The sequence below is a fragment of the Pseudonaja textilis genome, chromosome 2 (genome assembly GCF_049901715.1).
Source record: "Pseudonaja textilis isolate UNSWEBS1 chromosome 2, rPseTex1.2, whole genome shotgun sequence".
NCBI classification, from domain to species: Eukaryota; Metazoa; Chordata; class Lepidosauria; order Squamata; family Elapidae; genus Pseudonaja; species Pseudonaja textilis.
Window position 1 is genome coordinate 15,783,196 of NC_141991.1, and position 64,938 is coordinate 15,848,133.

The following is a 64,938-nucleotide window of genomic DNA, read 5'->3' on the forward strand; positions in this document are numbered from 1 at the left end:
CCATTCCCGATTACCAGTCCCTGTCCTACTGTTCCCATTCATTTGTACTCATTTATTATGTATATACTTATACTTGTTTATACTTATATGTTTATATGTTATGTTCATACTTATACTTGTTTTCTTATGCATGCTTGACAAACTAGCTAACCAACTAAATAAATAAATTAAATAAATAAATAATCCAGCCTGAAGATCTAAACCACCGCTTCCTTCCCTGTGTGTTAATCCGATTACCATTCCCGAAAAGGTTATGGCACACTCACCTCCCCCAAGCCAGTTTCGATCAAACGTTCATCTTGTTCTTCTGCAAGTCCGGGTGGCTCATTGAAAGCACAGCATTATTTGCGCTGCATTTAGTTCGTCGAAACGCACCTTTTCTTTACCCCCAACTTGATTCCCAGTGAGTTAATTTCTTCCCCTTTCCTTTTTCTGTTCCTCCCACCGCAGAGCACCCCTCTCCTTTAATACACCCTCCCTTCTTCCATAAATCTAGATTACTTTAGCAAATCTCTAGTCGATACACAAAAGCGTCCGGCGTTCGTACAGGAAATGGAAGAGGCAAGTAAGGGCGGAAGTGCCTTCAAGCAGTTCTCTAAACATCAGCGAGGGTTTGCTCATGCCCGTACTTGGTGTTCGGCGTTTAAGAGTCCGGCTAGGAAACCAGAGCTGGAAGCACAAAGCAGGCGGTTGGGGAGGGAAAGAAAGAAGCAGAGAGTGGTAGGAGCCGCAGTGCTGTAACTTTCTCGAATCGTAATTCCCTCCAGTCCAGATGTATTAAAAGGGCAGTCTCCACCCTTCCCAGCAAGCGAACATATTGTGAGATGAAAGGAGTGGGAATTAGAAAGTTCCTGTGTGTTTGAATCACTTTCTAATTTTTCTGTAGGCTATTATAACCTGGCTGCAAAATGAGGTGAATAGCACACAGGAGCAAATTGATAAAGGGGAAAAAATATATTCACACCACTGCCATCTATTGGTTACCCTGGTTTTTTTTTTAAAAAAAAAAATCCTAATATGGTTGTCCTAAAGACATGGGTTTGGGATTATCTCAGTATATCTGCTTATAAATATCTGCCAAAACGAAATGTGAAAATTAGTAGTAATATAAGATGGGGGAATTCATGCTGAAGGTGCCTTCCAAACCATTGTTGTTTGAAATAGCATATTCTTGTGCGGGTGGGGGTTCAAGCAGACAAAAACACAAATCAATGTACTGTTTCCTTTTGGACAGCCAGGATTGTGTAGAACACAAAAAAGGAATAAGAAACAGTAAACCCAAGAAACTAAATGACTGAAGGGGAGGAGAAAGAGAATAGAAAATATAACTGAAGTACTTTACATCAACACAATTCACTGCATCTCTATTTTTCTATGTGGCAACCGAGAACACGTTGACCATTTTCTACACTTGCATGTCTTGAACTTTCTCATTCTTCCATTTTTCTTACCCTATTTTTACCATTCATATTAGCAGAGATATATTCCATTCTATACTTTGGGCACCTAATGTGAAGGGCTCACTGGAGAAGAGCCCGATGCTGGAAAAGATTGAGGGCAATAGAATAGAATGACAGAGAATGAGGTGGCTGGATGGAGTCCCTGAAGCAGTAGACGTGAGCTTAAATGGACTCCAGAAGATGGTAGAAGACAGGAAGGCCTGGAGGAACGTTGTCCATGGGGTTACGATGGTTCGGACATACAATGGGTTGGCAACTAATAACAACACATTCCATTTCCCCTATCATCTCAATTTACCTATTTGAAATGATAATTTTCAGATTCATGCTCTTTATTTTATACAATCTGAAGTTCTTATCAGACAGTGTAAAAAACATTTGGATGTCTATAGGATGCATACTATCAAAAGGTACTGTATATATTACCTACTCTTCCAGTTCTAAGTGGTTTATAATCTATGAGTTCCAGTTAAAGAATGTAGTTGTTCCAAGTAGTTGAAGTGGGTCAACTTGAAGTGTTCCTATTGTACATTAATTTTCATCCTCAAATCCACAAAATAGTTCAGATTGTGAAGTTCATTGTTTAGTCATTTTCAAGGCATGTAAAGCATATTGTCAGGCTACAGAACTTTTCCCATTCACTCAACTAGAATGAACTTCTGAAAACGTATCCAAATGTATCACAAAGGAATTCTTTATTGAGATGAGACAATTCCTGTAGGAGTTCAAAGCAGCGTCTGAGGTCTCTCAGGCATACAGGGATACATAAGGGAGTTTAGACCCCCTCCCCTTATCTCGATGTGTATTTAGTGAAACAAAAGCCAATATGTTAATTCCTCCCCACCCCTCTTGTTAGAAGGAACTATTCAAGAGATTCCCAAAGTACAATCTCACTGTGGAGTTTTTATGACCTTCTCATCTCCTGGTTGTGCCTCTCAGAGGTGATAGTTCTGGCCATCTGGCTTTTCTCCCTCCATCGTATCATGTGTGGGTTATACAAATTTGATATAAGATTAAATATATTCAGGTTACATCAAAAAGGGATTTCTTTATCAGCCTCCCCCCACTCTTTTCTTCTTCCACTGAAGAAATGACAGATACACGGATCTGACACATATATTAAACCGTATAAAGAAAGGGTCTTCAAACTTGGCAAGTTTAAGACTTGTGGACTTCAACTCCCAGAATTCCTTTACTAACATGACTAGAGGAGGAATTCTGGGAGTTGAAGTCCACAAGTCTTATAGCTGTCAAGTTTGAAGATTCCTGGTATAAAGTCAAAGAACCAGTTGTTTCTTCTTTCCTCTTCCTATGGGTTTCTTCCCTGGTTCATTCTATTCTCTGTTACATATTAGACCAACGCTTCTCAACCTTGGCAAGGGTATCATAAATTATCAGAGAGGCGAACCCCTCGGAGAGCAAAAATTAGCTAAAGATGGCCACATTAGTGGAGTCACCACTTATGGCAGTGTCATTAATCACATGCGACCCAAGGTCCGGACTCAACCTTTCCCGGTTCCACACATGTAAACATCGTAACATTTGAGCGAGCCTGCGATGATTAGGAGACCAATGTCCATGCAGTCCCTGCGGCACAAGCCCAAAATCTGTATCCCAACGCCGGATGGTTTGTAAAGCAGTCCCCAGTTAGAAATGATGACAGAGAGGTGGTGGATCGAGACAAATGAATGCTGGAATAATTGGCTCTACGAGTGGAACGTTAGCTCCAGTGATGAGTCATATCTGTCGGACGGGGTTTCGATGGTCTCCATGTGTGGGGAAACCAGTGTTGGGCATGATCTTGAAGGAGGGCCCTGCCCCGTGACTGGCTAATCTCCTGAGATAGTAGATCTCGGGCAATCTCACTCAATTCATTGGCTCCCATCTTGGCTTCTCTCAGATTTGCAGCTGCCACTTCCAGGAGAGTGGTCATCCAGGTAGCTGCTGGGTTGGAGCCAGACCTGATGTAGAGGCAGATAACGGTGCCAGCGGGTCTGATCCGGAAACAGTAGTAGTCTTGGTGCCCACCTCTGGCGGAGGATGGCAAACAGATGCGGGGTCAGATGGTGGGACCCACTTGATGGTCTGGAGGTGCTTCTTGACAGCTTCCTGTGAACGGCCAGGGAACTGCAGGAGCAGAAGTGTATAAAGTTCTTTGTTAAGCATCCCAGTCTTCCAGAGATGGTCAGAATGCCGACGCAGGGCTTCATCATCCTCCCGGGACCACATCAGGCGCTTAGTAGGAAAAGCGGCTACGTGTTCGATGTTAACTTCGACAGGTTGATGTGTCATTGATGCGTGCTCAGGCCCTGCTTGGTGGAAAACTGGCGGCCACAGGAGTACTCAGTGAACCGGTTTGGGGACATGTGACACTAGTGCTTCCATCTATAGTGCTGGAGTCCTGAAGTCCGGAGGGACCAGGACCCTTTTTCCTTATACGTTCTGTAACCAGCAGTAAACCCCCTGCTAGGTGGTTGGCCCGACAGGAGGGGTGACCTGGGTCTTAGCTCGGGTACAGGGGGGCATATAACATGCCTGCACCTTCTCCAGCGGTCGCCACAAGGAAGTGCCCAGGCGGTGTACCCATGAAAGAGAGTCATAGTTACTCCTGCTCCTCCTATGGGTTTCTTCCCTGATTCATTCTGTTCTCTGCTACGTATTAGTCCAACGCTTCTCAACCTTGGCAACTTTAAGATGTATGGAGTTCAACTCCCAGAATTCCCCAGCCAGTATGGGAATCCTGGGAGTTGAAGTCCACACACTTCAAAGTTGCCACAGTTGAGAAAGGCTGAATTAGACCGAAAAAAGGTCAAAGACTCAATGGCTGGTGACACTACACGTTAAATAACAAAGTAGCCAAGACTTACAGTACCCAGAGCCAATGTCAATATATTAAATAAACTATGATTAAGATATGCTTTATTATGATGTGTAACTCATAGCTGGATATGCCCTTATCAGGATCACCAAATGTCCCCAAAGGGTTCAAAGATCAAAGTTCATGTAAGTACGAAGGTTGCGTTCCCAAGCTGCAGCCTTGGCCTCCCTCCGGCGGGCCTCCCGTTTTCCCACTGTTGCTGCTCGTTCTTTTCTGGATTGTCGCTTCACAGGTTCCTCTACAGCGCAACGGTCATTAGGCCTGAAGTGGGTAACCTTGGGTTTGAGATTACTGCAGAAGCCGAGACCCTTTTGATCTCTCTTGAGGACAGTCTTAATCGGGAACTTGCGACCAGCACCACTTGGGCCCAGTCCAGTTTCTTTATCCCAGCCGCCTTTGACCATCAACTGGAAGCCCACGTTATTCTCAGGGATGCAGTACCGGGTGGAGGGCAACGGGTCACGCCGATTGAAAAGGTGGGCAGTGGAACGCTCGTGGAGAGCCACAGTGTCCTCGCTATAGTGGGCCTGGCACACTTCGCAGTATTTTCTCTCAGCCAGTAAACTGCAGAAAGAAGGGAAATGGTTTGAAACAAGGCAAGCCACGTTTATACAAACTGTAACTTGAACCATGCCAAAAGATGGTAATGGGAGATTGGAGCAGGGCTGTAGGGTTTGTTTTTCTTGAAAAATTCTGAAATTCTATCTATGAACAACATTACAGGACCATGGCAATCTTTTTCAAATTGACTTTGCTTAGCCTAGAAGACTCTGGTCTTTATTTGTAATAATTATACTACCAACTCATAACATATTTATATGGTCTTTTTAGAGTTGCCAACAGAAAGGGCGGGGGAGCACTTAGCAGCTTGCATTCCATAAATGTTTGCATGGCATAGAATGGATTTAATGGCCTTTGCTTTGCTCTACCTGTAGCCATTAGTGCAATAACTAAAAATCAATATTAGGGTAAACTTTTTAAAATTTTGACAATTTTTGACTTGCTTTTGGCCTACCTCAGTGGCCAAAATGTTGCATAGCAACACTCAGAAGCAAATGCGCTCAAGAGCATTTCCTCCGTCAGGAAAATTGGATGAACTCAGAAACAGGAGAACTCACCTAGAGGGTTCATTCTTCACCTGAGGCCTTTTGCTCTCCCGAAGGATGCTGACCACCTCTCCGTGTCCAGCTTCTTCAGCCAGATCCATAGCATCCCGGCCTTGTGATTCACAAACTCCCAGCCAAGCTGCCTCATGTCTCAAAAGATAACGCACCGCTTCCTCTCGCCCAGCATAGGCTGCACACATGATGGCTGTCCAATAAAACCCATCTTTATAATTGACATCACACCCTTCCTTCTCCACAAGCCTTTGGAGAGCCTTCATGTTGCCATCTTGAGCAGCTTTCAAGAGCTGATTCCCTTTGCGGGTGTCGGTTTGTTCTGGGCAGCTCAGGGTGCAAGGAGACACCTGCGCTGGCCGACGGAGTACACGAACTACCCTTGGTTTCCTCGGTGATGCACTTTTAGAACTACTTGTAAGTGCCAGGCTCTCATAAAAGTTACGCACTGCTTCACCAGATAAGTTCTCTTCTACCTGGATGGTGGTGCAAGAACTTCTGGTTTTTTTCTGAATGTGTCCATCTCTCCAAAGATCCGATTCTTCCTGGGCACGAGTAAAGGCGATCAGTTGTTCAGCATGGTTCATGTTGAAGCAAAATTGTTTTTGGCTGAAAAGCTGTAACCCCCACAAACCACTGAAAGAGAAAAACAAGACATTTACATAAAACACCAATTATTTACCATAGACAAATACATACTATCCTTACACATTTTGTAGCAGTGCACAATGTGGCATCAAGCACCGAAACATCCTGAAGATTGGGTTATTTATTTCTCTAATTAAAATGTAAGACTCTAGGTATTGTGGTTAGCTGGATTGGGTGAGAATTCAAACACAACATTTCTACCGCATAGGGATTGTTATAGTCTTTACTGACCAATTTCAACAATTATGCAAGAAAACTAAACATTTAATTTCTCTGATCCTTTTTTGGGTCTCCAAACAGGTGCCATCCAGAAGAGGGTTCACACACTACTTTAGAGGACTAGACACACATGAAGTAAGTAAATAAAACTCAGAAAACAACCTAGTCTGTTATTTTGCCATCCCTAACTTTGTTTTTATTGACCTGTTTTTTCCTCTCTTAAATCATGGGGGTCAATATTATTATTAATAATAATAATATCAAGATGGAGTCAATAATATTAATAATTTATTTATTTATTGAATGTATATTTTCACCTATTCGCCCATGGCGATTCAAGGCAGCTTACAGAATGTAAAACCATATTTAAAACAAAATAAAACAAAACAACAATAAAAACTAACAAAAAGAATAAAATAAATTAATAAAAGTACAGTAGAACATCATCTGGAAAAAAAATAAAAAATCACACACACCCCAACTATTAGGACTGCAGAAAAAACAATTACTACCAATCTGCCTTCAATTGAGGCCCTGTATACTGCACGAGTCAAAAAGAGGGCTGTGAAAATATTTACAGACCCCTCACATCCTGGACATAAACTGTTTCAACTCCTTCCCTCAAAACGAAGCTATAGGGCACTGCACACAAGAACAACTAGACACAAGGACAGTTTTTTCCCCGAAAGCCATCACTCTGCTAAACAAATAATTCCCTCAATACTGTCCAACTATTTACAAAGAGTACACTACTATTACTGTTAATCTTCTCATCACTCCTTATCACCCATCCCCTCCTACTTGTGACTGTAGGACTGTAACTTTGTTGCTTGTATCCTTACAATTTATATCGACTGTTTCCTAGTATGATCAAATTGTTGATTGTACCCTATGACTATCATTAAGTGTTGTACGTTGATTCTTGATTCTTAACCAATGTACCTTTTCTTTATATATACTGAGAATATTTACACCAAAACAAATTCCTTGTGTGTCCAATCACACTTGGACAATAAAGTATCCTATCCTATCCTATCCTACCCTATTCTGCACCATTTTGTTGAAAGATACCCTAAGGTAGGGATGTCAAATCTTGGCCATTTTAAGATCTGTGGACTTCAACTCCCAGAATTCCCCAACCAACACAGCTGACTGGGGAATTCTGGGAGTTGAAGTCCACAGATCTTAAAATGGCCAAGATTTGACATCCCTGCTCTAGAGCAATGTTTCTCAACCTTAGTATAACTTTAACACATGTGGACCAACTCTCGGAATTCTCCAGACATACCTTAAGTTATCAAAAAGTTAAGAAATTCAGGCTAGAGAAAAAACATAATTGCAACCCCCTCTTCAATAGTAAAAGAACAATGGGTAATATTTTCTACACCATATATCAACCATCGTTACGAAAAGTGGAAGAATCAAACAGATTCCGCATTATTACCCTGGTGAATCTGACAAATTTTATTGGAGGAAAAAAACTTGTCTCTTTAACCCTGAAGTTTACAGCCGCACGTCCCTTTAACTGCGTATCTCTAAGGCTTCTCTTAAGACGTCAAAGCAACACGCGACTCCCGGACGGGATTTTTTCAAACGGAAGTGCCCGTTCGGTTGCCTAGCAACGCGCGGAAACGCTACGTAGGGGCTGCGGAGGCTCAACTATACACGCAAGCTCGACTTATCCTCCAACACTTTTTGAAACGGGGTGGGTGGATTAAAAGCACAGAATAATACAAAGAGTACGAATGTAAAAGGGAGCCTTCCACATTGCAGAAGAAAGGGTTTGAAGTAGCGGAGGTAAGGGATCCTTAGGAGCCCTTGACGTTGTGAGGCATGCGCAGTGGTCATGCATGCTCTCCATGCGCATGCTCACTTTGGCCGACAAAAGGTCCTTTTTCCCGCCTTTTAGCGACAGAGCTCTTTTTGAAGGTTTTCCTTAATTTGCACCTAGGCCCAATACTATGCCTTCTTTTCAAGCTTTCTAAATGGATATTTTAAGAGAGCAATTGGTCTAAAAAGTTGACACCTCTCACCTGTAAGGAACTAGATTTCCAAAAGTTTTAAAGCTTGTTTACTGGCTGCATTATTTCTCAGTTAACAGATTTTATGGAAAAATAAAAGGGAAAACCAGAAAAAGGAATGAATCTGTTAAAGATTCATGAGGATTAAAAAAAATGTTTATAGCTTTGGTTTACAAAGGAAGATTCAAGAGCAAAAGCCCAAAAGATAAAGTAACATATTTCTGAAATAAAGCACTGTTCTATATAACAATAATAAAAGACATGTGATCACTGTAACCACAAGCCACACTTGGTTATTAATGTTTTGAATCTTTTTTTTTTTTTAAGTCCTGTCAAAAGCTAAAATCCAGAACTGAGTATTACCATTTTTAATTTCCTGATTTTCAGGACGAGGAGTCCAAGCAACTTTCAATATAAGCGATTTAAATAAAAATACAATACACCATAGATCGCTTGCGTATCTAGAATCCATCTCAGAGGGTAGTTGGTTAAAAAAAGTGTAACTCAAACATTACTTACATGTGATGATTGTACTTTACTGTACGTATTGATGGATATTTTCCTCATTTTTCCATCACACAGGCATGGCTAATTGATACAGAAACCATGACAGCCATTTTGAGAACAACTACAGCAGACAGGATGAGCCGGCGAAGCAGCACCAGCATCCGGGATGGTAACTTATTGGGGAAGGGAGGTCATAACTGAATTCAGGGAAGTGGATTTGCTTCCTTCTTAGGTAGTCTTTGAATTAAAAGTGGGACAACTCTGATTTTTGTTATCCCTCTTAGCTACTGTATTCAGACCCAATAACAGTTTGTGAATTCAATAAAGGAGGATATTTCTAGCTCAGGGTTGAAATGAGGGTTTTTGGTGCTCTCTGAGCTTGCTTGTTTTCTTGCAGACATTTCATTACCCAAGTAGGTAACATCATCAGTGCTAGGAAGGAGTGCAGTTTGTTGTCAGTTTACATTATATTCTAGAATATAAACTGACAGCAAACCGCACTCTTTACTAGCACTGATGATGTTACCCAGTTAAAGATGCTTCTGCAAGAAAGCAAGCACACTCAGGTTTGTGATTTAACAGATAACAGATAATCAGAGTTGGAAGGGACCTTGTAGGTCATCTAATCTAACTCCCACCCACCCAAGTGGGAGACCCTACACCATTTCTGACTGTTGGGAGTCCAATCTCTTCTTGAAAGTCTCAAGAGATGGTGCTCCCACAACTTTTAAGGGCAAGCTGTTCCGTTGGTTGATTGTTCTCACTGTCAGAAAGTTTCTCCTTATTTCCAGGTTTGAATCTCTCCTTGTTCAGTTTCCATCCATTATTCCTTGTGTGGCCTTCAGGTGCTTTAGAAAACAGCTTGACCCCTTCTTCTCTGTGGCAGTCCCTCAAATATTGGAAGACTGCTATCATGTCTCCCCTGGTGCTTTGCTTAATTTGCTTAATTTGTACTGTAGGGGAGGGAGTTCTGGATTTAATTCAAGGCCCCATAATTCAAGGATACCATTCAATCATGGTATCCTTTTACGGACCACTTCTGTTTTGGTCTGCATAGATATAATATTGATGCTACAATCATGGTTAAAAAGGAATGTGCAAGGAAACAGAAATAAGCTACAATGGGAGCTAGCACTGCAATATTTGCTTTTGTTTTATAAAATAGCGTTAACCCTTCAAAATCCTGTTTGGAAAACAGCACGCCCTGGCTTGCATCTCTATCACATTATACTTTTTCTGTCACATTTTTGGAACTAGGCAATATGGGCAGTCCTTGACTTATCACCTTTCATTTAGTGATTGTTCAAAGTTACAACGGCACTAAAAATATGACTTATGACCATTTTCACATTTATGAGTACTGGATTATCTCCACGGTCACAATGATCAAAATTCAGACACTTGGCAAATGGTTCATATTTAAGACGGTTGCAGAGTCCCAAGATCCCTTTTGTGACCTTCTGACAAAGTCAATGGGGAAGCCAGATTCACTTAACAACTGTGACAAGAAAGGGTGTAAACTGGGGCAGATCTCACTTAACCATCTCGCTTAGCAACATAAATTTTGGTCTCAATTTGGTCATAAGTTGAGGACTACCTGTACCCTACACTCATTGCTACTTACCGCTTTCACTAATCTTGATATAACATTGAAGTATTATCATGTACCTCCTTTTTTGTTCCTTTGTGTAATATGGTGGGCAGTGGGAGGAATATTCAATTGTATTTGGCTACCAAATACCCCACAAATCCTGCTATAGGCCATCATCATAGTGAGGTAAGGCTGGGAGAGTTGAGTGAAGAATGCCAGGAGCCTAAACCAGAATATAGGATCCCCTCAGGATTACCAGAAGCGTCAAGGGGGTCCCCGCTGACCAGCTAAAGCTGCCAAGGCGCTTATATTCAAGAGAAGTGATATAAGAGGAAAGTCCTGGAGGCAGATGAACAATTTAGTGACAACTAAACTGACCAACAACCAAAATAACATCTCTGTATACGAATGTCAGCAAATGGGGTACGGGTAATCCTTGATTTGCCACCATTCATTTAGTGACCGAAGCTACAACAGCACTGAAAAAAAGTGACTTATCACCGTTTTTTCACACTTATGACCATTGCCGTATCCTCATGGTCACATGATAAAAATTCAGACGCTTGGCAACTGGCTCATATTTATGACCGTTGCAGTATCCCAGGGGGGGTCATGTGATCCCCTTTTGCGACCTTCTGACAAGCAGAGTCAATGGGGGAAGCCAGATTCACTTATAACAACCATGCAACTACCTTAACAGCTGCAGTAATTCACTTAACAACTGTGTCAAGAAATGTCCTAACCAGACAGTGTCTCTTAATGTCTCACTTAGCAACAGAAATTCTGGGCTCAATTGTGATTTTAAGTTGATGACTACCCGAATCCAGATCTGACTCTATTTTTGGTACAAGGGCTCAGTTGTAACACTAAAGACTTGGCCAAGGGCTGACTATGAAACAGGTCACGAACTGCTCATATACAAGGCAACCATTTTCCACGATCCGGAGCGCGCAAGGACCATTTTCAAGAAGAACGTCAGGAATCGCTTGGAGGTCCTGAAGCTCATCGATAGGGAACGAGAGGAACGTGGAATGAAATCAAAGATGTGAAGGAGGAATGTGGAGAGGCTGCCAAAGATCAAGAATTAGGGAAAGGAAGCGAAATGATACCTAGCTAGGTCTTCATTCAGCTTACACTCGTGTAAATCAGCGCGAACAGGGACCGGATCGGACAAATAGAAAAGAAACGATAAAGCCTCTACGCTTCTGGTTGCCCTTCCGCCCTACTATTTGTAAAAGGATTGGAAAAGTACATTGAATTGCACTTTCGAACCGATCGCTTCCATATTCACGAATGATAACCCAGCCCGAAGATCTAAACCACCCCTTCCTACCTTGGGTTAATCCGATTACCATTCCCACTCACCTCCCCCAAGCCAGTTTCGATCAAACGTTCATCTTGTTCTTCTGCAAGTCCGGGGGGCTCATTGAAAGCACAGCGTTATTTGCGCTGCATTTAGTTCGTTGCGCACAGCATATTGAAAGGAAATTTGGACTAACTCCCCACCTCCCCCACCAGCGTCCATTTCCTTCTCCGTTGCACTCTGGGACTGGTAGTTTCCCGGTTCCTCTTCGTCCGTTCTCTCCTTATTCCGAAGTACTGCAATCCCGTGATGCCGTTTCATCGGCGACTGTAGCGCGTGCGCCGTTGAAGCTGACAAGAGGCCTTACTGGTCCAAAGCTTGTTTGCACCCCGCGTCCCTCTCCTTGAGGCAGTCGTGCCTTTTGGGGTGAGTTATTGGGCTATAGATTTTGGGAGGTGTTGGCCAGAAACATAGTGGGGAGGCATGGCCAAGTAATGGCGTTCTCCGGTTAATATTCAGGAAAGAGCGGAGGAGGAGGCGAGGGCAGCAGCGAAAATGTGTGCCGGGCGCTAAAAAAAAAAAAAAAAAACCGAAAAAAGGAAGGAAGAGAGTCGATTGCATGTTTCTTGAGAAATGATGCGGTAACGAGGAGATATTACTACTCTGAAAAAAGGCATTTTTTTCCAGTGATGTCGGAAGTGGGTTTCTATTTGCAAAGAAGAAACAGCTTATGGGATTCTTGTGTAGCATTGGTTCCCATGCACAAATGCAAGACGGTAGTTTATCGTCCAGCGTAAAGCAAGGGTTGGGGAACATGAGCTGAAAAATTCTATGTCGTGTAGGGAGTTTTTCCACAAAGAATTTATTTGCGAGTGATCGCTGTTAACGCTGAGGATGCTTCTGTTCCTTTCTTTCTCTTAGAGGACGGGAAGATGAGTAGCTCTGAGGAGGTATCTTGGATTTCCTGGTTTTGTGGTTTGCGTGGCAATGAGTTCTTCTGTGAGGTGAGTTGGGAAGCATTGTCCATGGACATATTCAGTGGGGCCTGGAAATTAGCAGTGTCCCTTTTTAAAAAAATTTGATTTGAACATATTGAGAGAGATGATAGAGGGTTTTAAATAAATAGGAGCTGCAGGCAATTTCAGAAATGTGTTAACTTGGGTCTTTAGAAAGTAAAGTACAGACACTTGAGAAGTCAAGATCAATTGATCCTGGTTTCTATTTGTTTTCAGGTGGATGAAGACTACATCCAAGACAAGTTCAATTTAACTGGCCTCAATGAACAAGTTCCCCACTATCGCCAGGCCTTGGATATGATCCTCGATTTAGAACCAGGTGGGAAACCATCTAAATCTGTTTGTATCTTGGATTACTTGACATTATAGAGACTGGGAGGCCCTTGGTGCTCTCTGAACTTGCTTGTTTTCTTGTAGATGGTTCATTATATCTTTAGAGTAACATCAGTGCTAGTAAGGGGTGCTGTTTACTGTCAGTTTATATTCTGGTATTACAGGGACTTTTGAAAACATGATTAGCAGGTTGTAACCTCTTGACCCTGCTATGCCTCCCTGCTTGATGTTGACACATGCTGGCAACATACACTTGACATGTGCATGCAGTAGCCATTACTCAGAAGACATTTTGGTGAAACTAATTAGGGCTCATTGGATATGTCACTGAAAACTCTTCATATGTATGGAGAGTTTCTATCTTAGCCAGGATCAGAAACATGAATTGTCACAGGTTGATCATATGGGAAGCTTTTGCTAACCAAGGTAGAAAATATTGAGATTCATAATCTTCAGCCATCCTTTTTCTTTCCAATTTTTCAAAATAGGTGGTCCTTGATTTACAACCAGAATTGAGACCTAACCTTCCCTTGATAAGGAAGGCACTTAAATGAGTTGAGCTTGTTTTACAATCTTTTTGCCACAGTTAAGTGAATCATTGTAGTTGAGTGAATCAGTGCAGTCATTAAGCAAATCTGGCTTCCCCCATTGACTTTTCTAGTTTGAAGCTGGCTGGGCAGGTTACAAATAGTAATTGCATGACCCCAGAACAGTGCAACTGTCCTAAATACTTGCCAGTCACCTGAATTTTGATCACATGGCCATGGGGATGCTACAAGGGTCATTAAGTGTGAAAACTGGTCATAACTCCCTTTTCCCCCTGTCATTATAATTTTCACTAAACAAATAGTTGTAAGTTGAGTATTACCTGTATAACATTTGGATTTCTATCTTGTTTCACTATCTGTCACCAGAATCACACTCTGAAAACAAAACAGAATGGGTGCAAATTTGGTGTATGGGGGTCTGGGGCAGAAAGCCAATAAAAAGAAATTGAACTTTAAAAGGGGGTTGGATTCAATTGAAGGTTTTGGAAGAAAATATTCCAATTTTGGAAGAGGCAGTTGGTCAGCAGCATGGAATGCTGTTGACTGCTTCCTTCTAGGCCCCCATCTTTTCTTCCTCCCAGTCACATGGCTGACAGCAGATGGTTTATAGCCTGGGTTCTATGTCAAAGCAGACATATAGAGATGCAGCATGTGGAGAAAGCAGAAGACTATGGCAACAACTGGCAAAGGGTTTGGAAAGGATTCCAGGAACCACACTTTGCATTCTTTTTCTTGTTTCATGTCATAAGAATAGAAGCCACAGGTTATACAATATGCTATTACTAACCACCATATCCCTTTGTTAACTGTCTTCATAAATATTAATTCTCTGAGGGCCTGGTAATCTAAAATGAATCCTGATTCAGTCCCCAAAAGCAGGATTTTTAATTTTCCAGTTTTCTATTAAAATTCTGCAGGGCACTCTAAATATAAAATATTGTCTCTTGTTTTCCCCTCTTGTTTTGTGCCTTCAAATAAGTCTTGATTCTTGGCAACTAGAATCTTGGCAATGTTACTGGTATTGGTTTGCCATTGTCTTCTTTCTAGGGCTAAGAGGAAAGGCCTGACCCTAAGTCATCAAACCATTTTTGTGCTTAAGGCAGCATTAGAACTCACACTTTCCTAGTTTCTAGCCTAGTGCCTTTAACTAGTGCAACAGCTCACACTCTCTCTCACTGAACTTAATGTGTATAAAAATAAAGGCTTGCTAAGAATAACAGCAAGAATGTAAAAGGAATAGGATACTACACTTGATCTTAGCCAAAAGGCCGAGAAGTGGGTAGAAGAAATACACACTTAAAAATATGTTGATTTTAAACATCTGAGAAATGACATAGGCACCTAATCATGTTTGAGAAAAAGATAACAGTAATTTATGTTTCTGATCTTAATTTGTTAAAATAAATGATCAAAATATTTTGCCAGTTGTATTACATTGTGAATTACAATTTAGTGTGGCAGGAATAGAGTGGAAGACGACAATATTTAAGAAAATACTGGCTAAGTAAAGACGTAACAGTAGAAGTGAGCTAACAATGTGGAATCAATATCTGATAATGCTTCAGTAGGAAAGTACAACTTTCTGCCTCTTTGTCAATGTCACAGTGCATTGCAGCAGAGCACTTCCCTTTCTCTTGCAGATGAAGAGCTGGAGGATAATCCTAACCAGAGTGACTTGATCGAACAGGCAGCTGAAATGCTCTATGGACTTATTCATGCCCGCTATATCCTCACAAACCGTGGTATTGCCCAGATGGTAATTATCCATGCTATTTAATAAGCGAGTACTCTATACAATTTTTTTTTTATGTTCCTGGACAGAGGTTCCCAATCAGAGATTATAAAACCTAAAAGGGGGTGTAATTTGAACAGATACTGCAGATTCATCTAGATCAGTGGTCCCCAGCCTTTCTGGCTTTTTTGGGGGGGGGGGGTTCTGCATGAGCAGTGGGTGAGTGTGCGTATTTATACATCTCCATTTGCACAAGCAACTGGCAGCCACACCCGCTGTTCGCATTAATGGAGCTTTGCACATACATCCGCAACTTCTGGGCGTTGGGGATCCCTGATCTAGACAATCGAGTTACTTGGTAAGTGCAGGTTTCCTTAAAGATTTTCCTTACAGATTTCTCTGCCCTGAGCCAGCAGATCAGTTCCTTTCCAATTTATGGGAAGATTGTGTTTTCTATATATATTTTTTTCTCCTTCTTTATTCCTAGCTTGAGAAATACCAGCAGGGAGACTTTGGATACTGCCCTCGAGTTTACTGTGAGAATCAGCCTATGCTGCCCATTGGTGAGTATGTTACATTATGGAAGAAATGATTCAGAGCTAATGTAAGGGGTCTATTTTATAGGAGGAGATAAAGAAAAAAAAACTGGGCTACAGAATCAGGGTGATATAGTGGGCAGATTCAATCATAGGATGCTTTCAGTTCAGGCTCTTTTAGAACTAAATTCTTGAATCGTCCATTTTGGAAACCTGCAAACTGTAGATCTGGGACTGTGGATGAAAGTCAGGTCGGTAAGTCTGTTCCAGAAGTCATATCAAGTAACTTCTTTAAACTAATTTAATTTCTGAATTCTATCTTACTGTGCTTTGTCTTCACTGCTAGGTTTATCCGATATCCCAGGGGAAGCTATGGTCAAACTGTACTGCCCCAAATGTATGGATGTCTATACTCCCAAATCTTCCCGCCATCATCACACAGATGGTGCCTATTTTGGAACTGGTTTTCCTCACATGTTATTCATGGTGCATCCTGAATATCGGCCGAAGCGACCAGCCAATCAGTTTGTGCCCAGGTAAGGCGCCATCAAATGTATAACAGAATATACTGAATAAAAGTTTGGTCATCTCTAATTTTTTTGCTGTCACTCAGAAAGAGAAAGAAAGGATGTAGTTGTTCCCTAAAATGAATGAAGGATTGTTTCATTATTATTAAGGATAGAGTTGCACGACTAGAGACTTCTCAGACAAAAGTGGACATCTCTGTGCTGCGAAAAAGAAGACTTGAAAACAGTCCTGGTTTTTGTGTTGTCAGTGTTTATTTGCAACTGATCTCGCAGGTCATAAATTTCAATACTAGCCAGAGCCTGGGATGTTATTGTTATGGTTGTTTTCAGAGACTCAGTGAATGTTGAAACATAGCAATGTTAAGCAATACTGTTTGGCTCTCTATAAGGGCTGGCTGTGCTGCTTCCCAATATTGTGCTCAAGAAGAGGTGCACTTCAAATCATTGTTAAATGTGATGAAACAATGGAATGGAAATAAAGGGTTAATAGGACACTTCCCTATAAAGAAGGAAGGCAGGCAGGCCAGAAGCTAAGAGAATAGACAGACACGGAGTGTAAGAGAATCAGAAGCAGTTGACAATGTGATCAGAGTTAAAAGAGAGGAAGGAAATGGAAAGAAGCGGTATATGAGCCATGCTGGCGCACTGGTTAGAGTGCAGTACTACAGACTATTTCTGCTAACTGCTGGCTGCCTGCAATTTGGCAGTTCAAATCTCACCAGGCTCAAGGTTGATTCAGCTTTTCATCCTTCCAAAGTTGGTAAAATGAGGACCCCAAATTGTTGAGGACAATGTGCTGACTCTGTAAACCACTTAGAGAGGGCTGTAAAGCACTGTGAAGCGGTATATATGTCTAAGTGCTATTGCTCTATATAAAACAAAGGCAGATACTGGTAGTTCTTACGACTATTTAAATAATTCTTCTGTAAAAAATAATGGAAATACATTCTGCAACATACAGAAGAGTATGCTTTTGTTAGATCAAATTTTAACTGCTTATAAACAACTGATTCTCTGAATAAATGAGGTATGATAACATAACAATTCTCTTCCTACTCTAAATCCAGTTTGAGATACTATGCTGCCAGAAAAAGAGAAGAATCTCAGTAGAGAAACTTATCATTATGGGGCAAGATTTTAAAGTTTTTTTTTTTCCTGAAAACCACTATATCTGAGAGTGTTACCTTTTGAGAAGTGTAATAAGACTTTATCCAGAGAAATTATTTCCTTCTAAACCACACTCTGTGGAAACCTGATTTTACTGTGCTTTTCGTATCCTTAGGAAGTTAAGTAAACTTAAGCCAAAGTTACTTTGCTGACACCTGTAAGTATAGCATTGGGCCGATTCCCACTTCTATCAAATTTCAAAGTTTTTTTTTAAAATCTAAGATTCCTTATCTGAACCAAGTAGTCATACTGAAATCTGACAAAGTCTTTGTACACTTTAACTGAAAATATAGGTTGGTTATTTGGGCAAGACTTTTACATCTTCCTTCCCATCCCACTTTAACTCTTTTATTTCTTTCAGACTTTATGGATTCAAGATCCATCCTATGGCTTATCAGCTGCAGCTTCAGGCCGCCAGCAATTTCAAGAGCCCGGTCAAAACTATCCGTTGATTTTCTGTATCCAGGTGCCCAGGATCCTTCCCTGAAAACTTCCTTTACTCCATTCAGGGCTGCTTATACTTTGATTTTTGGTGAAGTCCCCTATGGACTGTTTGTCACTTTTGGCCTGGTTTTTAGTCTCATTTCTGGTGCGTGGTTAAAATGAATAATAAAACGATTTCTGTTAATTCCCAGAAACAAAGACTGTGACAGATACATTCAGTAGCCCACTTGAATGTCATAATTTTGTGGGGGCTTTTTTTTTCTTTTTTAAAAATAAAAAAAAATAAAAATCTAAAAGGTGAGAATCAAGGGTCCTTTTTTGTCCAAGAGAAAGGACTAAATTTTGGCAAGGTATGCTATAGAATAAAGCAAAGAATTAAACAGAAAAAATACATATGATTATACCAGAAAAACAAACCCAAAGCACTGAATTAATTTGGTAGAGTCCAAGATTCTAAATTGTAAATATAAGCTACCACTCATGCATTTTTACTTCACAATAATTGTCCACTTGAGTATGTTTATAAGGTGTGAAGGAAGATGAATCATTTGCATAAGTAGAGTTTTAAATAAATAATTTTGATTGAGTTACAGTCATATTCCAATAACTATTGTAATCATTCATCAGCAGAAAGGAATGCAGTGGCTCATGCGGTTAGGATGCTGGGTTGGAGGTTGGCAAGCCTACATTTGAGACCTGAGTGCTGCTGTGCGGGCAGGGTGAGCCCTTGTCATCTGCTCCAGCTCCTTGACAGGGACGTGAAGGGAGCAACAACAACAACGCCCCCAATCCTTTCAACCCAGAAGCACCTTAAGGACCAGAAGAAAGAGTTATATAATATTAGCTTGGAAGGAAAAGATCAAAGTGACAAGAAGTTCTGTGTCCTGGACACTGTGTGAATTGCCATGAGGGAAAGGAGAATTAGAAATATTTAGTGAGAGAGTATTTAGCACAGAACATCATCATTTATATGCCCGGATCTATTTGATTTATGAGCTGTTTGATATATTAAAGTTGGATTTTCTGTCAAATTATTAAGTTTAATTATATATACCTCTAAGCCTACTGTTCCTCACTAACTTATCCGAGCGAGCACTAGGCTTTAGATTAGCTCGTCATACTTTTGTACAATAGGAAATTCACTGGCCTACAATGTTTTTGCTTTATCCATGTTCTGCAACGGTGCTGTTGCTATCACAGCGCCTATTGTTGCTGACTACGCTTTGCCTAATTCATGGTGACTGGGTGGCTTAGAGAAGTAAAACCTCAAATATAAAAAACAACAAACTCCCATCTTTCCAGTGACATTTTTTTTTGTTATGTTTGCAGAAGGTAGCTATGTGCTTTAGCCAGGTGACTTCAACTGGGTGCTAACCCATTAGATCTTTTCTTCTCCCCTCCAAATCCATAGAACTGTTGCTTTTGGTAATTGCTCTCCCTTTTCTCTTCCCTAGCTTCTCTCATGTTTTCCCAAAGTGAGGGATTTTGCCATGTAGGGTGATTTCAGATTATCTTAATTCCTGCAAACCAGGTTTATTCAAGGAAGAGGCCATTCTCCACCTCGGGATTGCTGAAAAGAAGAAACAGCTGGAATTTAGAGAAATGAAGGGTGCAGCAATGCTTCAAATAAACAAGGATGGTATAGACTAGGATCTCTTCCTCTCTATAGCCAGCAATATGCTTGCCGGTTTTTATACCTCCTGGGCAAAAAGGAATCTGTAGGGAATCACTTCCAAAATTGTTCATGCCCATGTAATTAAAATCCCATTTAGTCTGTCTCAGTGATTCAGCAGATAAATATGAATGCATTATTTATAGTTTAAATCTGGAAATCGGGATTTAAAGCTGTGTTGCTTGCCTTGTGACGGCATTAATATTTTGAGAATTTACAAAGCAGAAGTTTTTTTAAAAGAAACATTGGCTGCTTTCCTTTTTGCCTTTTTTTTCTTATCCGCTAAACATTTAGTTGAAGCTGAGCTGTCAATATTTCTGGCTATCATACTCTCCTGCAATACCTATGCTTGCAATTCTGGCTGCAGTTTGCAATGCTTTCATTTAATAGGAATAGTTAACATTTCCACCTGAGATCTGCGTAAAACCTGCACAAAACAAAACAAAACCCGCACCCCCTCCCCTCAAGAGGTTCTCCTTGCGCCCCTAGAATTGCAAAGCTAGTCTTGCCCCCAACGCAGCCAATCCGGAACAGGCCACTCATTGTCCACAAATCATAATCGTAGCATGGCGAAGACCATGGATTAATCGCGCTCCTAAAGGCTGCTGGGAACTGTAGTCACGCGGCCCTTCTTTTTTATGTCCCCCCATAAAAAAAAAATAAAATTCCAGAGGAATTCTGGGAGTTGTAGTCCAAAAGGACTTTTCTCTGCATATCTTCAAAAAAGTATATTTCTGTCCAAGCCGCGAATAGACCGTGGAAATTGCAAACATTTTTTTATTATTATTTCTATTTGTTTAAATGTCTATTTAACACACGCGCAATGCACCCGCCCTCTCACGGCTCCGTTGATTGTGAACGCTCATCATCCCCATCTGGATCACTCCCATCTCCACCTCCTTAATTGGTGCACTTAATTGGTGCTCTCCTGTGATTGGCTGGTAGTAAAAAAGTACCTGCAGCTGAAAAGCTATTTCAAGATTGCGGGGAAAGAGCCCGGGACAAATTCAGGGATTTGTTTCACAGGTTGGTGCTGCTGCGACTTCTCCGAGAAATCGAAAAACGATGGAACCGGTAAGTAAAAAAGGCTGCATTTCTCGCCCCGAATACCGAAGTGCTGATGTTGCGCAGCCGGGAAGGGAAGAGATGAGTGTAATATGATTGTGCTGTTTAGGACGTGCTTTTTCTTGAGGCTCGGCAACTTGAAAACGGGTGGACTCCCAACTCCTAGCATCTCCTAGGCAAGCATGGGATATGGAGTCCACCCGTCTTCGAGTTTGTGAAGTTGGGGGGGAAAATGGTTTAGAAGTTTGGTGTAAAACAAGTTTAGCGTTTTGTCAGAAGTGCAAAAGTTATACTGGAGCTTAAAATACACTAAAGAGGACATTAAAGGAATTGGTCCAATCTTGGTCAGATTTCAATCAGAACAGAGCTGGAAAGGACCTTGGAGGTCTTATAGACCAACCCTCTACTCAAACAGGAGACCCTACATCATTTCAGATAGGTGGCTGCCCAGTCCCTTCTTAAAAACCTCCAATGATGGAGCCCCTACAACTTTTGAAGGCAAAGCTGTTCCACTGGTTAATTGTTCTCACTATTGGGAGGTTTCTCCTTAGTTCTAGGTTGCTTTTCTCCTTGATTAGTTTCCACCCATTGTTTCTTGTCTGGCCTCCTGGTGCTTTGTAAAATTAGTTGACCCCCTCTTCTTTGTGGCAGCCCCTCAAATACTGGAAGAGTGCTATCATGTCACCCCTAGTCTGTCTTTTCGCTAGACTAGCCCCCTGCAATCATTCTTCATATTTTTAGTTTCCAGGCCCTTAATCATCTTAGTTGCTCTTCTTTGCACTTTTCCCAAAGTCTCAACAAGTTTTTGGTAATGTGACCAAAACTGGATGCAGTACTGCATGTGTGCCTTACTAAGACTTTATGCAAAAAATTATGCATGATTATTGTAATGTCCTACCTGTCAATGAATACTTCAGCTTCAACCATAGCAGCACACAATAGAAACAAACTCAAAGTTAACCGCACCAAACTTGATTGCAGGAAATACAACTTCAGCAACAGAGTGATCAATGTCTGGAATACTCTACCTGACTCTGTGGTTTCTTCCCCAAACCCCAAAAACTTTAACCTTAGACTGTCTACTATTGACCTCACCCCTTTCCTAAGAGGTCTGTAGGGGGCGTGCATAAGCGCACCAATGTGCCTACCATCCCTGTCCTATTGTTTCTTTTATTTTTCTTATATGTATCCATTTCATGTATTCATAACTACGTTTATACTTAAACCTATTATCTTGTAAGTAATTGACAAAATAAAAGCCGGAAACATTTTTGGGTGGGAAAAAACTTTGCGTTTTCCAAGTTGGAGAAAGGTATGCTAAGGTATAGCTTCCTTCCTCTTCCACAGCCCTAGTGGGAGTCTATAATGCAGCATTTCTCAGTTTTGGCAAGTTTAAAATGGGTGGACTTTGACTCTCAGAATTCTGGGAATTGAAGTTCACACATCTTAAACTAACCATGATTGAGAAACACGGCTATAGTGTATGAAAAACTGAGGGTAATTAACCCAGCCTGTTGGGTTGCTTTTCCACATTTTGATCCAAACCATTTTTAGAGTGTTGTGAACTGAATAGTATCCTTATGTGTGTAATAGTAATGAACAAAGAGACATTTTCCACTGCTTTGGATCCCTCCTTAGCAAAACTTGGCTTCTCACTGTGAGAAAATATTGTCTTTCTCTGCAGTGTGAACAAACGGTGCTACATACCTTTGCATAAGTGCTTTGTACTTTCTAAGCTAAGTTATCTGAAATTACTCCAATTACTTGATCTCCTGGGTTTCAATACAGCCGCAAGTCTCATTGAATTGCAAGCTCGTTTTTCTTCTTTTCCTTACATAAAATGTTTATGGAAATATGTACTATACTGTATGTACTGAGGTTCACGTACACTAGTTGTTTTCTACCTAGCTAGGATAATTTTATTCATAAGCAGTTAAGTTTATGGGAACTTAGCCTAAACAAAAAAAGCTTCACGCATTATGCTAAAGTTTAACCGGGTTTGCTTAGCTTTGGCTTTGCATGTGTAACCCAAACATTTTTAGGTTTCAAAATACAAAATGGAATGGAATGTGAGAAAGACCTTGAAATGCAGAATGAAGACATGCCTAGGGAATGGTGAGATAAGAGCGGGCATATCCTGTAGGTCCGTAATGGATAGAGAAAGAGGCGGGGGTGGTGGCCCTCCTTAATTTCTCACGCCGCAAAGGAGAGGAAAAAAAAATCCTATTTTCAGACTTGCAAGATTCTGTTACTATAGCTTTACAACAAAGTAGAATTAGCTGTCTAGTCATCATGTCTCCTCTCTGTTCTGCTGGGGAAAGCTAACAAAAACAGGTCAGCAGGATGTACAAATCCAGTTGATTGTGGTTTGTTTATTCATGAAACCATGTTGAAATCACAGTGTGATGTGAGAATTTGGCTACGGTCTATAGGAAGAGATGGAAAATTTGTGGAAACTCTGAAATGGGTGGAAAAACAATCTTGGGTTTCTGGGGAAACACTTCCAGAATTTGAAATGTGTATTTTTTTTTTAAATAACATGTGTATTTTAATCTATAAAAATAACAAGGGAAGCACATATCAGCACAAAGGAGGAACAAGTGCTTTTTTTTTTTTTTGGATAAAAGAACAGTTCTAAAAAAATGAACTGGAACAGTACTTAGGGTAGTACATTTGCCACTCAAGAGAAATCCTATATGTTGCTTTAGAAGTTTTATGTAAAGAAAAGAAAGACCAAGCTCTTCAGAGGAAATTTTCTTTCCTGACTTTTCCCCCCCTGTGCTTTCAATTTTTATCAGTCATGAAATAATTACATTATTGATTAATGTTCTTTTCTGTTTTGGGCTAGAAGTTTGGCAATTCTCACCCCATGCTCTTCTTTTTTTTAGAAACTGGTTGCTCACGTGAAAATCAGGACTGGCACTTGCATCAAAGTGAAAGCCAAGGTAGACATCAATGCAAAAAGGTTTGTCAATAATAGAATTACATTACAAAGAATATTGGGTTGGATGGATATTGGGGTGAATTCATTCTGACAGGGACACTGAATCCATTTTTGTTCAGTAGATAGTTGGGCCTGTACATATCCTTTACATGATCATTTGTTGTAATTTTTTGGAGAACCTTGTTTTTTTTTTTAATCTAACAATGAATTGTCTTTGCATGGTAATATAAAGATACCCCCTTAATGAAGGCCAAATAATATAAAATCCTTCAAACACCATTTAAAACACATAGAAAATGAAGCATACTGGTCTTTGACTTGAAAAAAGCTTGAGTTTGGAATAGTTCTGCAATTCAGGTGTTTTTTTTTTGCATGTGCACATGGAGTACCAGGGCAGTATTTTTCAAAATTGCCAACTTTAAGATGTGTGGACTTCAGCCGGCTGTGGAATTCTAGGAGCTAAAGTCAGCATATCTCTTGCTGATATTGGAAAAATACTAGATCCAGGGAAGGAAGGGAGTTAAAACTTGCCTGTCACATAGAATGAGAATGTGAATAAGTTTTGGCACATCAGATCTAACCTATGAATGACTCAAGGGTCCAGCATGTATTCATAAATCGGTTATTTCTGAATCACATACCAAATTACTCTAATGATCGGGTAGCTATTCTAATGCAGCCAGATTGTATTTTCTAGTCCGGAAGAGAAAGGGGATTAATCCTTTCCTGTGGTCTTGGGAAATAAAGATGAAAGTCCAGAGTAGCCTTTGTAAGTAGGACTGCTCTGGACATCTCCTCTTTGTGGTTTTTTTTTATATTTTGCACATGTACCATGGATGTAGAGATCTGACTGTGGTAATAGATTTCTTGGACTATCTTCTAACGATCAAAACTTGTTCTTTCCAGTTTTGCCATCAACCTGGGCCAAAATGAATCTGAACTGGTCCTTCACTTCAACCCTCGCTTTGACAGTCGGGGGGATATTAAGACCATTATTTGCAATTCCAAAACGTGTGGAGAATGGGGGACGGAAACCAGGAAGTCAATATTCCCTTTCCAACAGGGGGAAGAATTCAAGGTAAGAAAAACTGTTGGTCTTCCCCTCCACTTGGTATCTTCCAGATACCAAACGTCAGCATGGCTATCAGACCTGGAAGGGGCATCAGGCTGAGGAAAACTGAACTCTACAACTAATTGCAATAAAAGCAAAGTAGCTTATCGAGAATAAACAGAAAGGTTGACTTCTCTGGACAAGATTGGGAGTGGCTGTATTGGAGGGAATGACTCTGCTTGAAAACCAATTCATGTTTTGTGGATTAAATAAGTTTTTTTTAAAAAAATAAAACCCATTGCACTGGTAGTTTACCATTACAAGAATGCCTTTCTGAATTTACAGGACCTGGCAAGCTAATATGCAATTGTCTTGGTGTTGTCTAAAGTTGAATATTTGCTTTCTTGGAAATGGTGGCTTTTAACCACGGTTTTCTGTATTTGCTTACTTCTTATAAACTTGGCAAGTTTAAGACTTCTGGACTTCAACTCCCAGAATTCCTGAGCTAACATGACAGAAGGGGGAATTCTGGGAGTTGAAGTCCAGAAGTCATGAAGCTGTTATGTTTGAAGACCCCTGGCTTACTTGATTTGTACCAGAAGTGGTATTCATCAGGTTCTGGCTAGTTCTGGAGAACTGGTAGCAGAAATTTTGAGTCGTCCAGAGAACAGGCAAATCTCACCTCTGACTGGCCCCGCCCCCATCTATTCTCTGCTTCCCATTGAGTTCCAGCAGATCGGCTGGGTCTTCTTTGGTTGTCCTGCACAGGAGAACGGAGCTGGAAAGCAAGTTTGTGGGCTGGGGAGGGAATGAGGATTTTGCAGTATCCTTCCCCTGTCATGCCCATCAAGCCATGCCCACAGAACAGGTGGTAAAAAAAAATTGAATCCCATCACTGATTTATACCCCAGCTGATGAACATTCAAGGGAGCTAATGAAATGTGATGACCCAGGGTGGGATACAAAAGCAACAGTCACAAAAACAGGTGAAGTCCCTTTAATTCCTTCAACTTGGCTTCAAAGCTCCAATTATCATTGAAAAACTTCCTCACAAACAGTTGCAAAAAGGAAGAAATGCCGTTCAAACTCAAAATACATATAAATTATAAATGGAAAAAACACAAGCCACACTGAAGCAATTAATGAGACAAGGCAGGATAAGGGCTTGAAGACATCCACCGATATCAAAATACACACATACCACAACTCAGATAAGAACTGACATACTAGAATGATTTCACGCTTTACTTCCAGCACTGGGCCATGTGCAATTTGTCCTTTTAAACAGTCCTCACAGCTGCAGCCCATGAAGGGGATCAGGGCCCCTTCCTCCCCCATAGACCACATGTTTCTCCCTTATCTGCTCCTCCCTGCCTATCCTAGGATGAAAAGGGAATGGGCCTGGGTCTTCCTCTGACTGCTTAGCTGGCCTGTGCTCTTCCCCAGTTTTCTCCACAACCTCCTGAGTCACACTTCACTCCCTGTCAGCTGTTCCTCCTCTCCCTCTCAGTCAGACTCCAACAGGGGCATGACAAATGTTTTGGTTTTAAAGCTCCAATCTTTTACTTATTTTTTTTTGTGCGCCTGCACAGTCTTTATGTGTATCTTCAAGTCAGTTTTTGACTCCTGGTTGACTACCTGGAAAAAGTCCTGGCAGTTTCCTTGGCAAGTGTTTGGAAGAGGGTTTGCTCTTGCCTGTTTCTCAGGGCTTGAGAGAGGAAGACCGGCCCAAAGTCACCCAGCTGGCTTTGTGCCCAAGATGACACTAGAACTCGCAGTCTCTCGATTTCTAGCCTAGTGCCTCAAAAATGACACCAAATGGGCGCACTCTTTCTTATGAACTTCTGAACAATATAATAAACTATATCTCAAGAGACTTTCTTTTTCATCTCTTCCAGCTCTTTGTCTGCTATGATGCCGAACAAATCCTTGTGAAAATGCAGAAGGGGGAAGAACTCGTGTTCCCAAATAGACTGCAAATGGATACAGTGGAATACTTCTCTATTGATGGTGATGTGAAAATTAAATCTGTCAGATTTGACTGAGCCCATCCTTTGTTTTGAACCCTGAAATAAAACTTGCATGAATAAAGTGAGACTGTCCTTGCCTGATTCTTGTCATTTCAGTCTTCTGAACAAATTGCTGGGTTTATATTAGTTTGCGTGCAGTAATTCGGATTTTGCTTCCTGTTCAAATGTGAAGAAAGGTCTCCTGGGATCTTTTGGACACTACTAATTCTGTGAAGCAAGGCATCAAATGCAGATGCAGCTCATAAAAATCTATGCCTTCAATGGGTTAGTTTTCAAAGATGCACCAGACTCTTCCTAAATTTTGGCTGCCTGGGAGATCAGAGTAAGACACACTCCAAACACACTCCACACTTCAAAACACACTCCAGCTATGAAACTTGTTGGGATAACTTGAATTTGGACAAATTCAAACCAAGTGTACAATTTTACTTAGCCCACAGAGTTGCATAAAAGGGAGTAAGGAGGCCAAGGTTGCTGTGTTACACCTCATGGCTGGGGCTGCTGGGAATTGTAGTGTTCTAGAGGCTGCTGAAATACAAGTTCCATACTCCTGGGCACAGTGTATATTTTGAGTGACATGATGCAGGAAGAGTCAACTACCTATAGAGTAGTTTGCCTCTGATGGGAACTACTAGATGTAAAATCAGTGAGGTTTCTTGTCGCTTATAAATCTTATGTTTTCTCCTGTTTTCTTTCCTTTCCTCCCCCCCTCCCCCCAAATCTTGTGAAAAAGATTAGCCTGGGATCCTGCAATACCAGAGTGGAGATATGAATTGTGGACTTGATGTTAAGTCTATTCCAGGGGTCTTCAAACTTGACAGTTTTAAGACTTGAGGACTTCAACACCCAGAATTCCTCCTCCAATCATGTTAGCTCAGGAATTCTGGGAGTTGAAGTCCACAAGTCTTAAACTTGCCAAGTTTGAAGACCCTTGCTCTATTTCCTATCACTCACAAGCTATTGACCCCTGACATTGCTGAATTTCTATAGAGGCCACAGTAGGCCAGTATACTAATATAAAATAGTTTGCTTGGATTTGGCTTAGAAGATTGGATCATTCCAACCTTTGTTGTAAATCATAGCTTATTGTTTGGTACATCGATGGAAGAGAATATTTGCAGCTCAGGATAAACAGTGAGGTCCTTGGTGCTTTGCGGTTTGCTTGCAAACATTTCATTACCCACTTAAGTAGTAACATCTGGCACTCATTTAATAATTAAACATCTGCAAGAAAACCACCCTCTGCACCAAGGACCCCACACTTTGGTATCTATTGAAAGCCAGCTAATTGAAAGCTAATGGCTTGTGTAACCTATCATTAATGCTTAACAGGTATGAATTAAGCCAAACTAATTCTGGGTGATGGCTCCATCACCCACTATTGGCTTCTGGTGATTCTGCCAATGAAACCCTAGTTCTGTTGTTTGAGCCCCATTCTATAAAGCAGAAGAAACCACATTTCCCCCATGGATGGGTGTCTGAAGGAATCTCCAAAGCTTGTGGAAGGTAACAAAAGTGATTATGGGCTATTAAGGTGCTATTTATTCCTAGTGACCATATAATTTTCTCTGTTTATCTGGTCTCTCAGATTTTGCAAAGGATTCTCCTATCACTGTGTTCACCCCACTTTCTGCTGGTCCTATTTCGTTCTCTTTTCCCAGGATCAGAGCCCTCCGTAGAGTGTTAGATTCTCACAATAGAATAGATAAAATAGAATTGAATTCTTTATTGACCAAGTGTGATTGGACACACAAGGAATTTGTCTTGGTGCAAATGCTTTCAGTGTACATAAAAGATACATTCATCAAGAATCATAAGATAGAATAGAATAGAACTCTTTATTGGCTAAGTGAGATTGGACACATAAGGAATTTGTCTTGGTGCAAATGCTCTCAGTGTACATAAAAGATATATTTGTCAATCATAAAGTACAACACTTAATAATAGTTCTAGGGTACAATAAGCAATCAAATCATACTAGGAAACAGTTAATATAAATTGTAAGGATACAAGTGACAAAGTTACAGTCATAGAGTCACAAGTGGGAGGGGATGATAATTTCAACCTGATCATCTATACCTCCAGCTAGAACTCTTGAGTTGATTTGTTTCTCAACCTTGGGCAATTTTAAGATGTGTGGATTTCAACTCCTATGCTGGTTGGGGAACTATGGGAGTTGAAGGCCACACATCTTAAAGTAGCTCAAGGTTGAGAAACTCTCTCTTAGGTTATCCATTGTTTTTCTTGGCTCTTCACCAATCCTCAGAAATCTTCTCCAACACCAAAGTTCAAAGACCCTTAGAAAACAAAGGCAGACTTTCCAAGCCTGCTTATTGTGTTTCTTGGGGGGAGGGGGAGTTGTTCCTTCAATACAGGTAGTCCTCGACTTACAACAGTTCATTTAGTGACCAAAATTACACTGGCATTGAAAAATAGGGACTCTGGACTGTTGTTCCAAAGTTACCACCTTTGCAGCATCCACATGGTCAGGTGATCAAAATTTGGACGCTTGGCAACTGGTTGTATTTAACAGATAACAGATAATCAGAGTTGGAAGGGACCTTGTAGGTCATCTAGTCCAACCCCCCCGCCCAAGCAGGACACCCTACACCATTTCTGACTGTTGGGAGTCCAATCTCTTCTTGAAGGTCTCTAGTGATGAAGCTCCCACAACTTCTGAAGGCAAAGCTGTTCCATGGGTTGATTGTTCTCCCTGTCAGAAAGTTTCTCCTTATTTTCAGGTTGAATCTCTCCTTGTTCAGTTTCCATCCATTATTCTTTGTCTGGCCTCATGGTGCTTTAGAAAATAGCTTGACCCCTTCCTCCCTGTGGCAGCCCCTCAAATATTGGAAGATGGTTCTCCTGTCTCCCCTGGTCCTTCTCTTCACTAGACTAGCCATGCCCAGTTCCTGTAACCGTTCTTCATGTTTTAGTCTCCAGTCCCCTAATCATCCTGGTTGCTTGGTTGTTTATGACGGTTGTAGGGTCCCAGCGTCATGCAATCCCCTTTTGCAACCTCCTGGCAAGCAAAGTCAATGAAGGAAGCCAGATTCACTTAACAACCAGGTTAGTACTTTATCAACTGCAGGGATTCACTTAACAACTGGTACAAGAAAGGTCCTAAAAGGAGCCCAAAACTCAAACATCTCGCTGAACAACGGAATCGTTGGGCTCCATTGTGGGGGTAAGTCCAGGACCTATCTATTTCCAATTTCCCTCACAGAAGGGGGAAACCTCCCCCCCCCCCACACACCAAAGCCTAAAACGCGGGGAAAAAAGCGGTCAGTCTGTGACGGATGTTGCCAATGGGGCACTACTCCAAGGCCGCCACCTGGCTCAGGTGCGCCGGTGGGAGGTGGAAGCAGCTCAAGGTCTTAACCGCGGCGAGGGGAAAGATCAAAGGCAAGGGGCGAGGGAAACCCCGAGAAATCTAGTCTGAGGATTCTAGGTGGGCGTGGCCAGAGGCCGGCTGGGCGGGGAGGCTTGGGCTCCTATGAAAGGGAGCGGTCGGTTTCGCGGCGATTTCGATTTTTTCCCCCCTGTGTTCGTTCCTGGCGCCCGTGTCATCCTCCGCGTGTCTGAACGCGCGCTGCTCTTCTCGTTGTACCAGCAGGGTCCGGACGTTTTCCTTCTGGCTTTGGGTATCTCTCTCTCTATATATATAGTTAAACTCTCTCTCGGTCTTAAATCTGCTTTGTTGAATGGCTCCGTGTTTCCTCGTTGCCTTAGAATAGAATAGAACTGGAAGGAACCTTGGAGGTCTAGCCAGCCCCCTGCTCAAGCAGGAGAGAACCTATAGTATTTCAGATAAGTGGCTAGTTTCTTCTTAAAAACCTCCAATGATGGAGCTCCCACAATTTCTAAAAGCAAGTAATTCCACTGGTTAATTGTCCTCACCTTTAGGAAGTTTCTCCATAATTGCTGGTTGCTTCTCTCTTTGGTTAGTTTCCAACCATTCTTTCTCGTCCTGCCCCCTCTGGTGCTTTGGAAAATAATTTGATCCCTCCTCCTCTTTGTGGCAGCCCCTCAAATGCTGGAATATGCTATCATGTCACCCCCTAATTCTTCTTTTCTTTAGACTAGCCAAACCCAAATCCAGCAGCTGCTCTTCATATGGTGTAATCTCCAGGCCTTTGATCATCTTAGTTGCTCTTCTCTGAATTTTTTTCTCCAAAGTCTCAACATCTTCTTTCTAGTGTGGTGACCAAAATTGGTTGCAGTATTCCAGGTGTGGCCTTGTTAGGGTTTTATAAAGCGGCACTGATATTTCATGTGATCTTGATTTTATGCCTCTGTTTATACAACCCAGGATTGTATTAGCTTTTTTGGCTGCTGTTGCACACTGCTGGCTCATATTCAAGTGATTGACCACTAAGGACTCCAAGATCCCTTTTACTGTTTTTGAACCAAGCCTTGCCTAATCTGTACTTGTACCTTTGATTTTTCTTGCCTAAATGTAAAACTTTGCTTTTCTCCACATTAAAATTCATTTTGTTGGATAGGGCCCATTGTTCAAGTTTGTCAAGATCTGTTTGGATCCTGAGCTTGTCTTTCAGGGGTGTTCGCTATGCCTGTTTAGTGTCCTCTGTAAATTTGATGCGTGCCCCCTTGTATTCCCTCATCAACAGGTTTTGGAATTGAAGTTGCCTCCGTGCTCTGGTATAATGATGTGCAACGCAGCATAATTAATAAATGAATTGCAGTGTTATTTATTTACATTGTTGTGGGAGATGACATGGCATAAATAATAAATATTAATTAAAAAGTAATTTAGTAGTGTTTAATAGCTAAGTGCTTATTTGATTTTAAATAATGTTTAGAACTAAATGCAGATAGTTTTCGACTTACAACATTTTGCTTAGTTGATCAAAGTTACAACGGCACTGAAAAAAGGGACTTAGCACCGTTTTTCATGCTTATGACCATTGCATCATCCCTATGACCACGTGGTCTACATTCGGATGGTCGACAACTGACTCACATTTATGACAGTTGTAGTATTCCAAGAAAAGTGGGGCAAAACCCATTTAACAAATTTTTCACTTAGCAACATAAATGTTGGGCTCAATTGTCGTAAGTTGAGGACTACCTGTATATTTAGTTTTGATAAGTTTTATTTTAAATGGTTTATTTCCTGCTTGTGCACCACTCAGAATGTGGTGCAAGATGGAGATGCCATATAAACGTTCTAAATAAATAAATAAATGCTATCTTATGGGAACTTTTCAAATGTCAGTTTCAAATTTTCAAACATTGTTTTTTGACTAGGGGAGTCAAATGATGAATGGAAAGAACTGAGGTTTTTGGGGTTTTTTTTATTTGCTCCAATTCTTGTCCCCAATTCTGAAGGAGTGGTATCTAAGTGAAAAGAGAGTTTTCTCCAGTGGTGGGTGTTAGGAATGTAAGTTACCTAACAGTTGGGTTGGAAAATATATAAACCAGGATAGACATTTTAATACTGTCTCTTTAAGGGAATGCTAAAATGGTAATTGGGCGTGGTTCCTCAAACGGCCATAAGATGGAGCTAGAAACCTGGGTTGTTCTGTTCTGTTGCTGCCAAGAGCATTGCCGTTCCTGCATTTTCCCTATTGACTGATCATAGTTCTTGGATTTGATGTAAGTCTGTTACTGAACTGTTTTTGATACTGGACTTTGATTTTGGATTATCCCTGGACTAAAAACTGACTGCTTTAACTGTATATGACTTGGGCTGTGTTTGGACTTTGTTTAACCTTTTACTGGAAGTAAAACCGACATTTTACTATACAGTGTAGCTGTGTGCTGTGTGTGTGTTATTCAACATTACTCTCACTACATCTCCCTGTGTGCGCTCATTCTCCTAGTGGGGAATTACCTCAATAGTGGGATTCAAATTTTTTTACTATCAGCTCTGTGGGTGTGGCTTGGTGGACATGGTGTGGCTTGGTGGGCGTGGCAGGGGAAGGTTATTGCAAAATCCCCATTCCCTCCCCACCCCACTAACCTGCTTTCCAGCTCTGTTCTCCTATGCAAGGCAACCAAAGAAGACCCAGCCAATCACTGGGACTCAGGAGGCAGAGAATAGATGGGGGCGGGGCCAGTCAGAGGTGGTATTTGCCGGTTCTCCGAACTACTCACAATTTCCGCTACCTGGTTCTCCAGAACTGGTCAGAACCTGCTGAATACCACTTCTGGTTTTCTCCCTTAAATTTTGTGAGACAGTAAAAGAACTTTTTTTTTTTTTAAAGAGGAGAAAAATGTCCTCAGATGTATGTATTCTGATATGTGGGTGGAACTCATTTCAATGAATTTGGGGGACAATGGACAGGGATTATTTGTAAGTGTACTTCTTATGTGTACAGGTAGTTCTTGGCTTATGGCCACAATTGTGCTCCAAATTTCTGCAGTTAAGTGAGTTTTGTCCCATTTTACAACCTTTCTTGCCAGAGTCGTTAAGTAAATCATTGCAGTTATTAAGTTAGTAACCCTGTTGTTAAGTGAATCTGGCTTCCCCAATGGCTTCGCTTGTCAGAAGGTCGCAAAAGTGGGTCACGTGACTCTGGGACACAGCAACTGTCATAAATGTGACCCAGTTGCCAAGCATCTTGAGTGAAATTTTGTAGTTGTATTTTAACTTTTTTTGAATTAAATAATGGAAAAAAGAACAAATGATTCTAAATCAAGTGCTATCTTGATTAACAACTATTTATTGTTATCAATGGTATCTGAGGGGGTCAGCCTATTTTTCAAAACACCTGAAGGCAGGACAAGAAACGATGGATGGAAACTATTCAAGGAGAGAACCAGAACTAAGGAGAAATTTCCTGACTGTGAGAACAATTACTTTGCCTTCGGAAATTGTGGTGCTCCATCACTGGAGGCTTTTAAAGAGACTGGCCAGCCATTTGTCTGAAATGGTATAGGTTCTCCTGCTTGAGCAGAGGGTTAGACTAGAAGACCTCTAAGGTCCCTTCCAACTGTGTTATTCTTGTTAACAACTTTTTGGTGGGATTGGGAGAGAATCCCACCAAACAAAATGGGTGATCATCCCATCTTACCTTAGTTTCCTTTTCTTTCTATATAGGTTGATCTTTTGCAGGAGTGGCAAAGATAAATAAGTAAAAAAAAATTAAAAAAGCACTCTCCCTAAAGTTTGATGCTCAAGCATTATTACACCCTCTGGGAAGAACAAAACCGGCCTTCAGCTTCTCGCCCTCGGCACCATGACCCAGGAAATCACCGGCATGATATTCTGCTCTGAAGTGACCTGTTCCATTTGCTTGGAGTATTTCAGAGATCCCGTCATCCTTCAGTGTGGACACAATTTCTGCCACGACTGCATTATAAAATACTGGAGGGAGTTTGTGCTGAAGTACATTTGCCCTCAGTGCAAAATGGTCGCTGAGACGGAGACTGTTCTCCCAAACAAATCCCTGGAAAAAATGGCAAGGTTGCTTGAAAAGCTGAAGCAGGAGGCCAGAGGCAAAGAGGTCTGCGAGAAACATCAAGCGCCTTGGGAATATTTCTGCAGGAATCACCAAGCCCCCTTCTGCAAGTGGTGTGCTGGATCCAAAGATCACGAAGGTCACATCAGGATCTCCTTGGAGCAAGCAACCAAAGAATTTAAGGTGGGTGAATCCTCTATTTCTAAAATAATGATGGAATAATAATGTTCTTTTTTAAGATAAAGGTAAAGTTTCCCCTCGCACATACGTGCTACTCGTTTCCAGCTCTAGGGGGCACTGCTCATCTCCGTTACAAAGCTGAAAAGCCAGTGCTGTCCGAAGACATCTCCGTGGTCATGTGGCCGGCATGACTAAATGCCAAAGGCGTATGGAATGCTGTCATCTTCCCACCAAAGTGGTCCCTATTTTTCTACTTGCATTTTTACATGCTTTCAAGTTGCTAGGTTGGCAGCTGGGACAAGTAACGGGAGCTCACTCTGTTATGCAGTGCTAGGGATTCAAACCGCCAAACTGCCGACCTTTCTGATCGACAAGCTCAGCGTCTTAAGCCACTGAGCACTGCGTCCTTTTTTTAAAAAAAAATGTGGACAAAAGCTTGGATGGGAGCTGGCTGTGGGATTCTGGGAATTAAAATCCAACATCTTTTATTATTATTACTTTTTATGCAATTTCCTTTGTTATATGTAAATTTTCCATATCCACAATGGCGGTGTACTATCTGGGTATCATCTCTTTTAAATACAAATAAACCTTATACACACATTAATTATGACATTATTCACTTAATCTATTCACATAATCTTCACTTATCCTTATTAAACAGTTTCCATTATTTAATTAAACACTCCATTCAATTTTATCATATAGTTAATATTAGACCTTATAAACATCACATTTATCACCATTGTCCTCCAAATCTATTTCCTTATCCTATTTATGAAACATTATTTAGTTATACGCTTACTTCATTTTTATTTATATATCCTCTTTGATTTTAATTTTCTAACTTCTGCTTCTACTTTCTAACCATTGATAAAATAGTTCCCAAGTTAAAAAGGATTCTGTGTCCTTCTTATCCTTAATCTTCAAAGTTAATCTATCCATTTCAGCACAATCTAATATTTTCTTTATTACATTTTCCTGTGTAGGTATATTTTCATTTCTCCAATTTTGTGTATACATCTTAAAGGAGAATATTTGTAGCTCAGGGTTGAAGTGAGGGGTCCTTGGTGCTCTCTGAGCATGCTTGTTTTCATGCAGACCTCTTTCATTATCCAAACTAGGTAACTAGCACTGATGATGTTACCTAGTTGAGTAATGAAACGTCTGCAAGAAAACAAGCAGGCTCAGAGAGCACCAAGGACCCCACACATCTTGAGGGGGGAAACAGTGACTTAAATATGCCAGAAAATGGTTTTCATTTTAAAAAAAGGAAGGAAACTTTTAAAAATCGAACTCTTTCCCATTTGTTTAGTAAAAAACAAAATGTCTAGTTGGAGAATTTTGACTCCCTGAATTGCAATGCATAAAAGACACATAAATCAGATAGTCTGTTGCATGTATTTTCCTTCCAAAAGAGTTTATTATTACATGCTGGTATAATGATTTGATAAGGTGATGGGATAGTTATAGGTACTGCAGGATTGAAAAGCTCAGATTTTAATTTATTCGATTGCTTGATTTCTAAACAACCTTTCTTTCAGACACACATGGTAAATTTCATATGTAGTGCCACTTCCTCCCATTATTTGCCGTAAACTATGGTTGGGTTAAGGCAGGTTTGGCAATTACTGGTCCCATTTTAAGTGAATTACAGCTCTCAAAATCTTCTGCCTTTTAATAAAATGCAGGTAGTCCTCCGCTTACAATCACAACTGAGCTCCACATTTCTGTTGCTCAGATAGTCATTAAGTGAGTTTTGCCCCATTTTATGACCTTTCTTGCCACATTAGTTTAAGTGAATCATTGCAGTTGTTAAGTTAGCGACATGGTTGTTAAGTGAAATCTAGCTTCCCCATTGACTCTGCTTGTCAGAAGATCGCAAAATGTTCCTACCCAGCCTTCGCAAGCAAGAAGAAACCACTTACAAGTAAAACAACTCTCTTTGTTAAATAGGGCAGGGAACAGTCTTTATTCACGTTGGATAGACAAAACCAAAAATAGTTAGTCACAAATGAACGTCTTTTCCCCTTCTGAAACGGGGCACGAACAGTGTCTGTTCACGTGAGAACTCAAGATAAAAAGTCCTTTGATAATTAAGCCAAACAGAAACAGTTCCAGTTCACACGGGCAAAGGCAAATTCACTCCCTATTATTTCCCAGCAGGGTGTTGTGGCTCATCAGCTGCCAGCAGAGCTGGCAGCAGACTCTGATGAGGAGGAGGTTGGGGAAGAACTTGGGCCAGTGCTGGAGCCTGGGGAAGGCTCTGATGGATGCTCTTCATCGGACGCAGAGATAGTCCAACATTTCCCAGCCCCCAAGAGGCAGCTGCCTTTGGAGGCTGATATGAGTGAGGAGGAAGAACAGCTGGGGCCTGTTCCAGATGCACATGTGCGCAGAGCTGTTAGGAGAGGGGAACAACGGAGGACAAGGAGGTGACTCGGGAAGCAAAACACAAGTGGATGCTGAATGGCCCTTCCCTGGCCAGAGAATTAATAATAAGGAAAGGGGAGTGGTTGTCGTAGGAGAAAAAAAAAATCATCTTTCTGAAGATTTTGCTCATTGTGTTTGGTGCCACAAAGGCTGCTTGCCAGAACTTACTTTGCAGCCTTTAACTGATAAGGTCTGTAGTGTAGTTAACTTTGAAGGACTATTGCCTGGACTTTTCGGTGGATGAATGCAGTTAATTCACAAGGGGTAAATAAAGAGGGGCTTTTCGTGACAAGAAGTCTGTTTCTTGTTTCTGCTAAGGCTGGGTCCGAACACGGAGAGTCAGTTAGCACCTCAAATATAGAGCAATTCATCCCGACACACCTAGTTCTAGCAAAGGATTCTGACTTGATTGATGTACACTGGAAAATGAAAGATTCTCTGCGACAACAGGCCACTTCCAAAGCCCTACTATTTATTTTCCAGCCTGGGAGGGGCTGGATAGAGTCTACGAGTCTTCTTTTCCCTGAGAGCCGGCTTATTGCCTTCCGTTGCTCTCCTCTCCTCTCCTCTCTATGCACATACGCATCTAGGAGGAGCCCCATTTGTTCCCCCCATCGCTCAGCTCAGGCCCCGAAGACAGCTGCCTCTCCACCTGGGGGTGGATGGAAGGCCCCAGTGTTAGGGATACACCCTAGCAAGATCTGCAGGGCAGGCAGGCAGGCAGGCAAAATATGTGAGATGAACATCTTTGTAGCTTACACTCAGCAAAACAGAGGCACAGTGCTAATTAAATACTTTTATTTCAGCAAGAGTTAAAGCATAGTCAAAACAGTCCATATATCATTCACTTAGTTCAGTCCGTCCAGGGATTATTCATTTGCAAATTCCAGTGTCGAAAAAGAGAGGTCAGTACACTTACAAATATCAGTCCGGTGATATATCTCCTCGCAGTAGAGAGATATGCAAAACTCAAAAACTCCTCTCTTCTGTCAGCAACTCTTCAGTAGGGGAAAGACGCAGCTAACAAACCATCAATCCAGTAAATTGTCAGTAATTGCCAGTGAATCGTCAGCGTCTCATCAGCAATCAATCAGGTTGTCTTGCTCCCTCTTATGGTGGTTTCACACCACACCCAAAATTACATGCTTTGCAGTTAAAGTGACACACACTTAAACTAACAATCATAGTTTATATATATTATTTTACCCAAACTACGTTAGGTGACCTATGTTATACCTAACACCCAGCTCTGCATCTGCCTCTGATTCTGCTTCCTCATCAAAGCCTTCCAAAGGCTCCAAAGCTGGCCCAGGCTCCCCTCCCCCTCCTCCTCGTCTGACTCTGACATGCCACAACACAAAAGATGATCACATGACTCTGGGACATTGCAACTGTCATAAATATGAGTCAATTGCCAAGCACCCAAATTTTGATCCGTTTGTTCGTAACCCATTTGTAAGTGTGAAAAATGGTCGTAAGTTTTTTTTTTTCAGTGCCTTTGTAACTTTGGTCACTAAACAAACTGTTGTAAGTTGAGGACTACCTGTATGTTAATCAAAAACCTTATCTTAACATCACTCTGCTCTTACAGTGTTTCCCTCTTAACTCTTGGTCCAGCTATTTTGGGCTCTTGGGTGTTGTAGTCCGTAATACCGGAAAAGCTATCGATTCCTCATTTTTATTATAATTTTGTGTGATTCTTTGACTTCAATTGGCCCCAAGTTAAACACAGATTAACAGAGTTGGAAGGGACCTTGTAGGTCATCTAGTCCAACACCCTCATCTAAGCTGGAGACCCTACACTATTTCTGACAGATGGCAGTCCAGTCTCTTCTTGAAAGTTTCCAGGGATGAAGTTCCCACAACTTCTGGAATGAATGGGAAGCGAAGAAGTCTTGAGAAAGTAAAAGTGACAAATAGGCCAAGAAATGTTCGTTTGTGGTGAAGAAAGTAATGGCTTTATAAAGCCAAATAAATGGAACTAGAACCATTTGCCTATTGATTTTAATGAAGGAACCTGTTATTAATGACAGATGGCCTTCTGAACACGGTTATGTCTTTTTTTCCCCCAGGATTATTTCCGCGAGATCCTTCTTTACATAGAGAATCAGAAAAGTGTGATTCTGAAGCATAAAATAGGCGTAGAAAAAGAAAGTTTTGAAGTAATCGTAAGTGTCGATGTTGCTGGCAAGTCACTATGTAAGATTTTTTTTTTTTAAAAAAAAGCCAATTGCTTTTAATTTGTAAATGTGTGGAATGGCATCCTTCATTTGGAGGAATCTGATCCCTGATGTCTTCAAAATCTGGTCTCTGATATGGAACAAATCTAAATCATGAAGACCGATAAAGTTTGCAGCTCAGGGTTGAAATGAGAAGTCCTTCATTTGCTCTCTGAGCTTGGTTGTTTTCTGGCAGACGTTTCATTACCCAAATTAGATAACATCATCAGAGCTAGTCAAACTACCTAGTTTAGTCAATGAAACATCTGCAGGAAAACAACCGAGCTCAGAGAGCACCAAGGACCCCTCACTAGGAACACCATAAAGTCCTTTTTAAAGTTTGCCCCCAGTAGAATTCAAATCAAGCAATGTCTGAATCTAAATCTTAGTGAGTTGGGTAGACTCAGTCATTGGGACTGAGTTAAGATTTCGTATGTCATGAGAATAACAGAATAACAGAGTTGGAAGGGACCTTGGAGGTCTTTTAGTCCAGGGTCCCCAACCCCTGGTCTGTGAAACAGCATTGGTCTGTGGCAAGCCAGAAACCAGGCTACACCAACAAATGAAACTCCATCCAGAGGATACAGACTGTTGTGGCCTGCCAGTGGCTAGCAGAGTTGGCAGCAGGGTAGAGGAGGTTGGGGAGGGATATGGGCCAGTCCTGGAGGCTGAAGAAGGCTCGGACGAGGGCTCTGCATCAGAGGCAGAGATGGGGCCAGGGCAGGCTGGCAATTATCAGCTGCCTTCAGAATTGGACAGCAGTGAGGCAAGGGAGCAGCTGGAGCCAGTTCCCTGTGTGCACATGCACAGAGCTGCCAAAAGAAAAGAACAATTACGAACTAAGAGTTGATATGGGGGTAAAGCCACAGGTGAATGGTGAATGCCTCCTCCCATAGGGATTAAAAGGGGAGCCAAAGGGAAGGAGGCTTTTGCAGGAAACAATTCATTCCTTCGTTCATTGCAGCAGTGTGAAGACCTGTCTGTGCATCTCAGAGACTCTGTGCTGAGTCCTTCCTTGTCAGCATTGCATTTGAAAATATTTACTTGGCAGCTCTCCAGGCTAGATAAGGTCTGTGCTCCTTATTAGACCCTTGAAAGACTGTTTGCCAGGCCTTCGGCTGAATGTGAATGCAAGAAATTCACCTTCGTTTAATAAAAGGGTTTTTGCCGGGAAAAAAAATGTCTGCTTAGTTCTTTTGGGGGAAGCCTACGTCAGAACACAGACAGTACACAAAACCACACCCGCTCCAGTCTGTGGAAAAACCTCTCTCCATGCAACTGGTCCCTGTTGCCCAAAAGGTTGAAGGCTGCTGTTTTTAGTCCATCCCCTTGCTCAAGCAGGAAATTCTACACCAGGGGTGTCAAACTCACCTGCGGGCCAGATTCAGCCCACAGGGTGCCTGGCCCAAAGTGCCTCTGCCCCCCGCAAGCTCTGTTCTTGCTGGCAGAGGGGCTATCAAAACAAGCTAAAAATAAAACAAACTCGATTGCAGGAAATACGACTTCAGCAACAGAGTAGTCAACGCCTGGAACTTACTACCTGACTCTGTTGTCACATCCTCAGACCCCCAAAACTTTAACCTTAAACTGTCTAGCGTGGACTTCACTCCATTCCTAAGAGGTCTGTAATGGGGCATGCATAAGCTTGCCTACTGTCCCTGTCCTACTGTTCCCATTTATTCATGCTCATTTATTATGTATATACTTATACCTGTTTATGCTTATATGTTTAGATTATGTGCATCCTTAGATTTGTTTTCTCATACGTGCTTGACAAACCAAACCAAACCAATGTTTCCCCTTCTGCATTTGAGCATGCAAGAAGGGACAGGAAAGGAGAAAGGGAAAGAGGAAAGACAAAGGAAAAGAAAGGAAGATGGGAAGAGAGCAAGGAAGGAAAAATAAGGGAAGAGAGGAAGGAAGAAGAAAGGAGAATGAAGAGGGAAGGAAAAAGAAGAGAAGGAAGGAAGGGAAGGAAGGAAGGAAGGAAGGGAGATTATAATGAGAGTGAGGGAGGGTCTGAGGGAAGGCTTGCCTTAGCACTTGGCCACCACAGGTGCCCCTGACACGAGCGATGTCAAGCTGGCCACGCAAACCATGCCCACTCCCAGCCCTCCAAGGTCAAACCCCTTGACTACAACACCCCAACTGTCTCTATTCTCCCCTCCCTATGCCTCTTCTCCAGCACGAGTCTCAAAAGAGCCTCAATCAGGCCAGCTTTAGGGTTGACACCCTTTTCTTTCTGTTGGATTCCCAAAGAAAGGGATGCAGACCTTGAGGAAAGAGACGGAGGACACATTTGAGGAGCTCCACCGCTTCCTCTACAGCGAAGAGCATACTCAGGCCGGCAAAATCGGTGAGGTGCAGAAGAACGCCATCCAGAAACGGGAGGAACGCATGGATGAGCTTTTCCAGGAATTCGCCTCCTGCGATAAGATGATGCGAGAATTGCAAAAGAAATGCAGCCAGCAAACAAACGGCTTCCTGCAGGTAAGCTGGTAGACATTGTGGAAATAAAGCTCTCCTGGGAAAGTAACTAAATTCTACTCCTGTGTTAATATGGATCAGTTGGAAACCTGGGGCTCTGCAGACAGTGAAGTTCAATTCCCAGCAGCCTAAATGAGCATGTCCAAAAGGTGTTCAATGCTGGGAGTTGTAGTTTAATTCAGAGGTGCCATTCAGCAGGTTCTGATTAGTTCTGAAGGAGTGGTAGCAGACATTTTGAGTATTTTGCAGGAAATATGACTTCAGCAACAAAGTGGTCAATGTCTGAAATACTCTACCTGACTCTGTGGTTTCTTCCCCAAACCCCCAAAACTTTAACTTTAGACCGTCTACTATTGACCTCAGCCCTTTCCTAAGAGGTCTGTAGCAGGCATACATAAGTGTACCAACGTGCCTACCATCCCTGTCCTATTGTTTTTTCTTTTTTTTCTTATACGCATCCATTTCATGTATTCATAACCATGTTTATACTTATACCTGTTATCTAATACTTGCTTGACAAACAAACAAACAAACAAACAAATAAAAATAGTTCAGAGAACTGGCAAATCCCACCTCTGACTGGCCCCGCCCCCATCTATTCTCTGCCTCCCAAGTCCCAGCTGATTGGCTGGGTCTTCTTTGGTTGCCCTGCATAGGAGAATGGAGGTGGAAAGCAGGTTAGTGGGGTGGGGAGGGTATGGGGATTTTGCAGTATCCTTCCCCTCCCACGTCCACCAAGCCATGCCCACCAAGCCATGCCCACCAAGCCATGCCACACCGACACCACGCAGACAGAACCGATAGTAAAAAAAGTTGGAATACCACCACTAGTTTAATTGCAGCTAGACTGCCACAGGCCACGTATTGCTATTGGCACAATAATAGGTGGGTTGCTCAGAAGGATGTTGCACATTGTATTTAGTGAACCCTTCTCCTAATAAAAGTGGGAACCTGAGGCCCATCAGAGACCCATTTGGTTGCCACAATAGAAAAAAAGATGTTGAGACTCTAGAAGGAGTGAAGAGAACAGCAACCAGAGGCGGTATTCAGCAGGTTCTGACGAGTTCTGGAGAACCGCTAGCCGAAATTTTGAGTAGTTCAGAGAACCGGCAAATACCACCTGTGACTGGAGAATTTACAAAAATTTGAATCCCTTCACTGACAGCAACAACAATGATTAGGGGACTGGAGGCTAAACCACAGTTTCAGAAATTGGGTATGTCTATTTAATGAAAATAAGGACTCAGAATGACATGATAGCTTACTACTGGTTCTGTGGGTGTGGCCTGGTGGGCATGGCCTGGTGGGTGTAGCGTGGCTTGATGGGCATGGCAGGGGAAGGATACTGCAAAATCCCATTCCCTCCCCACCCCACTAACCTGCTTTCCAGCTCCATTCTCCTGTGCAGGGCAACCAAAGAAGACCCAGCCAATCAGCTGGGACTCGGGAGGCGGAGAATAGATGGGGGCGGGGCCAATCAGAGTTGGGATTTGCCAGTTCTCCGAACTGCTCAAAATTTCCGCTACCGGTTCTCCAGAACTGGTCAGAACCTGCTGAATACCCACCTCTGCGTGATAGCAGTTGTTCCCAGTTGTTCCCTCCACCACAAAGAAGCGGGAGTCAAGCTCTTCTCCAAAAACCCCCGAGGGCAGGACAAAAAGCAGTGGATGGAAACTAATCAAGGAAAGAAGCAACTTAGAACTAAGAGGGAAATTTCCCAACGGTGGGAACAATCAGTCGAGCGACTTGTCTCCTGAAGTTGCGGGAGCTCCAGCACTGGAGGTTTTTAAAAGAAAAGATTGGACAACCATTTATTTGGAATGGTATAGGGTCTCCCGCCTGAGCAGCGGGTTGGACTTAGAAGCCCTCTAAGATCCCTTCCAACTCTGTTATGCTGTTCTAGATCTTGCTGATCTTCAAATCCTACCATCTATCCCCACTGATCTGGCTGTTGGCTAGAAAGGGTAGTTCAGCTATAACTGGATGGCCACAAATGCCTAACCTTTTCTTTGCTGAAATGCAACTTTCATGGTTGTACATTTAGAATAGAGTGGAGTGGAGTGGAGTGGAGTGGAGTGGAGTGGAGTGGAGTGGAGTGGAGTGGAATGGAATAGAATAGAATAGAATAGAATAGAATAGAATTAGATGGAATGGAATGGAATTAGAATGGAATGGAATGGAATGGAATAGAATAGAATAGAATAGAATAGAATAGAATAGAATAGAATAGAATAGAATAGAATAGAATAGAATAGAATAGAACAGAATAGAATTAGAATGGAATAGGAATGGAATAAGAATGGAATGGAATAAGAATGGAATGGAATGGAATGGAATAGAATAGAATAGAATGGAATGGAATGGAATGGAATAGAATGGAATGGAATAGAATGGAATAGAATTAGATTAGAATAGAATAGAATAGGAATGGAATAAGAATGGAATGGAATGGAATGGAATGGAATGGAATGGAATGGAATGGAATAGAATAGAATAGAATAGAATAGAATAGAATAGAATAGAATAGAATAGAATAGAATGGAATGGAATGGAATGGAATGGAATTAGAATGGAATGGAATGGAATTAGAATAGAATAGAATAGAATAGAATAGAATAAGAATGGAATGGAATAAGAATGGAATGGAATAGAATGGAATAGAATAGAATAGAATAGAATTAGAATGGAATGGAATGGAATTAGAATGGAATGGAATAGAATTAGAATAGAATAGAATAGAATAGAATAGAATAGAATAGAATAGAATAGAATAGGAATGGAATAAGAATGGAATGGAATAGAATAGAATAGAATAGAATAGAATAGAATAGAATAGAAGAGTTGGAAGGAACCTTGGAGGTCTTGCCCTTGCTCCACAAAGGTGTCTTTAATTCATTTTCTCAATTTTCCAATACAGGTAATCCTCAACTGGTTGCTTAATGTCTGTTACTGTGGACCTCCCTAGGCCTACTAGCAACCTGTTTTCGGAGTTCTGATGGCCGCACACATGCATGCCTGTAGGGCTGTGATCATCCCATTTTGGGCACTTGGCAACTCGCTCACCTTTATGGCTGTTTTTTTTTTTAGTGTCCTGTGGTCATGTGACTGCAATGTGTGATTTATTTATTTTTTTTGCTAGTTTCTAATGTTTACTTCCAATTTCAGCAAAAAAAACGCCCATGGGGAAAAATGAATTCACTTAATGCCAATGGTGTCCATGTAATGACAGTCATAAAAAAAACAACAGTTGTAACTGAATTTGGTCACGTGATGCCTCAACTTATGACCTCAATAAAATATGATCATAATTCCAGGTTCAACCTGTTCTCCTTCCTATGCTAAGTGGATGGTTCTTTGATCAGCCCAAATATCAGTTGCTATCAACATTTTAACTTTCAGAAAGCTCTGTGACCAGTACTGAAACTGTTCTCTTTTTCTTCTAGGATATAAGCAGCACTCTAGAGAAGTAAGTTGATCCAAAAAAACAAGAGATAATCTGTGCAGCAATGCTGAATGTATACTTCCTTGTTCTGATGTTCTTGAAATGCACTGGAACGATATACTTCAACTACCTGATATCACAAAGCTGGATTGTACGTAATTGTTGGAGGGTCACTCCAGGACATTGCAACTGTCATAAATTACATGCTACCGGTAGTTGTCAGGGGCACAAATTTTGATCACGTGACCATGGGGATACTGCAGCGGTCATAAGTGTGAAAATCGGTCAAAAATCCATCACACAGGTTAATCGAACCATCCTAACCTGCAGCAGAGGTTAAAAAAAGTTAAGATGTACTGATCTGAAATACGTAGGGTGGTCTCCATTCAGATATAGATGGAATCTTGAGTTTCTACAGTATTAGTGCATTCTATAATTGTAAGCTTATATCCCAAATGAAATCTCACAAACAGGCAGTCCTTGACTTACAACCATATGTTTAGTGACCGTTCAAACTTGCAACAGCACTGGAAAAGGGGGGACTTCTGACCGATTTTCACACTTCTGACCATTGCAGTATCCCGCACGGTCACGTGATCAAAAATTGGGTGCATGACAACTACCGGTAGCATGTAATTTATGACAGTTGCACTGTCCTGGAGTTGTGGGATTACCATTTGTAACTTTCTCAGCCAGCTTCTGATTAGCAAATTCAACCTGGGAAGCCGCATTCACTTAACATCTATATAATTCACTTAGCAACTGCAGTGATTTGCTTAACAGTGGCAAAAAAAGATTGTAAAATGGGGCGCAACTCACTTAACCATTTTACTTAGCCACAGAAATTTTGTGCTCGATTCTGATTATAAGTCGAGGATTACCTGTATTGTATTCTCTCCATCAGTATCCTATAGTACCAATTTGGTTTTACCTCGTCTTTTAACTCCTCCCTAAAGTTCCAATGTTATTGGTTATTTTCTTCCATTGATGGACAGAAAAAAGAAACCCTGGCATGGAAGCTTTCAACATGCCTAGCCATAATAGCTCACTTGCTCTCTCTCAGCCTAATCTTCCTCATAGGTTTGCTAGGCAGATAATATTAGAAGTTGAATAATTAAGTTGTCAGCATTCCAAGTAACAACCTCTAGAGAAAAAGACTCTGAGAATATCATCTTTCCAAAGATCCATTAATTAGAGATGTCATATTGGCACATGTAGGGATAACCCGTGTCTGAAAGTTCCAGGTTTTCCCTAGCTCAAAGAAAACCCCAAATCCAACCCCTACACCCAGTAGTCCATCACATGGTCCAATCATTTATTTGTTCCAACTGGAGACTATCCCCAGTCACTCCCTTCCGGGTGCAGGGAGCAGGGTGCAGGGTAACAGGGTAACATGTCCTTGACTTTCTGAGAAAAGAATGTAGTTGTGGCAAATCTTCCACCACTCCTTGAAATTCCCCTCCCGAATTTCCAGGCACTGAATCTGGCAACTCAGAAGCCTCAAAGGAAAATGGCTTCAAAGCTGACGTAAATATATTGCCCTTTTAGAGCTTCTAGAACAAGGGTCCCCAACCTTGGCAACTTCAAGACTTGTGGACTTCAACTCCCAGAATTCCTCAGCTAGCTAGCTGAGGAATTCTGGGAGTTGAAGTCCACAAGTCTTGAAGTTGCCAAGGTTGGGGACCCTTGTTCTAGAATACTGCTTTCCAACCAGGCCACTTCCAAACATGTGAGTTTCCACTCCCAGAATCTTCGGCCCTTGCTGAGAATTCTGGGAATTGAAGTCCTCCTATCTGGACTTTTCCCTGTTGAGAAGCAGTGTCCTATCTAGAAGACACGTGGAACATAAATGTAGTATATAATTCTGATGTAATAAATAAAAATTACACATAAAGTATTGTATCACTAGAGACGGTAAAGATGAATCGTGGGTTAGGACTTCAGAATTGTCTGGGAATTGTGCAACAGGTGTCACAAATGGCCTCTTTGTCCAATGCAATACAATGCAGTGAGCCACGAGCAGATCTGTACAGTGGGGAAACAAAACAGCCACTTCATAAATGCATGGCACAACATAGGAATAGAAACCCATCAGGACTAGATTCATCAGTCCATCCGCATTTAATAAAAGACAAAGGCCACTCTTTTGAAAACAGCAAAGTCATCATTTTGGACAGAGAGGGCCGCTGGTTTGGAAGAGGGGATAAAGAGGCCATCTATGGTCAAAACTGAACAGCCCTCTCTCAACAGAAGGGGAGAGATACAATGTCATCTATCTCTGGTCTACAACACTGTCCTTTCAGCAATTCCAAGAAGGCTCCACACCAGAGGTGGTATTCAGCAGGTTCTGACCAGTTCTGGAGAACCGGTAGCAGACATTTTGAGTAGTTCGGAGAACTGGCAAATCCTACCTCTGGCTGGAGAATTTACAGTATCCTTCCGCTGCCATGCCTACCGAGCCATGCCCACAGAACCTGTAGTACAAAAATTTGAATCCCACCCACTGCTCCACACCCATTGGCACCATTCAGGTGACCCTGAGGACACAGATAAACCTCCAGGTGGCTTTAGCTCACTAAAACAGGGGTGGCAAACTGGCAGCCCGTGGGCCAGATGCGTGACTTGCAGGCCATGCCCACCCCAGCTCCGTGAAGGGGGGAAAAACATCGCAATATGTCACGTGACAGCCATAAGTTTGACACCCGTGCACTAAAAGAACGCAAATAGCCAGCTTTCTGCAAGGTGTATAAATCCTTCCATTCCCCAACATCCAGTCAGAACCGAAGAAGCTTCTTGGATGAGAAGTGAAATGTCTTAAAGAATAAACTAACAGAAAGTCCAGTTACTTCTTGAAAAATCTATGTCAAAACTGAACAGCCCTCTCTCAACAGAATCTCCACAGACAATGATGCAAAGGATTTTAAAGATTAATGTTCGGAGAAATCAGGACTCATTTTATTGGGAGTTCTGGACACCGAATTTTCAAGAAGAGATTGGACTGCCATTTGTCAGAAATGGTGCAGGGTCTCCTGCTTGGGTGGAGGGTTGGACTAGATGACCTACAAGGTCTCTTCCAACTCTGATTATCTGTTCTCGGAATTGAAAAATACTAATGGAAGATTGATATTCTATATGGTAACCACAGCAAATTTATTGTATGCACAACAGTGGAAGAATTATAAAATTCCCACAATGGAAGAATGGATGGTGAAAATTAAAGAGTTTGCTGAAAAGGCAAAATTGATTTGTTTGGTTAAAGTACGAACAACGAAAACTTTTTTGGAAGACTGGAAAAAACCTTATACTAAAAAGAAGATCAAAATGAATAGATTATTCTTGGATTTGAAAATGACTAAAAATATGCATTAAATGAAGGGACGGCGAAGGGATTTCTAAAATATTTATGGAGGGAAGATTGGAAATCATGTATATATTTCTTACTTTTTGGTTTTTCATTTCTTGCACTTGCCCTGTTCTTTTTTTACCCTTATAGCTCTTTACTCTATGGATATTCTTGATAAGTATAAATAAATAAATGAAACAAAACAAAGAAAGAAAATGAATTAATATCCCGTTTCCTATTAGGTGTAAAAAGAAGGAGATTCAGCAACATCGCAGGTTTTTCCCTCCTAACAATCAATGGGAAATGTGGAAAATATGGGATGATAACATCTTTCTGAAGAGTGCCATCAAGCAATTCCAAGGTAAAGAGGATGCTGGCCAGTATATCCTGGCAGTCCTCGACTTATGACCACAATTGAGCCCAACATTTCTGTTGCTAAGTGAGATAATTAAAGTGAATTTTATTCCATTTTATGACCTTTCTTGCCACAATTGTTAAGGGAATCCCTGCAGTTGTTAATAACATGGGCTGTTAAGGGATCGGATAACCATTTGTCTGAAGTGGTGTCGGGTTTCCTGCCTAAGTAGGGGGCTGGACTAGAAGACCTCCAAGGTCCCTTCCAACTCTCTATTCCATTCCATTCCACTCCACTCCACTCTATTCTATTCTATTTAGTGAATTTGGCTTCCCCATTTACTCTGCTTGTGAGAAGGTCACAAACATGACCAGGGGACACTGCAATCGCCAGTTGCCAAGCATCCAATTTTTGATCATGGGACCATGTGGCCGCTGAAATGGTTGCAAGTGTGAATAAGCCACTTTTATAAGCCAAAAGTGGCCATAAGTTACTTTTTTTCAGTAATCAATTAGAATACAGCTGGGAGGGACCTTGGGGTCTTCTAGTCCAGCCCCCTTGCTCCAGCAGGAAACCCTATACCATTTCAGACAAGTGATTGTCCAATCTCTTCTTAAAATCCTCCAGTAATGAAGCACCCATAGCTTCTGAAGGCAAAGCTCTTCCGCTACTTAATTGTCCTCACTGTTGTTAACTTTGAACGGTCATTTAAATCAGAGATCTCTAAACTTGGCCAACTTTAAGACTTGTGGACTACAACTCCCAGAATTCCCTAGCCAGTATGGAATTCTGGGAGTTGAAGTACATAAGTCTTAAAGTTGGCCAAGTTTGGAGATCTCTGGTTTAAATGAATGGTTGTAAGTTGAGGACTAACTATATATGGCTCTCTCGTTTGTCACACTTCTGCACACCAACCACCCTAAGCTCCATTAAAACAAATTCCTATATATTGTATTATTATTATTATTATTATTATTATTATTATTATTATTATTATTATTATTCTACACAAAAATGACAGTATACACAGCAAACGAGATAACTATGCTGGGTTTTGTATCATAAATCACTAGTCAAATACTTCCCAAGTGTTTAGGACTGTGTGATGTATTGGCGGATTATGCGAGCAGATCCCAGTAAGGTGGCCTTCAGCAGCTGACCAATGATGATCTTGTCAGCACCAATTGTTTTAGTGCTTACTATATTGTTATTGTTTATTATTATTATTATTATTATTATTATTATTATTATTATTATGCATACCTTTGTGCTTTATAAAGTCCGCTCAGTTGTTTTCTTATTCGGTGATGCATTGAAATAAGACGATTCACAAGCTTTAGGAAGAGAATTGTTGACTTAACAAGGGATATCTGGATGCCAGCAAGGAAGCAGGGGGAATAATAGAGAGTATTAAAAAGAACCAATGAAGACAATTTGCATGATCAAGCTTTGATTTCTTCCACAGAAATTCTGAAATTGGGGTTCTCCCTGCAGCAAGGTGAGTTTCCAGACTACCATAGACAAACTTAAAAGGCTGTTCAGTCCTCTTTCTTGCCATCTTCATCATCTTTTTTTAATGACCCCATAATCTCTTGGGGGCTGGAGTCTGGGCAACTGAATGGAGATGAATGTTTACTGGCTGGATGCCCTTCCTGTTGTCAGTGTGGAGTTTTGTTCAGCAGATCTATTCTCATTGTGCCCAGAGAGAAAAAAATCTGTCTCAACCTAGGATCGAACTCACAGCTTCCTGATTGTGAGGCGAGACTCCACCTCTAGGCCATGGTACCACTCCTTTTTGTTGCCATCTTAATGGCATTTAATTTTTTTAAAAGAGTTATTTGCCTCCATACACGTGCCTTTTTAGAGGCAGAGGATGGAAGAGAATCCACATTTGATCACACCAGCTTTCTGTGACTTTAAAAATGGTTTTTAAAGAGGAAGGTGGGTTGTGATTATATTGTTTAACTATTGGTTTTATTTATTGTGGATTTATTTTCTTATTATTGGCTATTTTTGGAAAACTCTTATGTGACCACAAGTGAAGCCAAAATTTCCATTGCTAAGTGAGAGGGTTGTTAAGTGAGTTTTGCCCCTTTATACAACCTTTCTTACCACAGTTGCTAAGTGAATTACGACAGTTGTTAAGCTAGTTACATCACTGTTAAGTGAATCTGGCTTCCCCATGGACTTCACTGGTCAGAAGGTTGCTAAAGGTGACCCCATTACCCTGGGACACTACAGCTGTCATAAATACAGGCCAGTTGCCAAGCCTCTTCATTTTGATCATGTGACTGTGGGTTGTAAGTATGAAAAAAGACCATAAGTCACTTTTTCCAGGGCTGTAGTAACTTTGATCGGACACTAAGCAAATGGTTATAAGTCAAAGACTACCTAAATAAACACCACAGGTAGATAAACAACTACAATCTTTTTTCAGTCGGAGGTTTTGCTCTTTATTCAAATTACTTTTACTAGATCTAGACATGGATGTGGGTCGAGACTGAAAATGTTTGGGTTGTTTATGTTACAGGAAATGGAGAGAGGGTTTAAAAATGCATTAAGATTAGCCCAGAATCCCAGACCATTGTATTTTGACAAGACTATCTACCTGTCCAGTGGTGGGTTTCAGTGATGGGATTCAAATTTTTTACTAACGGTTCTGTGGGCGTGGCTTGGTGGGGATGGCCATGTGACTGGGTGGGCGTGGCTTTCTTTTTTTTGCTTTTTTTTGTCCCACCCACCCATTGTTTGGGCCTTGTGGGCCTCAGAGGAGCCTCTGGGTGGGTCATTTTTGCTCCCAGAAGGCTCCCCTGAGGTTCAGAAGGCAAAAAATAGAGAAGGGGGCTGAGCTCCTCCCTCCATTTTTTGCCTTCCTGGGCTTCAGCAAGGGAAATCCTGGCACAGCTGATCTTATGAACAGCTGACTGTTGGGAAGGAAAGAAAAAAATACTTTAAGTCAGGAGGGCGGGATGAGCAAGCATCAGGCAGGTGGGGCAAATGAGCCAGCAACCGGGTCAGGGGCATGGCCAGCTAGAACTTACTACTGGTTCGGTGACCCACGCCAAATTCTTGCTACCGGTTTGCCTGTTTGCCCAATCCGGTGTGAACTGACTGAATACCACCACTGGTGGGTTTCCAATTTTTTTCCTACTGGTTCTATGAGCATGCAGGGCTCAAAAACCGACCTCTGTCCGAATGTTGGTGAGTCAGCTGAGCTGTTTGTTAGCTCAGCTGAGGCGCAGCAATCAGCTCTGCTGTGCGAATCAGCTGAGAGAATATAGGAGAGCTAACAGCGGGGGCAGGTGGGCAAGGCCTGTCAGAGGTGGCATTTGCCAGTTCTGTAAAGTAGTCAAAATTTCCGCTACCGATATGCCAGAACCGGTCCGAATTAGCTGAATACCACCTCTGTACCTGTCCATATTTGGGGAGTGAGGAAAGACAGGGAGAGGGTAGGATATGTGCCAAAAGTTGACTTGGTTGATTAGGTGCCATCAAGTATTTTAAACTCCTAACAACCACATAGATAAATTCTCTTCATGATCTATCCTGAACCTGGTTCTTCAGGTCTTCCAATGGTCTACCCACCACCACTGTAGCTGAATCCACCATCCTGGCTGCTGGTCCTGCGCTTCTCTTTCCTTTCCAACAGTTAATAGCCTTCTCCAGAGAGCTGGGCTATAATTTCTGAGCTGCATGGATCCAGATGTCCTCTAGAGGTCAGCAGAAAGAACAGAACACTCTCTACCGCTTTCTAGTGGTCCTCCCACTTTTGCAGCTCCTAAGTGGCAGCCCTAGACGGTCATGTTTCCCCAAAAATAAGAGGCAATCTTATATTTTGGGGGAGCTCCAAAATAAGCACTTGGGCTTATTTTTGGGGAAACACAATTAAAGGGTGATCAGCCTGGCTGGGTGTCCCACTCTCTGGTGCACGCACAAGAAGCAGCAAGCGCATGGGGACAGATGGTATCCGGCAGCAGCTGAAGCCTGCTGGCCAGAGGTGGGATGCTACTGGTTCTGCGGGTTCTAAAAACCGGTAGCTCTGAAGATTAGTAGACACTGAACCAGTTCTGGGTTTGCTGCTGTTTGGTCCACCCGCCCACCCGGGCTCTTACCTGTCTTTTATTTCCTGCTTTTTCAACCTCAGTTGCTTTGTGTGGCACAACTAAGGTTGAAAAAGCAGGAAAAAGTAGGCTTTTTAAACACTGCGCACCTGCATGCAGTGCTTCTTAGCTCTCCGGGAGGCACAGCTTAAGATTTTTTTACATGTGCGCACAGCAAAACGTAGTCACCAAACTAGTAGTAACACTGGTTGAATCTCACCCCTGCCAATGGCCCCTCAGTGAGCATACTTTGGGGCTGTGCGGCCTGCACAGCGCAGGTGAGTTGATTACCTGTCCAAGCAGCAGACAGAGGCAGAGGCATGAGGAGGGGAGGCAGGGGACCTGGACGCGCTGTGCAGGCCACAGGAAACCTGAGATTCAGTGGGCTGGAGTGGCCGGCCAGCCACAGGAGGCTTGTCTTCATGCGGTAACAGATGGAGGCAGAGGTGCGGGGCGGAAGGCAGGCAATCCTGATGTACCATGTGGGCTGCAGATAAGCTGAGAGATACACCTGTACGGCGTATCCAGATTGCCTGCCTTCTCCCCCGTGCATGTGCCTCCATCTGCTGCCAGTGCCACCACACAAAGATGAGCCTCCAGCAGCTGCCCATGACATTGGACCACGATGTATCCTGCACAGCACATCTGGATCATGTGGCTCCCCTTCGCCTCTGACTGCTGCTTGGACAGATAAGCAACACCTGCACTACGCGGGCTGCGGCTGCTGCTGGAAACCATCAGCCTGTGCGTGTTTGCTGCTTCCTGTGCTGGCCACACCTTCACTAGGGCTTAGTTTTGGGGTAGGGCTTATATTACACACATGCTTTAAAAACCAGGCTAGGTCTTATTTTCAGGGTAGGTCTTATTTTTTGGGAAACACGGTGTTTGCCTCCAAGATTGGTCTCCCAACCGTCATGCTTGCTTATCTCCATCTTTTATTTCTTCCCTCCTCCAGCGGTGATCACTTTAGACAAGGAGACGGCTCACCCCCTGCTCATCCTATCGGAGGACTGCAAAAGCGTGACGCTGGGAAACAAGGAGGCATGCTTTGCAAAGTCCCACAAACGATTCGACATGAGCCACAGCGTGCTGGGCTGCGAGGAGTTCAAGGAGGGCCGGAGTTATTGGGACATTTCCATGGGCAAGGAGGGGGACTGGACAGTGGGCGTGGCCCGGAAATCTGTGAGGAGGAAAAACGCCATCTCCATTGAGCCCAGAAATGGCATTTGGGCCATAGGGAAGCGTGGCAATGACTATTTTGTTTTAGATCCTCCAAATTATTCTCGGCTACAGCCCACTGGGGAGCTGAGAAGGGTTCGGGTCTTTTTAAATTGCGCCGGGAAGCACGTGTCTTTCTTTGACGCCGACGAAGCCACCTTACTCTATCATACCTACACAAGCACCATCTCCAAGGAGGCCTTTGTTCCTTTTTTTCACCTCTTTCACAAGGCTGTTCTCACCCTGACTCCCTAAGTTGGCTGGAAGGACGGACGTCGGGTAGCTTTTAAAAGCCCCGCACTCCAGTTTTCATGACTCATTCTTCCAAAGGAGACAAAGCAACAAATCAACCACACCTATAGTTTGCCTCTTTTTTCTTTTTCTTTTGGACTATTGTCACAAACCGAATCTAATTCATTCAAAACGCCAGCTTCTTGCTTCTAACCAAGCATCCTTCTAAAGGTTTTCTTTCTTTCTTTCTTTTTAAACAGGGGAAGCTTTTTAAAGCAAACACTAAATGCACACTTCACATAAAGCATGGGTTCGTGTTTTTAAGTTTATGTATCTGAAACTCGAGGTGGTGGGATGGTTGTGGTTTTTCAATGCTGAGATGTATTAAAACTGGTTGAGTTTATGTCTGCTTTCTTTCTTTCTTTTTTCAGCTTTAGAAAAATATTGTGCAGGTAGTCCTTGACTTGCAAACAGTTCGTGTAGCTCAAAGTTACAACAGCACTGAAAAATGTGACTTATGGCCGTTTTTTTCAAAGTTATGACCTTTGCAACATTCCCATGATCATGTGGATCAAAATCCAGAAGTTTAGCAACTGGTTCATACTTGTCACCGTTGCAGCGTCCCGAGGGATCATGTGATCCCCTTTTGTGACCTTCTGACAAGCAATACCAATGGGGGAGCCAGATTCACTTAACAACGGGGTTATTAACATACCAACTGCAGCGATTCACTTAACAACTGTGGCAAGAAAGGTCGTAAAATGCACCTAACAAATGTGTCAGGAGAAATTTTGGGCTCCATTGTGGTCGTAAGTCGAGGACTACCTGTATATCACTATTACTATCATCTGTGGATGGAGTTTATAGAAGTAAACAGAAGTAGCAGAATTTTGCTACATTAGGAAACTAAAATATTTGTCTTTGTGTTGCCACCCAGTGGCCAGCTAGGGAACAGCAGGTATAATAGAAAATTTACCTCCATCTCAAATTCTGTGCCACTGATTTGAGGATCCTAATACAGAGGAGGCAAGGGGCACCAGTTATAATTGCAAGATGACACAGCAATAGACACAACCTGGACAAATTCCCCAGAAATAAAATACCCAGGCAACAATCTCTTTCAAAATGATCAGCAGCATTTCTTCCCTTTTTTGTTTGGACTCTTGAAGTCAGTTTTGACTCCTGGCAATTATAAAGATAAGTCCCTGCAGTTTTCTTACCATTCGTATTTTCCAGATAAGTTCTTATTTTGTCTTCATTGATTTCTTCTTTTTTATATAATCTTTGAAAATAGTTTAATATAATATCTTTTTTCTTCTCAATCTCATGTTGTGGTATGCCTTTCTCGTCTATTAGTTGGTGTATCAGTCTCTTTTCTTTTTCTTTTTTAAGTTTATAAGATAGCCATCTTCCTGGTTTATTGGCGTGTTCAAAATAATTTTGTTTGGACCTTCTCAAGCTAACTTCTATTTTATCTTGTTCAATTAAGTTCAGCTTATGTTTGGCTAATATTAACTGGTTTTGTATTCCTTGGATCTTAGGGGTTTTTTGTAATTGTATTTCTAAATCTTTGATTTGTTGTTGTAATACGTTTTGTTGGGCATAAGTTCTCTTGTTTCTCATAGCATTATAGGAAATTGTTGTACCTCTTATAATTGCTTTCATAGTATCCCAAATATTCTGTTTTGAAGTTGTTTCATTTTATTATCTTTTAGAAAATAGTTTAGCTCCTCTTTCAGCTTATTAACATGCTCTTCTTCATTTACTATTTGGGTGTTGAGTGTCCATCTTTTTTTTATTCCTCTCCTATCTCTCCAAATTAGCTGTATTGGGTTGTGGTCAGCCCATTCATTTGGTAGGATTTTAATTTCTTTTATTTCATTAGCCAAATCCAAATCCATCCAAGCCATATCTATTCTAGTCCAAGTCTTATGTGGATTAGAATAGTATGTAAATTGTTTCTCTTCAAGATTCCGTTCCCTCCATAAATCTTTTAAATTTAACTCTTTCATCATTTCCTTACATGCCGCAGAAAGTTCCCTTTTCCCCTTCTTGTTTTTTCCCATATTGCTATGGTCTTTTTGGTAGTCTGCAATGGAGTTAAAATCGCCAATCAAGCAAATGGCAGTTTTCTTACCAAGTGATTTTGCTCTTGCCTTTTCCTGAGGGCTGAGCGAGAGTGACTGGCCCAAAGTCACCCAGCGGTCTCGTGACTATGGTGGAACTATACCGTAGAACTTACGGTTTCCTACTTTCTAGCTTGGTAACTTAACCACTACATCAAACTGGGTTTTCTATTGTACAAAGTTAGCACCCACCCCTCTCTCCTAGAAGAATGGAATATTCTAGTAAATATTAAAAAGGCAGAATATTTCCCCTAAAAGAGAAATAAAAAAATCTTAAAAGGAAACAGAAATCCAGCCCCAGCTCTCTGCCCCCAGCAGATATTTTGGTGCCAGATTATCTACAACACAAAAGACTGGGCCAGCCTATCTATCTATCTATCTATCTATCTATCTATCTATCTATCTATCTATCTATCTATCTATCTATCTATCTATCTATCTATCTAAAACCTTCACCCTCCAGGACATAATAGGATTATCTATCAGCAGAACTCCCCACATGGCACAACCAAGCCCCTTCATTACATCACCCAGCAAGATTCAACCAAGCCTGGGACACAGACAGCCTACAAAAAATAGAATAGAATTCTTGATTGGCCAAGAGTATTTGATTGGACAAATACTCTCAGTATACATAATAGAAAAGATACATTCGTCGAGAGTCAAGAATCATAGGTACAACTTAATGATAGTCATGGGGTACAATAAACAATCAAATCATACTAGGAAACAGTCAATATAAAGTTAGCTAAGACCTCTGCCCCATGGCAGCCTGACAACCAATAGGGTACTTGCCCTTGCCACAGGAACAGGAAGCTCAATTTAAATAAATATATATCTCGCCATTCCATGTTTTCAGCTGCATCAGGACCATTTGCTTAATGGTTCTGCTCCATTAAATCATCCTTCCAAGCAGCCTACATGTTTCCAGTGTCTTTCTCCCCACTTGGAACTGAACCCAGATGGACATTTCCTCCATCAATTTCATTTTGTACACTTAGATTACATTGCTGTATCCCTATGTAATCTAACAAAGCACTACAACAGTCCAATATGTATACAGGGAATATTCAACTTATGGCTATAATAAATCCTGGAATTTCTGTCAAATTTAGACACCGACCTGACCAGGTCTGATTTTACTTTTTGGGGGGTAATGGTTGTTAAACAAATGCCCTGGTTAATGAAACCTACGTGGTTTGTTTTTTTTTTTACTAAAAATCAGTTCAAGAAACCTGGAAAAAGTTGTAAATTGTGGTCATGTGACTGCCTACTACTCAACCAGTTACAGGTGAGCCAGTTGCCAAATGCCTGGAAATGCCACATTTGGCAATTGGCTCACCTTTATGACTGGTTGAATTTTCTGCAGTCATATGACCGCAATGTATACCTTTTTTTTTTCAGATCTCTTGTCTTTTTGGTTGATTTTTGGCAAATACCGCCTTCCCCCTAATTTTGCTTAACCATGGCATTTGTTTAACAATCATTAAAAAAAATTAAAATCAGACCTGGTTAGGTGGGTGTCTCAGCTAGTGACAGAAATTCCAGGATTTATTACTGTCGTAAGCTGAAGACATATGACCTATCCGAAGATATCTTCATGCTTATGTGCAATATTTGCTGCTTTCGCTTTCCTGCTTAAAGGACAGACGGCATCATGGAATGAATCACACTGGTAAAAACTGCACATTTTGGAAATATAGAGAAAGGAACTCTAAGGGGTTTTTCTTTTAACAGATTGAGTTGGAAGAGACCTTGTAGGTCATCTAGTCCAACCCCCACCCCCCAAGATGGTGCTAACCCTATACCATTTCTGGCAAATAGCAGTCTAATCTCTTCTTGAAAGTCTCAAGTGATGAAGCTCCCACCATTTCCGAAGGCAAAGCTGTTCCATTGGTTGATTGTTCTCACTGTTAGAAAGTTTCTCCTTATGTCTAGCTTGAATCTCTCATTGTTCAGTTTCCATCCATTATTCCTTGTCTGGCCTTCGGGTGCCTTGGAAAACAGGTTGACCCCCTTCCTCCCTGTGGCAGCCCCTCAAATATTGGAAGACTGCTATCATGTCTCCCCCTGGTCCTTCTCTTCACTAAACTAAGCCATGCCGAGTCCCTGTAACTGTTCTTTTTAAATTTAAACGTTTTATTTTAAGTAACATGCTTTAAACTTTAAACACCAAAAACAAAACAACATTCATGCTTATTTCACTGGGAGGCCATACAGTCTCCTGGAACATCTTGATGGATCACATGTGCAACAATCTAATTTGCTTACAAAGAAGGAAATGACCCTCACCAGCCTGTATTGAATCAATTAAGACTGGTTTGTATCAGAGAACATAGTTGGTTTTGTTTTGAAACCTCTATCCTTCATGGAATGGCTGGAGGTTCTTTCTGAGTCTTTCCACAGGATTCAATGTTAAGATCAGGGTTTTTCCTTTGGATAAAGATAAACTTTCTCATGTCCCAAAGGTGCTTTTTCAAAGTGCTTTGTCCAGTTGCCTCTTGAAAAAGCACCTTTGGGACAATCATGACCTGGATGGCTGAAAATCTCCATAGACATATAACTTGCTCATATTTAGATTTAATTTAAGACTGAAATAAGGGACACAGTGGCTCAGTGGATAAGACGCTGAGCTTGTCGATCAGAAAGGTCGGCAGTTTGGCAGTTTGAATCCCTAGTGCCATGTAACGGAGTGAGCTCCCGTTCCTTGTCCCAGCTTCTGCCAACCTAGCAGTTCAAAAGCATGTAAAAATGCAAGTAGAAAAATAGGGACCCCTTTGGTGGGAAGGTAACAGTGTTCTGTGCGCCTCCGGCATTTAGTCATGCTGGCCACATGACCATGGAGACGTCTTCGGACAGTGCTGGCTCTTCTGCTTTGTAACAGAGATGAGCACTGCCCCCTGAAGCCGAAAACGACTAGCACGTATGTGCGAGGGGAACCTGTACCTTTACCAAAGATTGAAAGACTAAATCAAAGGTCCTTTTTGAGAAAGTCCATCCTTTCCTTTATTGCTGTTAAGTATTCAGAGTTTGACACTGCAGTCTCTGAAGCCAATAAGCTATTGCTTGGATACCAACTTTCTAACTCACTTTTAAGACAATTTCCCAAGAGGCTTTTTTGAGGAGGGCAGCAGATGAATAGAGCAGCTGCCTCAAGGGAAGGAGCAACTAAATTAGAGAGCCTGGACTTTAATTCCTGTTAAAATCAACTCATACTCTCCATTTGCAAGAGCCACTCCAGCACATTCAATTTGTTTTAATGAAAGTCCAAGGGACTTGTTAACATGATTACTATTATTATTTCCATCATAATTCTTATTGGATGACTTTATGTCTTGCCTGCACATAGGGTTCATTTCCTGTCATGTTTTTCTTTTACTTCTTCTCATCATAATATCTCATACAGGGGAAGTACAGATAAAGTACTCAGCTCTTAGAGAATAAGAGTATGCTGTTTATTTCAGGATCTGGTGAAATAAAGCAATTAATAAAAGGGGTTAAGAAATAACAGCTTTAATAAAAAAATGTATTTGCATTTCATCATTGTAACTCTGTCCCTTGATACTTCAGTTTCTCAACAGAAAATATATTACAGCTGGATTTGCTGATCTGCAACCGTAATACAGATTAATGTTACAATTGCCCATTGGAAGGTTGTTTCCACAATAAAATTCATATACCCCTGCCCCTCGCCCCACAAGAAATACAGAAAAAGACATCAATTTTGTGGCCCCCAATTTAGTGATCCCTCGATAAACCTCATTCCCATCATTGCCCATGACTGCTGTAAATGAGGGAAGTTGTCCCACATGTGATTGTATTTGGAAAACTCCTGAAAGGGACTATCCAATTGAGTACGAAGACTTAGCAGATGTATTTAAGGAAGATGGTACCAACTGTTTACCACCCCATGACCTATGGATTGTGCAACAGAATTGATCCCAGGAGTGCCGTTATCCAAACCACAAATGTATTTAATGACCCAAAAGGAATTGGAAGAAATGAGAAAATACATCAACAAAAATTTAAAAAGAGGATTTATCACTCCAGGAAGTCCACTTCAACGTAGTGCTGATCTAGATTGTGAGAGAAGTACGAACTACTATTGGGGTATTTAAGGATATAAACCTGTGGCTTTGTTGGTATCTAATATATCATCTATCTAATCTTGGTGTAGCAGTGAAAGTATTGAACTTGGAGCGAGGAGACTCAAGTTTGAATCTCTTCCCCACCATGAAAGGTCCAGGGGTGGAATAACAGAATAACATAGTTGGAAGGGACCCTGGAGGTCTTTTAGTCCAACTCTCAGCTTAGGCAGGGAACCATTTCAGAAAAATGGTTGTCCAATTTCTTAAAAACTTTCAATGTTGGAGAACTCACAACTTCTTGGAGGCAAATCAGTCCACTGATTAATTGTTTTGTGAGGAAATTTCTCCTTAGTTCTTGGTTGATTGTCTCCTTGATTAATTTCCATCCATTGCTTCTTATCTTGCCTTCAGGTGCTTAGGTTGACCCCTTTCCTTGTGGCAGCCTGAGTCATTATAGAGTAGTATTAACGTGGTGTTGTAGGAGTGGGGAAATCCTGGTTGGGGCCAGTTCTCTCAGTCCTAGACTGAATAATTGAGAAAAAAAATCAATGAGCTGGATTATGGTCCATATTTTTCAATGAATAGGCCTTCATTCAATACTGGATTGATTCAGGCTGATTCAACTCTATAAAGTGATTGAAGAATTTTAAATATTTACACGCTCCACCCTTCAAAGTAAAGTTTCCTCACACTGCCTTGCAAATCCCAGTTGAAAGGTTTACAGTTTAAAACATTAAATATCACTGATAAGTTTTGCTAAGCAGTTTAAATCACAAATAAAATGGGAAAGTTCCAAGATTTATGTTAACATTAAAAACATTCCAAATCATCACACACATTTTTATGTATTATGTTCTGCTTTGCAGGATAACGTATCCTTAATTGAGTAAAGGGAATTGGGTGCCTCGTGGAAGTGTCACGGTTACTATTTTTTTTATTGTTCATTTTAAATTTTTGTCTCAGGACAAAGTTGCAGTAAAATATTCTTAGCAGGCAGATAAAGCAGTTACTTCCCTTGCATTAATCAGGATATACTCATTCTTATGTTTCACATCAGAATTGCTACTTAGGAGATACAAAATAAAAGCACCTCCAATTAATTATGTTTGTTATGTTATGTTATGTTGTTTGTTATGTTATATTATCATCCCACACTATTTAATTTTTTTTTTTAAAGAAATCTACTGCATGCAAAAACTTTCCCCCTCCTTATGTCCTCCAAACACCCAAACTTTTGCAAAACCGAAAAAAACGGAGCGTCCGTCTAAAAGAGAAGCAAGGCTCCCCTCAGCACGTGCTACCGATTGCAGCCAATCATAATTGCCATTTTTGCTCAATTCTCTTGTTAAAGCCCCAATCCCGAAGCGGCTGTTCGGCGTGGGGCGAGGCCAGACGGCAGCAGAGCATTTCGGGAATGGTAGTTTAATATTTTCCTATAAAGGCAGGTGTAGGAAAGGGGTTCTTGTTTTTTTTAATGTAAAGAGCGCAGTGCTTCCTTATAGGTTTGTGATGTTTGTCTGTTCGCGCGTCCCCCGTTGGTGATAATTGAAAACCTGATTTATAAAGCTAAGTGGTTTCATAAAAGACCATTTTAAAAAACAAATCAAAACTGAGAAGTGTTAAATGGGGGTCTTTCTGTTTTGGTCCTGTTTCCTTTAGTATCTCTAGCTCTAAGAGGAATTAATGCTTTAAATTAATGTACTCCAAAGATGCTTGCAGAAATTGTTCCTGTTGCTATTGTTGAAAAAAATGTTCCAAGATTTGGGTTCCAAAGGGAACTGTACCACTTGGAGAAAGTCCGGAGTTTGTTTCTTGCTATTTCTAAGGAGACCTAAAATTTGAGACAGTTTATTTAGTTATTTGTATCCTGCCTTTATTATTTTTGCAAATAACTCAAGGCGATAAATATACCTTCAACAGACCTTCCCGCTCCTATTTTCCCCACAACAACAATCCTGTGAGGTGGGTTGGGCCAAAAGGGAGTGATTGGCCCAAAGTCACCCAACTAGTTTTCATGGCTAAGGCAGAACTAGAACTCAGAGTCTCCTGTTTTTGTTAGCCTGGTGCCTTAACCACTAGACCAAATTGATTGAATTTGATTTTGTTCTGGGGTTTCTTTGCTTTTATTGTGCTTTAATTTTAATTTGTTTTTTTATCCTGCCTTTATCATTTTTTAAAAAACAAACTCAAACCTAGATGCAATTCTATTAATGGGGAGCTAGAAAGGAGAATAGATTCTTAACTTGCCTCCAGAAGTCGTGAATGCTCCAACACTGGAAGTTTTAAAAACGCTGCTGGATAAACATTTGTCTAAGTGGTGTAGGGTTTCCTGCCTAGGCAGAGGGTTGGACTAGAAGATCTCCAAGGTCCCTTCCAACTCTGTTATTCTGTGCTGTTCAGTTTCATTTTTGGAATAAATAGAAAGTTAGCATGCCGATCCACTTGTGGTGGTTGCTTGAATGGCAAAAGTCTTAAATGCTATGTAAGAATATCAACTGAAAGATGCCTAATAGAACTGAGGTGATTTAGTAGATTTTTAAGCCCTTTAATTTGTGTTACTCATGGATCAAATGAAGAGAAAACCAAGAGTTAACTGCTTTATCAAATAACAAGCATGATACATTTGGGTGTTTTGTGAATGGCTGCTATTTACCAATAATGCAAACTAACTGCGGTGCCTATATTTAATCTACCTTGTTTTTACAGATGACTAATTTCACCTCCCAAAAGGAAGGTAGGTAGGGTGTATGTATGTGGGGTTACATTTAGTTAGCATCTTTTCTAACTAAACATTTTCATTAAAAGGCACATACACACACACAAATACTTTTTGGATTTGATGAAATGGAGTGGGTTTCCAAAAGTAATGCTTTCAAATAATTTGCTATAATATTGTTGAGACATTACAAAATCTTATTTTTGCCGTAACAAACACAAAATAGAACTTTCTGAACGTTATTGTTTTCTGAAATAATATATTGTTACTCAAACTAGTAATAAACTAAACTGGGTTTGTGGCAGGGAGGTTGATAAATGGAAGTTTTCAATGTATGTGAATGAATCTTACATCCATCCATCCATCCATCCATAAATTTGTGGATTGTTCAAGTTCTGGAGGAGCAGTAAACAATGGTCAACTTTCAAAACTGGAATGTTTCAAATTGATTTATTGAAAAGTCATGGAGCAAATGCTAGTTGCTTAATGAGAGAGCTATGAAAAAAAGGGAAATAGTATTTTGGAAAAGTGTGGCTGTTTGGGATCAAGGTATTTATATAATTTATATAACTGTGTAGATAACATTGCAGAGATTGTGAGAGGAGAATCACAATAGTCTCTTGCAGTAAAACATCAGAAGGATTCTGAGAACATCTTTTTTGCTGATTGCACCTTTTTTAGCACGGAACAAAATAACAGAGTAGGAAGGGACAGTGGAGGTCTTGTAGTCCACCCCACTGATATAGCAATAGCACTTAGACTTATATACCATTTTACAGTGGTTTACAGCGGTTTACAGATACAATTTGGGTCCAACAGTTTACCCATCTTGGAAAGATGGAAGGCTAAGTCAATCCTTTCAGACAAATGGTTGTGTCAGCCTGCATCTTCAGTTTCTTTCAAGCTTGCTGCCAGCTACCATGGAAACGATGGTGGGGGAGGAAGCGTTGCATGAGATGGAAATTTCTGAGAAGTGGAGAGGAGACCTGGTCTCAGGGAGGCCAGCTTGGGTTGTTTTCAAGGCCAACTGTCCAGGCTTTGGAATGTGCGAAGGAGGAACAGTGCACCTGAACCAGAAGTTTTCCCAAAACATATTTCTGGCCGATGATTGAACTCTGGTTGCCTGGCTACTGGGTGGTGGGCTCTGTGGTTTGCTTCAGCTTGCTTCTTTGTGTGAATTTTCTTCAGATCTTGACTGACCATTGCTGTATTCAGTTCATTCCTACTAAAAGTATATTTTCTCTAAATTTATGGAGTCAAGGGTTTTTCTTAGGGATTGAGGGGAGGCAGCCCTGACGGTTGTCCAATCTCTTCTAAAAAGCCTCCAATGGTGGAGCACCTGCAACTTCTGATGGCAGGCTGTTCCACCGGCTGATTATTCTCAATTAGGAAGTTTCTCCTTAATTCCAGGTTGCTTCTCTCCTTCCTAAAGCTTCCACCCACTGCTTCTTGTTGTACCTTCAGGTGCTTTGGGTTGTTGGGTTATTCTAGCAGTGGGAGAAGCCTACTGCTTGGCTCACTTTCAGTGAGTGGGTGGCATTCCACCCAAACACTGAAAATGTTGTTCATATACTGTATTTTGAATGGAAGATTACATACTTTGGGAAAGAGGGATGAGCTCTCCGCTGGGGGATTGTGATGACCCGGGGTATGGCACAAAGGCAACACAGATAATCAGTAGGAGTCCCTTTATTAGCTCCAACTTTCCCCCCAATGTCCTGGTTACCTTCTAGCTGGAGAAAAACTCTCCCAGGAACAGCCTTTGG

At 41.4% G+C, this 64,938-nt stretch overlaps 5 protein-coding genes and 1 pseudogene across 7 annotated transcripts in view; 3 read left to right on the forward strand and 3 right to left on the reverse strand.

Annotated features, from left to right (window-relative positions):
• Window positions 1–598, reverse strand: part of NFKBIL1 (NFKB inhibitor like 1) — a 10,268-nt gene extending 9,670 nt beyond the window's left edge. Inside the window, exon 1 of one of the 3 annotated variants that reach the window (XM_087923329.1) lies at window positions 502–598. The gene's annotated coding sequence lies outside the window, so the exon portion shown is untranslated. Of the gene's footprint in view, window positions 1–266 lie in introns of all 3 variants that reach the window. The other 2 variants (XM_087923331.1, XM_087923328.1) reach the window with 2 other exon arrangements.
• A 1,539-nt stretch (window positions 599–2,137) lies between these two features.
• On the reverse strand, window positions 2,138–11,984 carry GPANK1 (G-patch domain and ankyrin repeats 1). Its single transcript, XM_026720066.2, has 3 exons — window positions 11,808–11,984; window positions 5,457–6,092; window positions 2,138–4,902 (listed from the first exon to the last, which is right to left on the reverse strand). Exons 2-3 carry the CDS (start codon window positions 6,041–6,043, stop codon window positions 4,446–4,448), a joined length of 1,044 nt encoding a protein of 347 aa, XP_026575851.2. The 5' UTR covers window positions 6,044–6,092; window positions 11,808–11,984; the 3' UTR covers window positions 2,138–4,445.
• A 9-nt stretch (window positions 11,985–11,993) lies between these two features.
• CSNK2B (casein kinase 2 beta) lies at window positions 11,994–18,349 on the forward strand. Its single transcript, XM_026720082.2, has 7 exons — window positions 11,994–12,171; window positions 12,667–12,749; window positions 12,978–13,080; window positions 15,283–15,398; window positions 15,862–15,937; window positions 16,257–16,446; window positions 17,966–18,349. The coding sequence occupies exons 2-7, from the start codon at window positions 12,678–12,680 to the stop codon at window positions 18,054–18,056; spliced, it is 648 nt and encodes a 215-aa protein (XP_026575867.1). The 5' UTR covers window positions 11,994–12,171; window positions 12,667–12,677; the 3' UTR covers window positions 18,057–18,349.
• LOC113449107 (U2 spliceosomal RNA) lies at window positions 14,767–14,922 on the reverse strand (annotated as a pseudogene).
• Window positions 18,350–20,668: 2,319 nt separating the features above from the next.
• Window positions 20,669–26,875, forward strand: LOC113449103 (16 kDa beta-galactoside-binding lectin-like). Its single transcript, XM_026720088.2, has 4 exons — window positions 20,669–20,794; window positions 23,674–23,750; window positions 24,636–24,807; window positions 26,679–26,875. Exons 1-4 carry the CDS (start codon window positions 20,786–20,788, stop codon window positions 26,823–26,825), a joined length of 405 nt encoding a protein of 134 aa, XP_026575873.2. The 5' UTR covers window positions 20,669–20,785; the 3' UTR covers window positions 26,826–26,875.
• A 7,137-nt stretch (window positions 26,876–34,012) lies between these two features.
• Window positions 34,013–54,266, forward strand: LOC113449067 (E3 ubiquitin-protein ligase TRIM39-like). Its single transcript, XM_087923137.1, has 6 exons — window positions 34,013–34,417; window positions 38,920–39,015; window positions 41,326–41,556; window positions 50,188–50,191; window positions 53,367–53,537; window positions 53,749–54,266. Exons 1-6 carry the CDS (start codon window positions 34,013–34,015, stop codon window positions 54,264–54,266), a joined length of 1,425 nt encoding a protein of 474 aa, XP_087779263.1.
• The last annotated feature ends 10,672 nt before the right edge of the window (window positions 54,267–64,938 follow it).

Coding starts and splice junctions, on each gene's coding strand:
- GPANK1 (XM_026720066.2), bottom strand. CDS start 6,043: ATGAACCATGCTGAACAACTGATCGCCTTTACTCGTGCCCAGGAAGAA. Junction 4,903..5,456: donor GTGAAGAATGAACCCTCTAG/GTGAGTTCTCCT, acceptor TTCTTTCTGCAG/TTTACTGGCTGAGAGAAAAT.
- CSNK2B (XM_026720082.2), top strand. CDS start 12,678: ATGAGTAGCTCTGAGGAGGTATCTTGGATTTCCTGGTTTTGTGGTTTG. Junction 15,399..15,861: donor ACCGTGGTATTGCCCAGATG/GTAATTATCCAT, acceptor CTTTATTCCTAG/CTTGAGAAATACCAGCAGGG. Junction 16,447..17,965: donor GCCAATCAGTTTGTGCCCAG/GTAAGGCGCCAT, acceptor TATTTCTTTCAG/ACTTTATGGATTCAAGATCC.
- LOC113449103 (XM_026720088.2), top strand. Junction 23,751..24,635: donor GTAGACATCAATGCAAAAAG/GTTTGTCAATAA, acceptor TGTTCTTTCCAG/TTTTGCCATCAACCTGGGCC. Junction 24,808..26,678: donor AACAGGGGGAAGAATTCAAG/GTAAGAAAAACT, acceptor CATCTCTTCCAG/CTCTTTGTCTGCTATGATGC.
- LOC113449067 (XM_087923137.1), top strand. CDS start 34,013: ATGACCCAGGAAATCACCGGCATGATATTCTGCTCTGAAGTGACCTGT. Junction 34,418..38,919: donor AAGCAACCAAAGAATTTAAG/GTGGGTGAATCC, acceptor TTTTTCCCCCAG/GATTATTTCCGCGAGATCCT. Junction 39,016..41,325: donor AAGAAAGTTTTGAAGTAATC/GTAAGTGTCGAT, acceptor GGATTCCCAAAG/AAAGGGATGCAGACCTTGAG.